A 72,089-nucleotide genomic window follows, 5' to 3' on the forward strand; every position below is an offset into this window, starting at 1 on the left:
ATCACGACAAACTGATCCAACAAATCCCGGAAAATGTCGTTCATGAAATGCTGAAACACAGCGGGGGCGTTGGTCAGGCCAAACAGCATCACCGTGTACTCAAAATGTCCATAGCGAGCACCAAACGCCGTCTTCCACTCATCACCCGGCCGAACTCTGACAAGGTTGTAAGCTCCACGCAGGTCCAGTTTCGTGAAGATCTTAGCCTCCCGGAGTCGGTCCAAGAGTTCGGGGATGAGGGGCAGCGGGTAACGATTACGCACCGTGATGGCATTGAGTTTCCTATAATCACAGCAAAGCCGCAATTCGCCCGACTTCTTTTTGATGAAGAGCACGGGTGCAGACACTGGCGAGGACGAGGGCTGGATGAAACCGCGAGCCAAATTCTTCTCCAGAAAGTCCCGCAATGCAGCCAAATCGGGGTCCGACATGGCGTACAAACGCCCCACTGGGAGAGGCGCATCAGGGACTAAATCAATGGGGCAGTCATAGGGCCTGTGCGGGGGTAATTGATCCGCCTCTGTCTCGCTGAACACATCAGCAAAGTCGGACAGTTCGGGAGGAAAGGAAACCCCTGGGGAGCCCTCCACATGGCCCGCACAGATATGGCGGGAGTGGTCCACGCACTGCAAGCTTGGGAAGGTGACCAAGTTCTGTGACCAATAGATCTGTGGGTCATGCGCCCGGAGCCACGCCAGTCCCAAGACCATGGGGAAATGCAGATCTGAGGTGATATAGAACTGGATGGCCTCCACATGGGAACTGATGGCCATACATAATGGTTGCGTGGCGGCCGTAATTGGCCCAGACAGGAGCACTCGACCATCGATAGTCTCCACTAACATGGGCGGATCCACCGGGCACTGGGGAACAGCCCATTTGGCCACAAATGCTGAGTCCATAAAATTTGTGGTGGCCCCAGAGTCAATTAAGGCATGGACTGGAATCCCCTCTGGCTTGCCAGGAAGGATCAGACGTGCCTCCAATATCAGATGCCGTGGAGGTCCACAGGCAGCATCGGAAACACGTCGCTCAGTGTTGTTGTGGGACGCCCGATCTATCACACCGTCTAGATCGGGCTTGGGGTGTTTCCCGACAGAAAAGTAGGGGACTTTCTCGGGGCAGACTCGGTCACTGATGCCCGCTGTCGCTTCTTTGGGCAAAAAGCAGCCAAATGTCCAGGGTCCCCGCAGTAAAAACACAACCCCTCCGATCGTCGTCTGTTCATTTCAGTCACCGATAGACGAGACCTGGCGGCACCCAGCTCCATTGGCTCCTCCCTTTGAACTGGGGGCTCACGCACAACAGGGGCTGCAGAGGTCTGTGGGGTGGCACGGCGACTCCTTCGCTGCTGCAACCGAGCATCGATCCGCAGGCAGAGATGGATCAGCCCATTCAGGTCTGAGGTAATATCCACACGGGCCAGCTCATCCAACATCTCCTCCGACAATCCATCCTGGAAGGCATCCACGAGCGCAGCCTCATTCCAGGCGGAATCCTGGCTAAGCAGCCGAAAATCGCTGATATAGCCCTGTAGGGGGCGTTGACCCTGCCTCAGAGCTTTCAGGCGACGAGTAGCAGTCTGCGTCTTTATAGGGTCCTCATACATCAGACACATATGATCACAAAGCCCCACAAAGTTGTCCAACAATGGACTAGGTTGAGCCAGCAGAGGCGTGCCCCAACGAGCTGCATCACCCGAAAGAAGGCTTAACACAAACCCCACCTTATCCCGGTCAGTGGGGAAATCAGCTGCTCTCACGCTGATAAAGAGCTGGCATTGTCCCAGGAAAGCAGGAAACAGTTCTGGATTGCCAGTAAATTTATCCAGCATTGCAACTTGGCATTTTCTCCTGGGTGGGGGTGATGGTGGGGGTGCAGCATGGACCTGAGCTTGCAGTTGAGCCACCTGAGCTGCCAGCAAAGTGAGTTGCTGGGTGAGCTGGGCATTCTCAGCACGTAGCTGCTCCATAATATTAGTAAGGGGTGGGAGGCTGAAGGCAAACTGTTCTGTACCAGCCTGCTACCAGCCCTGCAGAAAAGGCAGGGACAACCCCTTTTACAAGAAGGCAAGAGGCTGGAATTACGCCTGCCAAATTTATTGCTACAAAAACAAATAGAACAAGTCACAAACCAAGAAACAGGAGCTTTTCAAGCGGTTGCCTTCAGCAAACCAGCCCTCCCACGCATTCCCCCTTAAATACAGTTCAGGGCGTGGCTTCTCTCTGCCTCCTTCCGAGGAGCCCCATTGCCTTCCTCTGTTTACTCCTGATTGACTGCCTCCTGCGTCGGGCGTCCTTGAACAGGGCCAGCTGTGGGCCAGCTGTGGGTCATCTTCATCCACGCTGTCAGGCTCACACAGCTGGGTCTGCGTCGTGACCAGATGAGAGGGGCCTGGCTGGGGGCTCTCATCAAGCTGTCCAATCCCCTCAGCAAGCTCTTCAACACCCCCCTCCTCCTCCTCCTCCTCCTCCTCTGAGTCGTCCGACCCAACTGCCGAACCCACAGGCTGACCCTGAATCACAACACATACATCCCTCACTCTCCTGAGGCCTCAAAGGTTAAAATTTAGAGGAACTCATCTCCTTTCTGAGCAGCCATTCAGCGCAAGGCTCAAAACTCCCTTTACTACCCTTGCTCCAAATCGGCAAGGTCTGGGAAACCCACGCACAGACACAAGGGGTCTGCTGCCGGCAAGGTGGAGGTTTACCCAGGCCAGGTCCATCGGTCAGGTTAGCTTGGAATCCCATCGCGTGCCAAATTGTTGGAAGAAAAATCTGGTCCAGTTCTAATTCAAAGCTGAGAGAAAGATGCAGAAGGAATCGACCGAATGCAGGCTGAAATTTGGAAAGGACATCTCCATTTGTTTGGTAGCCAGGAACAACCATGATAGTAGCATGTATCTGGCGTGGCTGACAAATTGGGGCCGAGGATAGATGGGCTTTTATACAATTTTGGGGCTTTGTGATTGAGATGCCTGTTCCTGTGCCAGACTGTGTTCTTTAATATTTTAATGGCTGTTGCCAGATTACTATGAGGTCATGTAGGGGTCATGACTGGCTCTATAGGCAAAAAGGGAAATGCAAATCCTAGGTGTTTTGTTTGTTTGAGCTAATCCTGTCAGTTTCTGTTAAGTTTGGAGCAGTAACACAAATACGCGTGAAGGTTACAGTTGGTCTTTATTGGAATGGCAGACTGAAACAAAGCAAACTGGGGAAAGGAGGTTACTTTGGTCCTTTTGTACCTGTCCAGGTGAGCGCTAGCCAATGGATTCAAACCTGGTTTTCCCGCCAAGCTGTCAACCAATGGGCTTGCGAGGTTTTCCCGCCAAACGTGGCTCCTTACCGGAGCTGTCCAGCACAGCGACTCCTGTAGTCGTTATCCTGTATGTCAGTCACATACATTACACCCCTTCCCCCATAAGAACAGACATGCCATCCATTTGTGTTTCCGCCCCCCTTAAGCTATAATGTATAACTACTACTTACTATATATATACTACTTACTACTACTATACTTACTACTACTATAACTACTACTTACTATATATATACTACTTACTACTAACTACTACTTACTCTCAAGACCGCACATAATCTGAGAGGTAGCTCGGGGGTCTGTGTTCCCGGCCTGACCACCTCAGCGTCCTCCCTGAGTCCTGTGTAGTGTTGTTTCCCCGTCTGAGTTGTCTATGTGCCTGGGTATTCCCCTGGTCCTGCTGTTGCTGTGTCTGTGTGGGCCCTATGGTCCTCAGATCAGTGTCCCCACTGCTAGCTTCTGTATCTGATTGGTCTGGATTATCTGATTGGTCAGGGTGTTTGAAATCTGGGTCCTCCAGCTGTGTGGTGCTGTCTGGTGTGTTCTCAGGAGCTCTTCTCCTTACTTGGTCTACATGTCTCCTCCATTGACGGCCCCCTTCCACCCTTACTATGAATGATAATGGCCCCGTTCTATGAATCACTTCCCCCGGCACCCACACGTGTCCAGACCCATAGTTCCTTGCCCAGACCGGTTCTCTGATGTTGAATTCTCTGGGGGGTTTGGGTTGCTCTGTTTCAGCTGCTACCCTGTCGGGGTGAAGTCTGTCCAGTTTTGTGATGAGTCTTCTGCCCCAACGCAGCTCCGCTGGACTCTTTCCTGTGGATGTGCAGGGTGTGGTGTGTTGATGGAGTAAGAATTGTGCTAACCTCTGTCTCCAGTCCCCATGGATGATGCGTTTCAGAGCGTCTTTGGTTGTGCATACCTTGCACTCTGCCATCCCGTTAGACGATGGATGGAACGGGGCAGTCGTGACGTGTCTAATCCCGTTGGTCTTCGCAAACACCTGGAATTCCGTAGACATAAATTGAGGACCGTTATCCAAAACTAACATGTCAGGGAGGCCATGTGTGGCAAAGAGTTCCCTGAGCACTTGGATTGTCCTTCCCGTGGTCATGCTACTTACTGGCACCACCTCCAACCACTTAGAATGGCTGTCCACTACTACTAAGAATGTCTGTCTCTGAAATGGTCCCACAAAGTCAATATGGACTCGGGACCAAGGAGTGTGTGTAACTTCCCACTTGTGGACTGGTGCCTGTGGCTGTTCAGGCCGAGACCTCTGGCAGGTGTAACAACCAGCTACCTGTTCCTCTATGGCCTTGTCCAGTCCCGGCCACCATAGGTAGCTCCTGGCTAGGGCCTTTATTCGCACAATTCTGGGGTGCCCCTCGTGGAGTGAATGTATGACCCTATTCCTCAACTTCTCTGGGATTATGACTTTAGTCACATACATTACAGTTTCCTTGCCTATAATGCTGTTTATTTGGAGCTTCTGGGTGCCCTTTGTTTATGAGTAGAGTGTCTTGGCTTTATGAATGGATACAAAATATCCATTCCTAAAGTCTATCCTTTTCAGGCTTCTGCTTGAGGCTGTTTTGCTATAGTCGAAGGGCTGGGGGTGGCTTTCTGCCTTGGTTAAGGAGATTTTCCTCCTGCTTTAGGGGAAATATTATATTCTGCCTCTTCTAATATTTTCTACAATATTTTATTCTGGGCAGGGGGGCCTTTCCCATGTAATGAAACATCTGCAAGAAAAGATCAGAGAGCATCAAGGACCCCTCAGTTCAATCCTGACCTACAAATATTATCTTCTAGAGGTCCATATCTTACATTATGGGAAGATATACAATGATAAAAATAGAGAAATCTCCTGGCCTCCCCGCTCAAAAGGGGAAGCGGAAATCATGTGAAATATCATGTACCAGAGGATGACATGATATAACATCTGTATCTCTGTTCCGAGAATTTGATGGAAGCTAGACCATTCCAATAGATTCTATACTGTATATCAGGGGTCTTCAAACTTGGCCCTTTTATGACTTGTGGACCTCAACTCCCAGAATTCCTCAGCCAGTGTGCCTGGCTGAGGAATTCTGGGAGTTGAAGTCCACAAGTCATAAAAGGGCCAAGTTTGAAGACCCCTGCTGTATACCCTTTTCTGCAACCCTGTGAAGCAGAGAGCTCCTAAAAACAAATGCACTCTTTGGGACTTGGTGTATCAAAATTTAAGTTAATGCTTAACTGGACTCTGCTAGCGTGTGAACTGTGCCCACTCTGTGAACAATAGAGAAACAATTGTTTACATGTTCATTTATTTTTTAAAAAATAGACCAGAGGTGCTATACCCCATTCTAGCACAACTCTGTGGTCTCTGAAAATTGCACAAGAACAGGGCATGCTTTTAAGAATAGTTGTTGCTGGGTATTGGTGAATGTTGGCATGCCACCCAAACCTCATGGTGCTTCACCTGTGATGTGCATGTCATAGATTCACCATTATGATATATTGTCATCTAAACTCAATGGCAGAGGCAGTTTGGTGTAATGGTTAAGACAGCAGGCTAGAAACCAGGAAACCCTGAGTTCTACTCTAGCTTAGGCATGAAGGTGACTCCCTCTCAGCCCTAAGAAGGAGACAAGGGCAAACCACTCCTGCATTCTCCCCAGCACTACCACCCACCAAAAAAAATGTTCTTAGAGTCACCAGCACTCTGCTTCTCTCAAGAGTGTCTTTCTTATTACCCGCCTAAAATGTAAGTGGAAAGCCCATAAGATTGTAAAAAAAAAAAAATCCCTCTTTGTCGCTTGTGAGAACTTGGGAGTCTCTGTTGAGAGCCTCTTAGAAACAGGTAGAGGACAAAATTCAATTTGTTTGGATTTCAGTTTTCCCTCTTGAACCCTCAGCCAGTCTCCAGAATGCACTCCCTCGCACACACGGAAATCCCTGTCTCTCCGAATTTACTAGGCAATTCCAGTTGAAAGAAAGGCATGTCATGCTGTGGGTTCATTTTAATGAGTGAATAAAAGTGCATCCCAAATTGTATTTACGTTGGGGAAAATTTCCTGGCAAAAAGCTGACCCTCAAAGGAGAAATGTGTGCACTTTAGATACATGTTTTCCTGGCTGCAAACTGAACTGAAGTTGGGAAGATGAATTGAAGGGTGGGCCGGCAGGTCGGGGATCCCCAGGTTAAAACACGCACAGCAAGAATGCCCCCTAGTGGTTTTCTGTTATACTAAATAACGGTCACTGTAATGAAATTATTACATATCCCCAAAATAGCAATTTTCACATTTATTATAAAAAGCAAACTGTCAAACATTAATAATCACAGTGACAATTGTTATTATAAACTCATTATTCACTTCACAAACTACTATCTTGTGTCTGTCAGAACAGACTGGAACTCATGTGTTTAACAATGCCTTCAAATACTGCTCTGAAAGAGGTGCTAGCCCGTATTTCCTTTGGAAGGCTGCTGGGGGCTGAACTTTTTATTTTTTTTTATTTTTTTTTTTAATCCCATTTATATCGCGCCCTTCTCCGAAGACTCAGGGTGGCTTACAATCTAAGAAGCACAAATCAATGTGCTTAGCAATAGCCTTCATTCTATGTAGATGCCTGCTTATTAGGGCTTTCGCCCCCCCCCCAAGCGGCATTATTACAAAGTCAGCTTATTGCCCCCAACAATCTGGGTCCTCATTTTACCTACCTCAGAAGGATCGAAGGCTGAGTCAACCTTGAGCCTGGTGGGACTCGAACCTGCACTAATTGCAGGCAGCTGGTGTTACTTAAGGAGGCATTAGCCCACTGCTCCACCAAGGCTCTTTTTGCTATTATTTATATGCTGCCTTTGAATGACTGTAGGTGGCTTACAACAATACATTAAATACATCCATAAAGCCTAAACAGTTACAAATATATAAAAAATGTTGCCTCCATAAAACTCAATTCAGCAAAAGACCCATGAAAGAGGGACTTCTTCAGTTGTTCCTTTAAAAAGAAAAGAATAGGGCGGGAGCTGACAGGTCCTCCAGGTGCAAGTTATTCCAACACGAGGGCCTGCCACTGAAGACGCTACTCAGGGGGTCTGCAACCTTGACAACTTTAAGACTTGTGGACTTCAGCTCCCAGAATTCCTCAGACAGCATAGAATTCTGGGAGCTGAAGTCCACAAGTCTTAAAGTTGTCAAGGTTGCAGACCCTTGCACTACTCCATAGGTCTTAACCCACCAAACTCTCTAAGGATGACTACTTGCAGCATGTTCTCTAAGCCAAAAAAGGCAGAATGGGGAGCCTGGAGTGAAGACAGGCCTTTGCGGATGATCCGTGATTGATAATGCTCCTTCAGTGGATGATGTCTCTCAGTGGTTTCATGGGGATGCTAAAGAAGATACCCCTTGTTCTTGCTTGGCAGGTTGTGGATATTCCAAAGACTGGAAGAGAGCATGGCTCTGACCGGCGCCTTCAAGGCTGTAACCAATATGCCTGGACTGATCATCTGGAGAGTTGAGGTGGGATAAATGCAGCTCTTGCCATACTAATTTGAAGGTTTCTGTCTTCTTCCAGATTCACTGTTGAATGTTCGCCATTTCGTTCCATGATGGGCCTCTTTAGAACCTAAAATCTAGGAAGTGACATCCTAGCTAGATTGTAAAAGGTGTTTTACAATTGTTTCATACGATTGGTCTATGGGCCGGTTTATTCATCTGGAGGATATTCGATGTGTCTGAGATTAAATCTGAGTGTTAAATGTACTCTTCCCCCCCCACTGTTTGATGAGTAAAGTTTATGAAAATAGCAGACTCTATAGAAATACCATTTTTAAAACCCCACCTGGCAAAATATGTATAAAGTAGACACAAGGGACTTGCAGTCAGCTTCTTTTAAAATCGAATGTAAAAGATTCAGGGTGCTTATGTTTTTGGACAGAATTAGATGACTCTTGCAGGCAAAGGATAATAGACAATTCAACACCTCTCTCCTCAAATTAGAGAATATGTGGTGAAATATTCATAGCGTAAGAACATAAATATGTCAGTCACTGACCTCTTTCCCTTTTTCCCCATCTGGCATTTTAGGAGGAAATGAAAACAAAAAAGGTCATATTTTTCTACAAAAAGTCTACCTTTCTGCAGCATCTGACTGTAGCCCAGAGCCAAAGGACTAACCTAAGGCACCCATATTTGATTTTGGATGCAGAATTTATCAGTACTGGTAGTCATCGACTTACAACTGTTCATTCAGTGACCGTTCAAAGCTACAGCGGCACTGAAAGAAGTGACTTAAGACCATTGCAGGATCCCTATGGTCACGTGATCAACATTCAGACGCTCAGCAACTGACTCATATTTATGATGGTTGCAGTGTCCCGGGGTCATGTGATGACCTTTTCCAAGTGCAGTGATTCACTTAACAAAGTGGGGCAAAACACACTTTAACAGCTGTCTCACTTGGCAACAAAAATTTTGAGCTCAATTGTGGTTGAAAATCAAGGACTACCTGTACAACTTCTGTACCAGATGGGATGGGCATAGCTTTGAAGTGGCTGTTCTTATTGTTTGTCATTGCATTGAAACCTTTGCAATTGATTGAAAACTTTCCAGATGTCTATCAGAAAATGCCACTCTATACTTTCTGAGCATTCCTTAACTGGACAATTAAAGCCAAAGTAAGCAACAGAAATGTAAGTCTAGTACACTCAGTGCTTTTTTTTGTAAAAGAAAAAGGTGCCGGAACTCACACATGTCATACAACCCGCCTTGCCTACCGTACAAGGTTCCATCCAAAAAAGGTGCCGGAACTCCGTTCTGAGCGTTCTATGACAAAAAAAGCCCTGAGTACACTTAATTACAGTAGAAGGAAACTGCCCTGAATACGCTGATTGGCATCAGGAATGAGGGTTCTCCACCAATAAGCCAATAAACAGACACATTAATGTCGACCTAATTTACCAACCACTGAGAACGAATCAATCCCGAAGGCAGCATTTAAAACAAACAAACAGGCACCCCACCACACAGCAACAAAAATCACCCCCCACCCCCCCCCACAAGAAAATGGACCACATCTCAACAACAGCCGAACAACCCCAAAACAGACCATGACTAAGAGGCAACCAAACCAACAAACACCATTTGCATCACACAGATGATACTTAAAACACCAAAGACTGTGGCCCAGCAACAACAACCAGCCAATCAAACAGCCTGAAACCAGACCATGACTCAGAAAAATCCAGACAAACAACACCACACCAATTTACATCACCCATAAAGGTATTTAAAGGCCAGTGCTCTGACAGACGAACACAATTAAAATCGCACTGAAGATGTCCCTCCGAATGGAGATGAAACATTTGCAGCCAAATCACCAATCTCAGAGATCAAACCAACAGCCCAAGGAGGGATACTTTTAGATTGGAGAGGTTGGACAGAGACCCAATGGGTCAAGATCTTGAGTGAAGCCACGGACACGTCTTTTAATGGTATGTTCTTCTTTCCAGAATATGGATCTAGTATTGGTGCCTCCAAAAACTCATGGCAGCTTCTATGAAGGCGACTGCTATGTTCTCCTTTCAGTAAGTAACTTGAAAGTTGGCTGTGATGCATTTCTGTATAATATAACTTTTTGTGTTTGATTCAATATGCCAGATACTCAAAAAACAATACTAGCAGTCATAGGCCAAACATATCAGATGGATATGAGCATTTTGCCACATGTATTGTAACTGTATAACATCAGAAGAAGACAAATGAGCCAATTCCTGAACTGATTGCTGGCATTGAAGAGCACTATCACAGTTCCAACTGACAAATCCAACCAAGTAAACATCTTCGAGGCATTCCGATCTCTTAATGTAAAACTTTATTGAGTACATCTTTTCAACACGTATGAAAGTAAAACCAGTTCTGCCAAGACCCCACCCAATCCCATATAGTAAAAGTATGGAATTCTCCCTCCTCCCTCTTGGTCAGGTCACGTTGCCCAATTAAGTGAAAAAATATTGTTATGAGAAAGTGTCTCTGCGTCTGGCCAGACACCTGGTGCTCTGTCCTTGATTCTCACATTCTGGCTTCTTGATCTTTGAAGTCTGCATTCCAACCCCTTTCCATCCCCCCAAGTTCATTGGCAAGCTGAGAAGCGATAATTGTTGCACCAGCAAAACTGTGCTTCGAAACTTGACAAGCCCAGTGAAGGAGGTCTTTACTCTCTACTGTACAGCTAATAGTTCTTTAACCTTTAGAGAAGTATTTCTCAACCTTGGCAGCCAGAGGATGCATAGACTTCGACTTTCAACTGGTTGGGGAATTCTGGGAGTTGAAGTCCATACACCTTCAAGCTGCCAAGGCTGAGAAACATGCTTTAAACTTGGGAGTTTGAACCTCAGATTATCTGCAAATAAAGTTCTGCCATTCAGTTCTCTAGCAGTAATATTAACGTACCACTAGGATTAAAAAATATATATTTTTGGACTTTTGGTACAAACTCATAGAAATACTAAGATGGAAACATCCCAGATACTGAGATACTTTATTTATTTTGAAGGAATATAAAAGGTACAGGTACCCCAGTTTTTTACAATCACCACGTGTTCAGCTTCCATCGGCTTTATGTGCTTCATAACCTTTATCCTACCTGCAGACCCGTAAATCAGGCAACATCATCTCCTATGATGTTCACTACTGGATTGGAAGGCGCTCTTCACAAGATGAGCAGGGGTCTGCTGCCATTTATACCATCCAACTGGATGACTATCTTGGCGGAGTCCCAGTGCAGCACCGGGAGGTGCAAGACTATGAATCTGACCTCTTCAAGGGCTACTTTAAGAAAGGGGTCATGTGAGTATCTTGATCTTTGCCAAAAGGCTGAGAAGGTCATTTGAGAAGAAGGCCATGGGGTGGGGTGGGGGGGCAGGCTTTCTTTAATGGTGAATATGATGTGTGTCTGTATTTGCTTCAATGTCAGTTATGGCATTTCACACCACCAAGTTGCGGAATGATACTTTGAAGTGCTGATATTGTGAATACTTGTTTTCTTCCCACAATATGCCCTTTTGCTTTTATTAGAATTATCTGTGAGCCGAGTTCAAGGGGGATGCATTACTTAATCCAACCACTAGATGGAGATAGTCAAGCCACAGTAGGTATTTAAAAACAGGCTTTCCCACTGTGGATTTGAAACACCCCCCCTGCCCCCACCCATCCTTGTCAGCAATTGACAGAAAACTATACCGGTGGAAATTGGCTGTCCCCGTTCCTGATGGGGTAATCTGCGCTTCCTCCGCTCCCCGTCCCTGCAGTCTCCTGAATTTCCCTGAAACAATTAGTCACCAGGCCTCATGCACACAGGTGGTATTAGTTGTATAAATAAATCTCTAAGGGTCATCTTTGGCCCTCTTTAGCATGAAATCGAAATTAAGCATTCTTAATCCTCAGTAACTGTTATCTAGCCTATCTGGCTATCGTATCCTTTCCCTTTCTTTTTCACTTGGACAGTTACAAGAAAGGAGGCCGGGCATCTGGCTTCAACCATACAGAGACCAATGTCTACAATGTCAAGCGGCTTCTACACGTCAAAGGGAAAAGGAGCATTATGGCCAGAGAGGTGAGCCTGAGGCCCAACCAGGGTTTGACTCCTACATTTCACGTAAGCCACACATGGTGATTGGCTGCCTCTTTTGATCCCTCCCTGTCTGCTCTTGTACCTCCTCACCTGCAGGTGGAGATAAGCTGGGACAGCTTTAACCTTGGTGATGTGTTCCTCCTAGATTTGGGTAAAATCATTGTCCAGTGGAATGGCCCAGAAAGCAACAAGCAGGAGCGGCTGAAGGTATTGTTTTACCGCTGACCAAAAGGGTAGCAGGATGGTTTGGATTGTGGAACTTCTCCTCGTCTGAGACTCTATGACACATGGGAATTTTGCAAAACTTTCTCTTCGCTCCTGTTGTCCCTGGGTCAGATCTGTCCCTTCTTAAGGTCCTATTGGCCACGGAGTGGAGAAGAGAAGAATTCAATCGCCGAAGATTCTTCCCTTGCAGAGAAAAGGGGGGGGGGAAATTGTAAGACAAATGGAAGACAAACACTCCTTTGTTATATTTGTTCCAATAGCATCACGGACATAGATTGTTTTGTTAAATAGCGGGTTCTTCGGCGCAGGAATGAAGACGAGGTAGCTGAGTATAGGGAAACTCATATTTTATTTTGTGCAGAATCTGTACTGAGCAAATGACTGCAACTAGCTGCAATATATAGTCTAGCCCCTAGGCGGCAGCCAATAGGTTTGAAACAACCATTGCCGCCTAAGGATAGCCAATTGTAGCGCTGGAGACTTGTAGTCTGGGTTTCTGGAGAGCCGTTAGCTGCTCCAGCAACCGACGTGTTATTACTATGAGCCCAGTACATAACAGTTTTAATATATCAGTTTCTGTGGATGTGAGATATAGAACTTTCTTTGAGCTGAAGACCTTATTCCAAATCCAGAAATTGCTAGGATAAAAAAAAATGGGGCTGTCCCAAACTGAAAACTAAATTTAATATTTAATGAAATCATTTCCTATCATTTTAATATAAATTAAATCAATGTCCTTATCAAGATTTTCATGTGTTTAACCATTTCTCTCTCTCTTACTGCACACAAATGAAGATTTTAGGGGTAGCATTTAGTGTTGTGTGGGGTCCTTGGTGTTTTCTGAGCTTGGCGGTTTTCTTGCAGATGTTCCATTGCCAAATTAGGTAACATCACAAGTGCCTAGTATGGTAATGAAACATATGCAAGAAAACAACCAAACTCAGAAAGTAACAAGGACCCCACATTTCAACCCTGAGCTATAAATATTCCCTTCTATTTAGTGTTTTTGTTTTTGGAGCATCACACCTAAGGCCTTTGCAGCTACATGGATCTCTAGAGCTTCATCTTGTGTATCTGTGGAGTACATGAAGCCACAGAGAGCTAAAAGAAGTTATGAAATGAGCTGTATCTGCTTATGGTAACACCGTGGCAAGCATAACTCGGAGGAAGAGTGTATGGTTGGGATGCAAAAGGTCTTGGGTACCATCCCTACAAATTTCAGAAAAGGCAGAGACAATTTGAGGTTATCTGAAAGACCATCTCTTCCCTGAGAGACATCTACCAGTCCCATTAGGTCTGCAGAGAGACATGCGGTGGGTCCTGTCTGCAAAGGTGTTCCATCTGACAGGGTCTAGGTAGGAGATGAGCCTTTTCTGCCATGGCATCCACCTTCTTATGCATAATCCTTCCTGGGGTGAGGTTAGCCCCATCCCTTATGGCCTTCCATAAAGTTCTCAAAATGTGTTTGTTTTCAGCAAGCCTGGGGATCTCCTGGTAATAGGAAAGCTGCACGCTGGTTATATTGCATGTAAACATATTCCCTCTCAAGGCCTTCTTTATCAGTGTTTATACCTTTAATGGGTTTACAAAATGTTTTAATTCTTGGTTTTTACTGTACAGTCATTTTGGGTGAGATGGCTGGCCCTATAACTTTGACAAATAAAATAAATAAATAAATTACCTAATACAGTACATAGAGGTCTTCAAACTTGGCCTTTTTATGACTTGTGGACTTCAACTCCCAGAATTCCTCAGCCAGCGTGCCTGGCTGAGGAATTCTGGGAATTGGAGTCCACAAGTCATAAAAGGGCCAAGTTTGAAGGCCCCTGACATAGAGAATCAATGCCACCCAAGATCCACTGAACTGACCTAGACAACAGGCCAATAGTCCAATTGCATACGAGGCAACTTCCCATGTCCCTTCTTTCTTTATTAGGCTATGCTTCTTGCCAAAGATATCCGCGACAGAGAACGTGGAGGCCGTGCTGAAATTGGGGTCATAGAGGGTGATGATGAAGAAGCCAGTTCAGATTTGATGAAGGTGTTGGAGAGTGAGCTGGGAGAAAGGACTCACAAAATTGAACCTGCCGTTTCTGATGAGATAGTGGATCAACGGCAGAAGGCCAGCCTCTTCCTCTATTAGTATGTTGAAAAGTTTTTACTTGTGGCCAAGACTTGACCATAGGTGATGCAGCCATTGTACAACGAGGCTCGACTATGAATATAAATGATACTTCCATTGAAAAGATGTTATATTACTCATAGATGGAGGTGGATTGGAAGAATACAAAAATTGCCAAATTCAGCTTTTGACAACACTTTGAAAAGGAAAGGAAAAGTGAGATTTGGGGGAAACTGGAGTGCCTTACATGGAGGTTTGTAGAATTTGGTGTGTCAAGGCAAGGAGAGAGGAAAAATGAAAGAGATGGCAACTGAAGGGAAGGGAAGTGGAGCCGACATGCAGAGTGATGGTAGAGACAGATTAATGTCAGCCAGGCAAGAAAAGCAGGAATAAGTATGTCGATCTTGATAAAATAAACCTTATTGGACCAAATTTGTAGATCTGTGAATGGTTTTGAAACCAAAACCAAAATTATCTCTGAAGCTACTGTAGTTATCTTTGAAACTATCTCTGAAGTTTATCGGAACTTCTTCACTGCTGCTACTTACTTGATAGGAAGCTATTTTTCCCAAATTTTTTTTATTTTAAATACAGGTTTTAAATCTGTAAAATTATAGTCAGATTGTAACTTAACACACATTTTTGATCTAGGTCAGGGATATATACTTGCTGAACATTCACAAATCATTCCACCGTGCCAGATCATAGTTAATACAATCAGAAGCTAAATACCAAGACATTAAAACAGAAAAGGAGCAGCTGATGAATCACACAACTGAACAATAGTTTCTCTGGATGGATTCATACATGCTTATACATCAGTTATTTATAGTAACTCAGTTGGCCCCTGCATTAGAGATGGAATGGTAATTGTCTCTTTGGAAATGGGAAGTATTGATATAGGTATTTGATTTGTAATGGTTAATTTACTCTTAATCAATCAATTTACATGTACCTGTGTGACCTCAGAATCAAACTTCACACTAGATACTCTGGGAAGAATGAATCAAATATGTAAGGAATTCTAAAAGAAATAGTTAAGGAATTCTGCCATTTCCAACACTCAGACTAACCAACCAAGCAATTTTCTCTTCTTTTCTAGTGTTACAGACTCTGGAGGGCAAATAGAAATTACAGAAGAAGCCAAACGTCCTCTCAGGCAGGAATTATTAAACCACAACGTAAGTCTAAGATTGACATGGCATAGGTGGTGCTAAATTGAGCTTCTTAGCTCCAAAACATCAAGAGAGTAGCCTGTTGGATTATTACATAAAGTGGATTGAAGCTCTACATTCTTTTGCTGACAATGTTTCCCTAGAAATATTGGATTAAAATCCAAACATATGGCAAACATACGAGGCTGTGTTTTGGCACAAGATTTTGGAGACATAAGTTTGTGTTTGCTATGGTCAATTTAATCGCAGTTTAGTCAGAAAGCCCTATTTTCTGCCAAATGATATTCTTGGATATGAGCCAGACAGCTTGGAGATTTGAGCAATTGGCTAGGCTAAAATGTGACTGGCTGAGTTGTATCACAGTGGGTTGCGTGAATATAGCTGGGAATACCTGAATGCTACAAGTGGAAATATTTGTTCACTTGTCTGTCATTTGCTGCTCTCTACAATAAACTTGACCTTATCCTGCTACTACACAAAATGTATCAAATATTTTTGCTCACTGTCCAGTTTAAGTTTGGCATTAGAGAGGGGCCTTAGATGTGCTTCAGCCTTTGCTGAAGAGGGATTTCTGGGAAGACTAAGACTCCTGCCTTAAAACCTGCCTTTCCCAATGACTGTAAAACCAATTCAGCAGCCACTGAAAGCCATTTTTCCACTGATTTGAACTATTTTTTTTGCAGTAAATGATTTAAACTATTTATACCATGTTCTTAATTATCTTCTTTTGGCCTTAGGATTGCTACATTCTGGATCACAGTGGGATAAAAATCTATGTCTGGAAGGGAAAAGGGGCCACCAAGTTGGAGAAACAAACAGCCATGTCAAAAGCCCTGGTATGGTGGAACAATCCAACTCAACTGTCCGCTTCCTAATTTTCTCTTTTTAAAATTAGATTCTAAATAGATTTCTTAAGGAAAGTAAAGCTTACATGCTCCAGTTGCTAGTGGTGTGAAATATTTAAAAGAATTATAACACACTTATGTGTGTTTAAGATCAGTGTTAGTTCGCAACAGGCTCTATTCTAATAGAACAACACAAGCACAAATGGACAGCCATTTGTCTGAAATGGTATAGGGCAGGGGTGTCAAACTGCCGGCCCATGGGCCGGACATGTCATCAGGAAACCGTGCCCACCCCATTGCTGGCAATGGAGAAAAAGCTCCAATATGTCTCGGGATGTCACATGACGTTGCGAGTTTGACATGTCTGGTATAAGGTTTCCTGCCTGAACAGGGGGTTGGACTAGATGACCTCCAATGTACCTTCCAACTTTTTATTGTTGTTGTTCTTGTTATTATTGTTATTATTATTATGCCTTTGCAGGTTGTATACACACAGTGATCACTAGATAGAGCAGGATCTTCAGCAGGCCAATTGTATGCATGAACTACTGCTTAGATCTGCCCAGGGAAACTCTGAATCAGCCCTGTAAGACAGCAGAGTGAGAATCTTAGGTAACTTTGCTGCCATCTTGTGGTTGTCTGAAGTTTTGCAGCCCAGATATGATAATATGTCTAAGAAAAATTACTGGAGAGAAAAGGCAAACCATATACTTCTATCATATTTTTCCCCTTTGGGGTCTGCAGTGTTACACAAACAGCAGAAAAGAAGTAAGACATAGTAAGCCAAAAAAAAATACAGCATATGGAAAAGGAAAGAAAATACAGGTATATTTGATTTATACTATCACTATTCACTCTGCTTCTATGGAACCTTTGCTCATGGCAAACCATCTTTGCTTGCACCCCATCCATACTCTCCTTTGTGTATTCCCTTTTATTTTTAAAAAGTTTTGTAGGATTTTGTCATCTCTGTTTGACCACAATTTTCTTCATCTTCTTTCCTTTGACCTGCTCTCCTAAATCATTTCTTTACGACCCAATCACCTCAAAAGACTTTTTTCCTCTGCTGATCACTGATTTGGATTCAATCCAGGTTAATTCATCACCCTTTCGAAAGGCTTTCTTTTATCATACATACTTCAGATGTACTCCATTCTCATGGCATTTGACTTACTCACCCACACAATTCTCACTTCCCTAGAATCAAGTCAGCAGAATCATGCTTACATACAGTAAATAGCCGTTTTTGCTTCTGTTATCTAATTTGGCACAACAGAGTTTAAGTATATTGTGGAAACAGAGTTGTTCTGCCATTTGTCTGGTTCCTGTAGGAATTTATTAGGAAGAAAGGCTATCCTCCCAGCACCAATGTGGAGACTGTACATGATGGAGCAGAGTCGGCCATGTTCAAGCAGCTGTTTCAGAACTGGAAAGTCCAGGAACAGACCGTAGGGCTAGGAATAGCCTACAACGCAGGAAGAATCGGTAAGAAAGATCTTGTGGCTGAATACGACGCCAAATGCCATCTGAAAAGAGAATTAAGTAACATCCTCATCTGACCCTTTCCTGCGGTTGAAACCAACTTGTAACAAGGCTTCAGGCCTACAAAAATTCAGACTGCCATTAGATGGCACCAAAGAATTAGGGCTCTCTGGGATTTTTTGCTGCTATTTAGCGATCACCTCAAGTTATAGAGAGTAAATTTGGTATACTAGCTAAGTGCTGGGCTAGAAACCAAGAGACTAGTCCTTCCGTGGTCATGAAAGCAGGCCAGGTCCTGCTTTGCAGTCCAAACAACCTCACGAGGATCATGTGAGGAAAATAGGAGGTGGAAACATTATATGTGGCATCCTGAGTTGTAGAAAGTAAAGGTAGAATCTAAATATAATGATTTCCATACTGAAACTATCTCATCAACATGATCTGGGGATGGATGGAATTTTTAGGATGAAAGCATGAGCATTACATGCGCACAAACACACACACACACACACACACACCACTGCTGTAGGCTGGAAGTATGAATTGGGACCCCTCAGCTGTTCAGTCATTATTCACCTCTGCACAAATCCTTGCTCCAGTCCTCAAAACAGATAGCGACAATCTGTCTCTCCCTCTATTCCTCCCTAATATTGCAATTCTCAAGAGGGAGATACTCAGTGGCTCAGCAATCTCTGGAGGGCCACCTATTCTTCTTGCCTAATTCAGGCCCATCTGATTTGTGATGTGCCTCTATTTAATCATGATGTTTAAATGCCTTTGATTTCTTTAATTTCACCCATCTTCCTGTGAGAGCATGCTTTCCACCTTACAGAGCTCTGGTCTAAAATGATCCCATCCTTCCTTTCAAGCTAAGGTGAGCCAGGAGGGATTTGATGTTTCGGCTTTGCTTGCTTTGCCACAGTTGGCAGCCCAGGAGAGGATGGTAGACGACGGGGAAGGAAAAGCTGAGGTGAGAGTTACAATTTCTATTCTGCTGTGGAAGCTGGATTTTCTCTGTTGACTTTCTTGCGAATATAAACCAACTTCTTTTTTTCCTGTTTCTTAAACTGAATTTTCTTGATAGGAAATAGCGAATTCTGTAGGCACAGAGATGCTGTTTTGACAACATAGCACCGTCATCATGCCAGGCATGATATATTCTGAGGTCTGTAAAAGCACTCCGTGACGTCATGCTGACCACATGTCCGTGGAAACATCTTCGGACAGTGCTGTATCAATGGCCTTGAAATGGAGATGAGCACCGCCCCTAAAGTCAGCAACGACCAGCGGAGTAAAATCTGCAGGGACTCCACTTTACGTTCCTATTATATAGACTGGTTTTAAAATATGAGTGTTTGTCTCTTTGCTTTTGACATTTGGAGGGATCCATATCTGTGCTTATACATATGAAAGGTCACAAATGCTAGAATGTTGGAAGCATGAAAAATATGCCTGCTGGAATCTGGTGTGCTTCCAGATGAAACTATTAATGTGAAAACACATTTGTCTTCTTCACAGGTTTTTACTGAAAGTCCAGACAGAGTTATCATCAATTTCTAACTATCCCACATTTTCCTATCATTTCATGTATGTTCTTTTTTTTTTCATTGCAAGTAAGGATTTATAGGAAATATCTGTAATATCTATGCAGGTCTTGACATGTTAGTTAGTCAACAGGTGTAGGTAAGGTTGTGCATCCATTCCAACTACCAGTCCACAAAGCAAGTGCCTTGTGGTGTTTTTGTTGTTGTTGCTGTTGTTACTACTACTACTACTACTACTACTATTCTGGACTGTCTCAACAAGTCAAAAGTTAGGAAGGCTACAAATTTTTTCCAACAGCTATATGTATCCTTTGTTTCGTCACCTCTAGGTCTGGAGAATTGAGAACCTGGAGTTGGTAGAAGTGGAGAAACAATGGCATGGATTTTTCTATGGTGGAGATTGCTATTTAATCCTGTATACCTATGAATTGAAAAATAAGCCACATTACATACTTTACATTTGGCAGGTAAGTGTAGAATCTCTAATGTATAGCTTCTTCACAGGTGTCCCAAAGGTGCTTTTTCAAAAGGCAACTGGACTTTCTTGTTTTTTCCTTGAGGACATTTTGCTTCTCATCCAAGAAGCTTCTTCAGTTCTTGCTTTGAACTGAAGAAGCTTCTGGGATGAGAAACAAAATGTCTTCAAGGAAAAAAACACCAAAAGAAGTCCAGTTGGTTTTTTGAAAAAGCCTCTCTGGGACAACTATAACCTGGATGACTGAGAATCTCCATAGACATTCTTAACAGGTCAATTTCTTTAAATTCAGACCAGGACTGAATTGCCCTTAACTGACATAATTGAACTACATTTCAAGATTTACTTATTGCTCATTCCAATTATCCCAAATTGGGTGAAAGTGGGTTTTGTTTTGGTAATAACACATGAACCTATCACAACAGGGATATTTAAATTGACTTAAAGTGTTTTCCCTACATTGGGTAAAAAGGACATTCTGCTAGGGGGTTTGGGCTCATGAAGGAAAAGAATTGGGAAGCACTGACTTACACACTAGGCAATGAAAGAATTATTCTCCAAGGCCTAAGAATATTTAGGTTGTACTAGAATTTGCTATAAAGTGATTTGTTTCCTTGAGCCCTCCCTGAATCTTCCTAGGTCCACAATTGTTGTTGTTGTTAGTTGCGAAGTCGTGTCCGACCCATCGCGACCCTATGGACAATGTTCCTCCAGGCCTTCCTGTCCTCTACCATCTTCTGGAGTCCATCTAAGCTCACGCCTACTGTTTCAGTGACTCCATCCAACCACCTCATTCTCTGTCGTCCCCTTCTTCTATTGCCCTCAATCTTTCCCAGCATTAGGCTCTTCTCCAGTGAGTCCTTCCTTCTCATTAGGTGGCCAAAGTATTTGAGTTTTAGCTTCAGGATCTGGCCTTCTAAAGAGCAGTCAGGGTTGATCTCCTCTAGGACTGACCGGTTTGATCGCCTTGCAGTCCAAGGGACTCGCAGGAGTCTTCTCCAGCACCATAGCTCAAAGGCTTCAATTCTTTGGCGCTCAGCCTTTCTTATGGTCCAGCTTTCACTGCCATACATTGCAACTGGGAAGACCATAGCCTTGACTATACGCACTTTTGTTGACAGGGTGATGTCTCTGCTTTTTAGTGTGCTGTCTAGATTTGCCATGGCTTTCCTCCCCAGGAGCAAGCGTCTTTTAATTTCTTGGCTACAGTCCCCATCTGCAGTGATCTTGGAGCCCAGGAAAACAAAATCTGTCACTACCTCCATTTCTTCCCCATCTATTTGCCAGGAATTGAGAGGGCCAGAGGCCATGATCTTGGTTTTCTTAATGTTAAGTTTCAACCCAAGTTTTGCACTCTCCTTCTTCACCCGCAACAAGAGGCTCTTTAGTTCTTCTTCACTTTCTGCCATTAGAGTGGTATCATCTGCGTATCTTAGGTTGTTGATATTTCTTCCAGCAATCTTAATTCCAACTTTTGATTCATCTAGCCCTGCCTTTCTCATGATGTGCTCTGCATATAAGTTAAATAGGCAGGGTGACAGTATACAGCCTTGCCGGACTCCTTTCCCAATTTTGAACCAATCAGTGGTTCCGTGTCCAGTTCTCACTGTTGCTTCTTGACCCGCATATAGGTTTCTCAAGAGACAAATAAGATGGTCTGGTACTCCCATCTCTTTAAGAACTTGCCACAGTTTGTTATGATCCACACAATCAAAGGCTTTAGCATAGTCAATGAAGCAGAAGTAGATGTTTTTCTGGAACTCCCTAGCTTTCTCCATGATCCAGCGTATGTTAGCAATTTGATCTCTAGTTCCTCTGCCTCTTCGAAATCCTGCCTGTACTTCTGGTAGTTCTCGATCCACATACTGCTGAAGTCTAGCTTGTAGGATTTTAAGCATGACTTTACTAGCATGAGAAATGAGTGCAATGGTGCGATAGTTTGAACATTCTTTGGCACTGCCTTTCTTTGGAATTGGAATGTAAACTGATCTTTTCCAATCCTGTGGCCACTGTTGAGTTTTCCAAATTTGCTGGCAAATTGAGTGTAGCACTTTTACTGCACTGTCTTTTAAGATTTTGAATAGCTCAGCTGGAATACTGTCACCTCCACTAGCTTTGTTGTTGCTCAGCTTTTCTAAGGCCCACTTCACTTCACATTCTAGGATGTCTGGCTCGAGGTCAGTGACCACCTCATTGTGATTATCTGGGACATTAAGCTCATTCTTGTATAGTTCTTCTGTGTAATTTTGCCACCTCTTCTTAATCTCTTCTGCCTCTGTTAGGTCCCTACCATTTTGGTCCTTTATCATGCCCATTTTTGCATGGAATGTTCCCTTCATCTCTCCAATTTTCTTGAAAAGATCTCTGGTCCTCCCTATTCTATTGTTTTCTTCTATTTCTTTGCACTGTTCATTTAAGAAGGCATTCTTATCTCTTCTAGCTATTCTCTGGAATTCTGCATTCAATTGGGCATATCTATGTTTTTCTCCCTTGCCTTTCGCTTTCCTCCTTTCCTCAGCTATTTGCAAAGCTTCCTCAGACAGCCATTTTGCTTTCTTGCATTTCTTTTTCTTTGGGATGGTTTTGGTTGCTACCTGTTGTACAATGTCGCGAACCTCTGTCCATAGTTCTTCAGGCACTCTGTCTATCAGATCTAATTCCTTAAATCTATTTGTCACCTCTACTGTATATTCAACAGGGATATGATTTAATTCGTACCTGAGTGGCCTAGTGCTTTTCCCTACTTTCTTCAGTTTAAGCCTAAACTTTGCAAGGAGAAGCTCATGGTCTGAGCCACAGTCAGCTCCTGGTCTTGTTTTTACCGACTGTATAGAGCTTCTCCATCTTTGGCTGCAGAGCATATAGTCAATCTGATTTCTGTGTTGACCATCTGGTGATGTCCATGTGTAGAGCCGTCTCTTGGGTTGTTGGAAAAGAGTGTTTGCTATGACCATCGTATTCTCTTGACAAAATTCTATCAGCCTGTGCCCTGCTTCATTTTGTACTCCAAGGCCAAACTTGCCTGTTATTCCAGTTATCTTTTGGCTTCCTACTTTAGCATTCCAATCCCCCATGATGATAAGGACATCATTTTTTGGTGTTACTTCTATAAGGTGCTGTAGGGCTTCATAGAACCGGTCAATTTCATCCTCTTCAGCACTGGTGGTTGGGGCATAGACTTGGACTACTGTGATATTGAATGGTTTCCCTTGGATTCGAACTGAGATCATTCTGTCATTTTGAGGATTGTATCCCAGTATTGATTTTCCTACTCTTTTATTAACTATGAAGGCTACTCCATTTCTTCTGAGGGATTCTTGCCCGCAGTAGTATACCTGATGGTCATCTGAATTAAATTCACCCATTCCTGTCCATTTTAGTTCGCTGATACCTAAGATGTCGATGTTCAGTCTTGTCATCTCTTGTTTGACCACGTCCAGCTTTCCTTGATTCATGGATCTTACATTCCAGGTTCCTATGGAGAAAAAATCTTTACAGCATCGGACTTTCCTTTCACCACCAGACACATCCACAGCTGAGCGTCCTTTCGGCTTTGGCCCAGTCGCTTCATTCTTTCTGGCGCTACTAGTACTAGCCCTCTGCTCTTCCCCAGTAGCATATTGGACGCCTTCCGACCTGAGGGGCTCATCTTCCAGCGTCATATCGTTTTGCCTTTTGGTACTGTCCATAGGGTTTTCATGGCAAAGATACTGGAGTGGGTTGCCATTTCCTTCTCCAGTGGATCACGTTTTGTCAGAACTCTCAGCTATGACCTGTCCGTCTTGGGTGGCCCTGCACGGCATAGCTCATAGCTTCATTGAATTACGCAAGCCCCTTCGCCACGACAAGGCAGTAATCCATGAAGGGGAGGTCCACAATATATATTAGCAATTTCAAGAGAATGTCCTCCATAGAGTCTATGGAGAATCTCAGTCATCCAGGTTGTCCCAAGAGCTGAAGAAGCTTCTTGGATGAGAAGCGAAACATCTTCAAAAAGAAACACAAAAAAGTCCAGTTGCCTCCTGAAAAAAAGCACCTTTGGGTCTTCCATATAGATGGCACTGGAAACCCTGATTTGGAGCCAGATCTGGAACAGGCCCAGATCTTTATTTCTGTGTCATTGCCTTGTTCAAATCCTCCCCCCCTCGCCACCCCTCACATGTTTTTAGCTGTAAAGGAGAAAAAATAAGGATAAATGTCAAAATTTCAGTGAGACAACTGATATGAGGACAGAGACAGCACTTTTCAAATTTGCTGATTTCATCATAGTTGTCTAAACTATGATGAAATCATAGAGACCGAATCTCCACAGACATCTCATCATAGTGTTTTACAACTGAAATGTCAGAGCTAGTTGGGAATAAAGATGTCATATTTCCTTGTGAAGTAGATTTATCATCTCTTGCAATTAATCCAAAGTGTTAGTAGCTACTCTTATAAAATCTGAATTCAAATCTCTCCCTAACAAGCTTAGATAGACATGGAGAGATTTTACCTACATAAAAGTTTTGTGAAGTAGATTAGACAGAGGGATCCTGATGTTACCATCAGCCAGTGATTATAGGGCTAAATGAAGATTTGAACCCAGATCTCTCCAGTCTAATTCCAAGACCACTAATGAGATATCTCAGGGGCTGCCACAAAGAAGAGGGAGTCAAGCTATTCTCCAAAGCACCTGAAAGCAGGACAAAAAGCAATGGATGGAAACTAGTCAAGGAGAGAAGCAACCTAGAACTAAGGAGAAACTTCCTGACAGTTAGAACAATTAACCAGTGGAACAACCTGCCTCTAGAAGTTGTGAATTCTCCAACACTGGAAGTTTTTAAGAAGAGACTGGACAGCCATTTGCTTGAAATGGTATAGGGTTTCCTGTCTGAGCAGGGGGTTGGACTAGATGACCTCCAGGTCCCTTCCAACTACTACTACTACTACTACTACTACTAATTATTATTATTATTATTATTATTATTATTATTATTATTATTATTATTATTATTATTATTATTTAATTCTTAACCAATGTACTGTAAGTGTAAGATGACAATAGCAGCTACATATCCTTCCAACTTAAACCATGTGATGTTTTCTTTGGGTCCAGGGACGCCATGCAACAGTGGATGAGCTTGCAGCCTCAGCATATCTTGCTGTGCAAATGGATCAGCAGTTCAATGGGGAACCTGTGCAGGTCCGAGTGAACATGGGCAAGGAGCCACGTCACTTCCTGGCCATTTTCAAAGGCAAGCTTGTTATCTTTGAGGTAGGAAATGGGATCATGCAGCATCTGCTCTCCCACAAAAATCAGGGACTGAAACACAACATTTGATACGCAGCAACGACGATACCCATAGAAGATAAATATTACATTTACTGCAGATCTGACACTCAAGAGAAAATTGATGCAAGATGTTTATTCATGGGGGAGGGGAGGCTTGCCACCGAGCAGATTGCCAAAATAGATAATTCATGCTCAAAAACTGCTGGAAATGCAATAATCAGGTCTGGCTCACTTTTTGCACACAATGACAATGATGTAAAGTTCAAAGACTATGGAAGATTGACTTTTTTCTTCTCACCACTAATTTTCTTGTTAAGCATTTTCTCAAAAAAGCGTACAGAATTGGCTCTGTGGATGCTAAAAGATACTAGGCTACCTTATGCGTCTTACTGTTCATTATAAGTCCTTTGTGAGCATGCTTCAATGTCAAAAAAATAACCTTGCACTTAAATAACTAATCTGTTAATGGGGTTTTTTTAACCTAGAGACCATTTATGGAGTATAATTCTGCACAAAAACATGTACCTCATCTGCAGTTGATTTTTCCTAACATAATACTTTAAACTAATAGATTTTGTCTGATTCAGGATAATAAGGATGGACTTCCTTAGCTTGGCTAGAAACTCCCACAAACTACTTATTCAGATGGGTGATTTTTAATTACACTGCCTTCCAACACTCATTTAATTTGATTCTGACAATGGCTTTTAAGCAGTGGATGGTAAGATTGGAGTTGACATTTTATCCTTCGTGAGCTGTTACATTTTGGGGTTGTTTCTTGGGCTTAGTTTTATCCTATGGAAAAGCTATGGGAAAAACTGAATCTGTGATAAGGTCTAGGGTTAGCAATCCCTGAAATCTAATTTAGAACAAGCATGAAGTTTAAATTCAGATTGAGATTGTATGTATAGTGAGCATATTGCATTTTCTTTTTGCTGAGCGTTACTCATGGAAAAAAACTATGGGACAAATATATTCTGAGGGGGGAAAAAACCCTGTACTTAAGCTTAGAGTAGGGACTGACAAAGGACTGTGATGGTTAGATTTGGAGTGCTTTTTTATATTTAACACAAAGAATCTTACATTTCCCTTTTTGCTCATCTTTCCTTCAAGGCAAAAGCTATGGGAAAAAGACATTTAATAGAGAATCTCCAGATAATTAGGGTTAACATGCCTTGAGGTCTGAGCTCATAACATGTGTGAAAGTTACACTTGGAGTACAAAATAAGTGGAACTCTTACATTTGCATTTTGCATCTTCAAATTTTGCCCTTAGTGAAAAGTTAGGGCAAAAATTGAGGGGGAGGGGAAAGTCAGCCCTTAGGTTAGGGTTAGACTTTTTTGAAGTCTGGAATCAAAACAAGTGTCACAAATTCAGGATGCCTTAATAGTGACAGTGGGTGTTTTACCTTTCTATTTTGACTCAGTTTTACATCTGTAGAAAACCTATGGGAAACAGCCATGCAGAGGAAACTCTGAACTTACAGTTAGGATTAGAAGGCTTTGAAGTCCTGACTCAAAATAACTTTTGGACAATTAGAATGAGGTGCCTTTTTAAGTACAGTGGGCCTTATACATTTCCATTTTATCTCACTTTTGCTGCAGGGGAAAAAAACATTCTGAGGTGGAAAATCTGTACTTAAGAGTTAGTTTTCCTTAAAGTCTGAACTCAAAACAATTGCGACTGCTAGCTTCAGAGTAACTTTTAACGGACAGTGGGATTCTTTCATTTTTGTTTTGATTCAGTTTTCCTCCTGGGGGGGAAAAACAACAACAAACAAGCAGATAAATAAAAACAAATCCAACCCCTTTTCAAATAAAGTCTGCAATTCTAGGTAGCAATAGGCTTCTCTGAAAATGATCGTGAGAGAAATATCGGATGGCATTTTATGGATAATGAGCTTGTTATGTTTGCTATTTGACTCTGTTTTGCTCCTGGATAGAAGCTGTGGAAAAAAGCCATGCAGTATAAAATAAATGATTTAGTTAGCCTCAAGTTAGGTGCCCCTGACATTCAGGCTCCAAATGAGATCGAGAGATAGCAACAATTGTTTCTTGGGAAACTATTTTATTGGGGTGGGGAATTGTATGGGTAAAAACCTCTGCTAAGGCCTCGGCTTGTATTGTCATGTTGGCTGATGGATTTCAGAGTGGGTCTTATGTCCTTTTAGTTCTGTCATGTCTGTGAAAGAGGCAGGTCCTCCAGAGCAGCTGCCCTGGAAGATACATCTGGGTTGAAACAAACAGAAATAAGTTATTTTCAAGAGATTACATGTGGCAGAACAAGAAGCAATGGATGGAAATTAATCATGGAGAGAGCAAGCCTAGAACTAAGGAGAAATTTCCTGACAGTGAGGAGAACAATTAATCAGTGGAACGGCTTGTCTTCAGAGGTGGTGGATGCTCCAAAACCAGAGGTTTTTAAGAAGAGATGGGACGGCCATTTGTCTGAAATAGTAGGGGGTTGGACTAGAAGACCTCCAAGGGCCCTTCCAACTCTGTTATTAAGTAACTTATTGAATGCCTGGAACGAATACAGGAAAGGAATAAACTCAAGAGCTTTCCTTTCTTGCCTATGAATGTCTGTGATGAGGAAGATACTAAAGAAGTAGAAAGACAATGTTTGTTCCGATTAAAAGATTTGATTATGAACGGGACAGCATTAAAGGTCTTTTGCTATCTGGCGCGCTCCCACACCACTAGTTTCAATACCTTCAAATAAGCAGCTCAGCAACAAAAGAATGAGGGAAACAAAAGGGAATTTTGAGAATCTGAAAAGTCTTACAATTCTTAATACTCAACATTTGTTAGGCCCAGTGGATAGTGAAATATGTCTTTGTTAAGTCGCGGGATCGCAGGAATGACGAGACAGCCAGGGCGTGTGTGTAGCAGACCTTTTATTTTGCTGGGTGGTTTCCGCTGAGGAAGGGGTTTACCTGGCGTGCTTTTATACCTGCCCAGGTGAATGCCAGCCAATGAATTCAAACCTGGGCTTCCCGCCACTGCTGGTAACCAATCTCTTTAAACCCCGGCTTCCCGCCGGTACGGTTATTATAGCCCGGAGCTGTCAAACCTGTTTGAACCAGGCTTTCCCGCCAATTGCGGTTATACCCTGGAGCTGTCCAGCTCCACGCCTCCTGTTGTGCTGTCAGCTCGTGTATGTTAGCTGCATACACTACAGTCTTAGAATCTGAACAAGTCAAAGATTATATGATTAAATGGATGCAAAAGTTGAATATGCCAGTAGAAATGGAGCAGTGGGAACAGCGACAGTATTAAATTTTCTTCAAATATTATACTCAGAGAGAAGTGATGTAAGATAGGTTACTATTGCTATAGTTATTCCAGTTAACAGCTGTTAAAATTAGCAGCTCTGTTTCCCTGAAATGCAATAAACAGGTTGAATCCCTCTTCCATATATGGTGACTAAGTTGCATAATTCCGATGACTTTGGAAAATAAGTCATCACAGAAAATTTTTGAAAGTCATAATATCATTCCATCCTGAAATATATTTTATTAAATTTTGATTGATTATGTGCCATCAAGTCAATGTTGATCCTTAGTTACTACATAAGATTTTTCTCCAGAACAACCTAACCTGGTCCTTCAAGTCTTCCACTGATTGCATGACAAATGAAAACTATTCAGCCAGTTTTAACTTTATGAAATTGCAGGTGATCTTAGTAATAAAAGTCTAAATTGCATGGTATCTTCCAGATGTTTCAGCCTACAACTCCCAGAATCCTTTGCCATCAGCCGTGCTACCCAAAGCTGATGGGAGTTGAAGGTCTGAACACCAAGAGGGTGCCTTTTGCACCACGAATTTGGTTTGCAGCAAAGCTGGTTTGTTCTTCCTTTTTGTCACATTCTCTGCAGGGCGGGACATCCAGGAAAGACAGAAATGAGCTGGAACCTCCAGTGAGGCTCTTCCAGTTCCGTGGAATAGAGACCTTCAACAGGAAAGCCGTGGAGGTGCTGGCTTCTGCTGCTTCTCTGAATTCCAATGATGTCTTCTTGCTGAAGACACAGGGAGACCATTACCTGTGGTATGGCAAGGTGAGACCGAGAGCTTTAGAAGCTGAAGGAGGAGGAGGAGAATTTCTTCATTAGCCTTCCATTAATTTCCACATCCTTAAGACAATGGCCTTTACTGTACTACTTTTACATCACAAGGAAGGGCGTGCATTCATACATGCACAGTTAAAATAAAATGATTATTTGGCATGCAGAATCTAGGCTTTTAGGGAAGAAGAGAATTCACTGATTTTTATTGAAGAAAGTTGGATAGTATTTCTAACAATGGCTCTACTTCTCTGTGTTTTCCACACACACACTTCTGTGGTTCTGTGGTTTTTACGGCAGGGTTGTAGTGGAGATGAACGAGAAATGGCTAAGGAGCTGGCTGCTATTATCTGTGATGGACTTCAGGAGACTGTGGCTGAGGGACAAGAACCGGCTGAATTTTGGGAGCTGCTCGGAGGCAAAGCCCCTTATTCGAGTGATAAAAAGTAATGACTTCTAACTCAATATTTTGGTCTTCTTCACTAAGACTGTTCACTAAGCCTAGTGTGAAGTCTTCCAAAGAGGCCATTTTTATTTTTATGGGGTCTTTAACTGGGCCTTTAACTCATAAATTAAAACTATTTCTGTAGCTATCAGTCATTACTCTGTATAATATTTTTTGCGCTTAATGTTTATGTTTGATGTTTGAATTTGTGTATTTGTACACTAACCCAAATATTTAAGTGTATTTTGCTGGAAACCTGACGCATTGATTTTAAGGATTTGGTAGCACCTTTGAAGGATAAACGGTAAAAGAAAAACAAGAACTAAGGGATGAAATGTATCAAGTACAGCTGAATTAAGAATTTTTTTCAAAAATTATTCCATTGGCAGGATCTTCCCACTAGAGTTCAACCCAAAATGCTCTTATTAATAAAAAGGACCACCAGAGCAGATTTCCTGAGGGACCCTGAGACTGCAAGGAAAGCAGAAAAGCTTCACTGGGCGAAAAGCTTCCCCCAGATGCAATAAACTATTTCATCCATGAGAGATTTCTGCTATATACAACTAATACGAATAAAAGAAGGTCAGGGAAAGAGTCAGCTGACCTGCAGCTTTGTTATCCGGCCTCCATCCATATAATTTTGGAGCTTCTATAAGTGAGATCTAGAGCTAGAAGATTGGTAGCTCTCCAGATGTTGTTGAGGATGCTCCCAGCATCCCTCGTTACTTGCAGGGTTGGTTGGATCTGCAGGGACAGTTCAGCGACCTCAGTGGTTGCCCATCTTGAAGGACCTAAGTCACCTAATCCATCTTTGTCTTGCAGACTGCAACAAGAGATCCCTGATCATCCTCCACGGCTTTTTGAATGCTCCAACAAAACTGGACGTTTTGTGGTCATTGAGATAACTGACTTCGCCCAGGATGATCTGAGTGAAAGTGACGTTATGCTGCTGGATACTTGGGACCAGGTGATATTTTGGAGTACCTAACGTTTTTTTAGATGTGCTGTAGTTCATATCTCTGATTTCCTCGTGTTTTAATCTTGTTTAATATTAGAGAGTTAAAGGCAATTTTTGATACCTTAGTTCCTTTTAGCACTAGAGGCTTGTGCTATATCTTAAGATACATAAAAGATAGGTGATAGATAGAAGATAGATACATAGACACATAAACAGTTTATGTGTTTAGAGGTTGAAGTGAAAATTTAGCTAAAAGGATAATAGCAAAACCATTAACTCCAATGTTCAATTATTTCCATCTAGAGCAGGGGTGTCAAACTGCCGGCCCGTGGGCCGGATGCGTCATGGTGAAACTGCACCCACCCCATTGCTGGAAATGGGGAAAAAAGTCATAATACGTTGCAACACATCATGTGACATTGCGAGTTTGACACCCCTGATCTAGAGCATGCAACATGCTTCTCTCCACTGAAGCTAAATGCAAGGGATTTTGTAATGTACCTCTGTTTAACTAAGACATCATGTCACAAGATATAATGACAGCTACTAGCTGGGATGGACTTCAGGGGACTCACAAAATCATGGAGGAGAAAGCCTTTAATGACTATTAGACTTAAGTACCGAGTACAACCTTGAGTAGCAGACAGCCTCAGTTCTTAAGTGGCAGCTATTAGGAAGGGGGTGGAAAAGGATTAGCACCCTTGTGTGGATTTTTGAACATGCTGTTAGTGACACAGAATACTGGGCTGGATGAGAAGTTAGCCTGACCCAGAAGAGCTCTTTTCATGCTCAAAATGTTGTTAAGCTTCTAAGATAACAAAAGCAGCTTCTCTGACATAGGCTTCATGAAGGACAAATATATATATATATGACGGTCTAGGATAGGATACAACTGTCACTGTTTTTCTGTGTTTCTAAAGCTTACATGAGCAGCTGGTAGCCTCTAGGAAGGTGTGGGAGCTCTTATAATCTGAGGTACTGAGGAGATTTCTATACAGTCAGTGCAAACCATGTTTTGAAATACATGGTAGGGCAAAGATAATCTCTGTCTGTAACTCTTTAAAGCATCCATATCTTTCCTTATGGCTGCCCTCTGCCGCCGCCACAATTTTACTTATTTATTTATTAAATTTATATGTCACCCACTTCAGGGAATGAATGAATGATTCAGGAAGAAGAAAAATGTTGTTTCAAAGAGTTGTGGGCACAAGCTATGCGTGTATCTCCACATTCTAGAGCTGCTTCTTTGGAAATCAACTTGAATTATTGTATGGCCCTGCTCCCTAGATTTAAGAGAAGACTACCATTTCCTTTCGTGAGAGTTCATGACCGATGGCCCTTCCGCTAAATTCCGACACCTGACTGGAAAAATATTAAACTTGGGGAAAGTATTTTTGTTGTCTGGGAATGAGGAACTTGTGGCCTCTCTAGATTTTCCAGCAATCTCAGCATGGGATAGCTGTACAGACGTGGGATTTAAATTGGAATGAGGTGGGGAAGGGAGGGGGAAAATATAGCTTGAAATCTTTTGATGTTTCTGAGTTTGGCAAACTCTCACTCAGTTGTGCTATTTTTTTTCCAAAGGATCACTTAGTGATTTATCTCAATGTTTCAACAAAACACAATGGGATTTTAACACAATTGGTAATTGATGTGATATTAGAAATTGGTCTCGTATATAATCTGTACCTGATAACCAACCTTTATAGCTAACCTGTATTCCCCTCACCGTTTCCTTATTTAAATGCTGTTTTAGTCTAGCCAGCTATGCATCTGCTGATGTGAGCTACAACTCACAACAGCTTGTGCCTGTTAATGTGTTAGAAAAGATAAAAATCAGATTCTTCTGATTTTTTACTACCACAGACTCTTCCAACAGCACTAGTCATATAACTAATCATAAAACTCAACAGGTTTTAAAACTCACATCCAGTTAGACTTAGAGCCTTGTTTCAGCAGAAGAGTTCCTAACTCTCACCATTTCCAAGCTAAAAGTCTCATCTTTTGCTCAAGTTATTTGAAAACTGCTGCTCTTCTCCCCTTCCCCCCCCCAGGTGTTCATGTGGGTTGGCAAAGAAGCCAATGAAGTTGAGAAGAAGGAGGCAATGGCAACTGCTCAGGAGTATCTGCAAAGCCATCCTAGCGGGAGGGAGGTTGATACTCCTATCCTAGTGATTAAGCAAGGTTTTGAACCACCCAACTTCACTGGCTGGTTCCTGGCTTGGGATCCTAACAAATGGAGTGTAAGTGAAAGCTACTGAATACCTAAAAACATACTTTATTTTCTGAAACTCTGAGAATTATTACATCAGCCCTGGAGTATTTAATTAAAAGCCACCCGTATATGACTTTTTAATTTGGACATTTTAGTGTTGCAAATATTTATTTTATCTGTTTATCATATTTAAGAACCAGCCATCTCCCTCAGAGTATTATTAGTATTAGAAAACGTACCTGTACGTCCAAATTTTGTTAGGTGAATATAGAATTGCTCCATTTAATGTGGAAAGATAATTTATTCCACAACCTATAAGCTATGCTGAACATTCCTAGGGTGAATATACTTATCATTCCACTACAATACACTTGTAATAAGGGGCTGTCAGGGCAGAAGTTCTTCCTTGACTATTCTTTTTACTGGGAGGAAGGGCATTTAAATACCTCTTGAACTGGTGTGGTATGACCAGGGTTCAGTACAGATTGGGAGACAGATTTTTCTCAACTTCCCAGTTGAGAATGACTCTCCTCCACGCGCATATCACAAACTCAGTTACCAGCAGTCTTATTTAATTGGTGTTAACAACTCTTTCATGGTGATGACCTATAAAGCCCTAAATGGCTTGGGTCCAGGATATCTGAGGGAACACCTGCTGCCGGCATCAAGTTCCCTTCGTCCTGTGCGCTCCCACAGGGAGGGTCTTCTCAGGGTGCCGCCGGTAAAAGAATGCCGGCGGATAACACCCAGGGGGAGGGCCTTCTCTGTGGGGACGCCTGCCCTTTGGAACCAGCTGCCCGTGGAGCTGAGGACTGCCCCCAACCTTCGATCATTTCGCCGAGACCTGAAGACCTGGCTCTTCGAGCTTCCCGGCCCAGGCTGAGTTTTAATTGGGGTTTTATATTTTTTAGGGATTTAATTTAATCTTTTTAAATTATTCTTAATTTTTGTATCGATGTTTTATATACCCTGTAAACTGCCCTGAGTCCTACGGGAAAAGAGCGGTATATAAATTCAATAAAATTCAAAATTCAAATTCAATTATGGACTTTCGTGTTTTTCTAGGAAGGGAAGACATACGAGCAGCTGAAGAAGGAACTGAGAGATGCCAATGACATGATCAGAATCGCAGATGTAAGTTAGTTTCCTTATACTGGGAAAACCACTGCCCATGGTTAAGCAACTAGCCGGAAGAGAAATTGGAAGCTGCTGTATTTCAGTCATATCCAGTCACTCAGCCCATGAGCCCAGAGGTGGAGACCTAACGGTCCTTCAGATGTTGCTAAACCACGATGCCCAAACAATACCAGGCGTTATGGGAAGATACTAGATATTATAATACAGTAATACCAAAGGCACACACATTCTTCACCTCTGATATGTCCCTGCATTTTCTATAGTAGCTCTCCAGGACCTCGGACAGAGAGGCTTTCTCAGGAACTGCTTCCTAAGATCCTTTAAATGGGAAATCCTGGAAACTTAAAAACTGATTTGCCTGGGAGCTTTGATTATGTTACGGTAGATACTTCATCGTGCAGCCTTATAAATCAGTGTAGCACATTGGACTCAAACTGACCCACTTTTGTTCACCATCCGCTACAGATCTCCTCTTAGCCTCTTCAGTACCTCAGTTAAGGTGGCTTTGGACTGGTGACATGTTTTTGAGTTGCCTGTGCAAAAGTCATTTCTAAGCTTGTGTGCTGCTAAAAGATGGTGGCAGTGATAGAATAATTTAAAGCTCCTGTTAAGGCCAAGGGCTCTATTTTCAGAGAAAGGTTTCCACAACATCCTACACAATTCATTATTTTTTCCAAACACCTTTACTGGGGACCAGCTGTTCTGCCTAACCTCTGCATCAGGCACAACCTGTCCCCAAAGCAGAGAATCAGCAGGAGAAAACACCGCATACCTAAAACAGTGGGAACATCAATCAACTAATCAATCAGAATAGAGCTGTAAGGGACTTTGGAGGTCTTCTAGTCCAGCCCCCTGCTCAAGCAGGAGACCCTGTACCATTTCAGACCTTATACCATTTCAGACATGGAGTAGAAAAGGTCATTCTTACTCTTTAAATTAAGCATTTGGTATTTAACAATGAGATATGACTAAATCTTTGCAACAGGATAAAAGAAGGCACCAGCAAACATTAGGCTAGAAGAGGGAGGGGGAACCTATGGCCTTCCATGTGTTTAGCTACAATTTCCAGCATCATTTACCATTGATTGTTATCTAGGGCTGCATCAGGAGTGGCCACAAATATCTTTTTCCTGCTAGGGCAGGGGTAGGCAAACTTGGCTCTTTTATGACTCGTGGACTTCAACTCTCAGAATTCTTGAGCCAGCACAGCTGTGCTGGCTCAGGAATTCTGGGAGTTGAAGTCTACGAGTCATAAAAGAGCCAAGGTTGCCTACCCCTGTGCTAGGGAATGTCCTGCTTAGTCCAGCAACCTCTAGATGCTTTGGAAAACCATTCTAGCAGGGAAGCCTGGGAATTGTAGTTCCATTTCTTTTGAGGATACCAGATGGCTGGTCCACATGAACATTTCAGCAAGCTTTTAAGAATCTGCTGTGCTCTGTTTAGGATGACAGGCTTGAAACCCCGAGGAGCAGCAAGTGTCCAATCTATCCTCTAGAAGTTCTGCTCTCCAGTCTGGAGGACTTACCTGAAGATGTAGATCCTGCTAAGAAAGAGGTGAGTCCTATCAAGCATTTGCCATGGGCCGAGAAGAGTAACCAGACTTTGTCTCAAAGGACATCTCTTAAGCATGTTGCTTTAGAATTGAGGGGCAGGAATTATCATTTTAGATTGCAGGCAGTATATTCCTAATTCTCATGGAATTCTCAGCTCCAAATATTTTGGGTTATACATGGTAACATATCAGGCTTCTGAAGTCATAAACAGCAGATTAAGAGATAAACCTTGACTTAAAATACACACACACACACACACACACACGTAAGGATTTCAGAAGCTTGAATTGCAACTCAGAGCCAAGTATATCTCCCCAAATTTCATTTATCTACAAAATAAGCATATCAGGAAGGATTCTAGCCCTAACTCCCTCATTGAAGGCTTTCTCTTTGCCTCTTACATAGTCAGCCTGCAGACAGGTAACTAGGACAGCACGTGTTAATTCCTTTATCACTGCATCAGTCCATTTTTTTTACTCCTTTGCCAGAGGTTTCTCATGACGACCATATTCTAAACGGCATCAATTAATGTTTTTTCAGTGCATAATGTTCAGTGCGGTAAGCCCCTTTACGTCTCAGTAGGATAAACTATCCAGTGTGGTTTCTTCCTGCCATCAAAATAAATCTCTTAAAAGCAATTGGCATGATTGATTTAGTCTGGTGGGATCTGTAGAACTATTTTAACTGAACTGGGAGAAATCCCACTGTTTCTACACTCTGCTCCTGCCTCATCCTTCTTACTCATCTCTTGTTATTTTTCCCCATCCATAGAATTTCCTGTCAGATGACGATTTTACGAGAGTCTTTGGAATCCCCCGGGAAAAGTTCACTGTCCTCCCTACTTGGAAGCAACTTCACATGAAAAAAGAAAGGGGTCTTTTCTGAGGGGGGAAAAATGTGGCATTTATCAAACTCGAAAAAAGGGAACCTTCTTGGGTTTCTCTTGCTTTGGAGAAGAAGCCAAGTCCAGAAGCAGCTTCCTTCGGGAGCTATCTTTCTTTTAAGAGCGTATCCATGTAGGGCCTAAGTACATTCAGAAAGTTGTTTTGGTGTATTAAGGGCTGCTGCTGCTATCCAGGAAGTTTATTCTCCCTGCTGTCAACAATTACCCACTCTCTAAGGAGCCTGTTAGCAGAAAAGTCGCTGCTTGTGAGGTAAAATTGAATTGCTGAAACTCAGCAGACCCACTAGGAATTGGTGCTGTGCTTTTGGCAAATAGTTACCCTATAAATAGCAGCTGGGTTGACCCCCTGGAGCCCCAAGCTGCTTGGCAGGCCTGCTGCTTTGTTTAAATCAGACATAAGCATGTACTGTTCAATGGTCATCATTAAACATGTGAATAGTGCCTTATTTGCTCTGACTCCTATCTACTTTCAAGGAATACAGACAGTCCTCAACTTACGACCACAACTGAGCGCCAAATGTCTTTTGCTAAATGAGACATTTGTTAAGGGAATTTTGCTCCATTTTATTATTGTGGGGTTTTTTTTGCCAATCATTTAAGTGAATCACTGCAGTCGTTTTAAGTTAGTAACACGGTTGTTTAGTGAATCTGGCTTCCCCATTGACTGCCTGTCAGAAGGGGACCACATGACCATGGGACACTGCAACTGTCCCGAGTCAGTTGCCAAGCCTCTGAATTTTGATCATGTGACCATGGGGATGCTGCAATGGTCGTGTGAAAAAAACGCTCATAAGTCACTTTTTTCACTGCCGTTGTAACTTCGAACAGTCACTAAATGAACTGTTGTAAATTGAGGACTACTTGTATTAGAACTGTGAAAGGATGGCCTTTCAGGCATTCTTGGATTACAACCCCCATTATTCCTAATGACTATGCCAGTTGGGAAAGATGGGAATCTGAGGCTATCCAGTGAGTCCCAGACTCGCCATCTGCTTCAAGGTTGCATACAAAAGGCCCTGGATTATAGATGCTTCATTTCAAAAGTTTATAAATGGTGATTGTTCTTGTCCTTTCACCTTTTGAAATGACACATGAATTTGTATTACCCATGAATAAAACTAACAATTGTTTTGAGGTTAGGGCTGGGCAAAAAATAAGCGTATTACCTATTTTTAATGACTGGATTTCACTCTGTGGGCCAGGCGCTCATTCTCAGTTTAACCTACATCAAATTATACATTAGCAATAGGACTTATATACCATTTCACAGTGCTTCACATCCCTCTCTAAGCGGTTTACAGTCAGCATTTTGCTCTCCAACAATCTGGGTCCTAATTTTACCCACCTTGGAAGGATGGAAGGCTGAGTCAACCTTGAGCCGGTCAGGATCGAACTCCTGGCTGTGGGCAGAGTTTGCCTGCAATACTGAATTCTAACCGTTGCACCACCACGGCTCTTAAATATGGCCACATTAAGCCCCTGAAGAAAATGCCAGCTATAAAGCCTGGAAAATTAAATAATGGAATAAGCTAATGTTTCTTGACAAGATACGTATACTGTATTTTTATTCTGACAGCAGTTTTTTTAAAAAAAATATTGCAGCTCTCCTCTAAGTTGCTTTAACAGTTTCAGAACCTGTCATCTTCTACAGCAGGAGTCTTCCAACTTGGCAACTTTAAGACTTATGGACTTCAACTCCCAGCATTCTTCAGCCAGGGTGAGGGCTGGCTGAGGAATGCTGGGAGTTGAAGTCCACAAGTCTTAAAGTTGCCAAATTTGAAGACCCGTTTCTATAGCATTGATTGCCATCTATCAAGGTTTATCTAAGAACAAGAATATATACCAAAAGCCCAATTTACCTTAACTTAGTGCAATCTCCTACAATCTCTCCTCTAGCTTTGACTTGAGCAATCTCTAATTAAAATCTGCAATGCTTTTCCCCCCGATATGCTTCCAATTACTAACCATCAGACATAGTTCACAACAAATTCCTAAGCACAAACTGTTGCAGAAGAGCCATTATTCTGTTGGACGGCAACTACAACACCCCACTGCTGCTAATCCAGACACTTTCAGACACAGAGGATGCAGGGGAAAAAAAAATCTAAAAATCTTAGTTTACCTATTGGTAGTAACTACATTAAAGGGACGTAACAGCTGGCTTGAATAGAAGCAAGAAGGCAATTCTAGTCTTCGTTGTCAACACATTACAATTGAGGGTGGTTGTTCTTGTGCTCATCTGAGAAGCGGCTGCAGGAAGTTTCCAAGGGGTATGAGGAATTTATGTTCCTCGTGATTCAGCCATTTACCTCACAGAGAATTCTCTCATTTGGTATTTTCCAGATGACTGTCAGTCCCAGTCTCAACTTGTCGCTGGCATTCCACCCTTTTCTTCCCCCTCATGAATCCTTTACTGTCCTTATTTTACTTCTTCACAGGCACTTCATTAATCAGAATAGCAGTTATTAACTACTCAGCAAAATACATATTCTGTCACTCTGGTTAAAAGCTTTAAAGGTATGCAAAAGACACATGCCGTCTGCTGACAGTAAGTTTCAAAGAATCCCATTGATTTCATTTACAGAAAATAAAAACAGACTTGTCACATTTCCGAATACTAATGCGAACAATATGACAGGCTTGAATCAGAGGCCACAACCTTCGTAAATTTGCAATTACTATTACAGAAGGAACTCATACTTTTATTTGTTACATTAACATCTGTCTGCCATATTTTCTTGGTCACATTGCACAAAAGCCATTTCTGAGTTTTCGAAAGACATTCCATGTTTTCCATTCTTGGCTTTAGACAAAGCATTACTGGCATTACCATCTACTTCTGTGAATCGCTCCCAAGCCCAAGCAGAATTGGGAACTAGTCTTGACATTCCCAGTACAAACGAATCTTGCCTAGCTCGATTCGGACAACTCTGGATCTTCTCCACACTCGAACCGCACAAAATCCAACACAGATACCCCGGTCGGCTGAAGGTATTGTCCCAAGGAAATAGTTGGCTCCATAACATATGGCTGGGCAAGCATCTTTGTTTCAGATTCATCTCCAGGTTCGTCTTCCAGAGAGCCCACAGAAAGAGGGGCCATACCTACCACATGCTGGGCCAGCCTCCGACTCATTTCAGCAATGTCAGACTTTTGCTCTTCCTCCGAGGAACTGCAGATCACCATGGCACCGTATTTGCCAAATAACGTGTTAGAAAGCAACGAGCTGCTTTCTGAGGGTGACCCGTGTACGTAACAGCCGATAAAGAAATTCTCAGGCACTGATATGCATGCTGCCCTCTTAACAACCATGTTCTCGCCAAGTTTGCCTTTAAAAGAAAAAAAAAGAAAAATTTTAACAAGTCAAAATGTGGGGTGGGGGTGGGGAGGAGAGGGAGCAGAGAGAACAGCACGAACCAGTAAAGGTGCAGAAGAAGTGGGCTGGAGAGGCAAGGTGTCAATTCATGGGAGATCTGGCTGCAACAGTATGCGGATACATGTGGGGCAGCTCCACACCCCCACCTCAGCTTGATTTTTAGGTGTGCGCCTTGCCCCAAAACTAGGGCTTATTTTGGGGGTAGGGCTTATATTACCCCCCCCCAAAAAACAAGCTAGGGCTTAATTTCAGGGTAGGTCTTACTTTCAAGGAAACGCGGTATTATGTCTGTCCATCTATCATAAATTCCACCCATTGAAAAAAAAGAAAGAACAGTGCATGAAAACAGGAAATTGTTGCCCCTCCCTTCTGACCACTATTGGCTATTACTGGGCCCCAAACACTCACCTATCGCCAGAGCGAGTTGGTCAGTAAGCAATGATCCTTCTGGTCCTGTCCTGAGTTGAGAAAGCTCATCGGAATTTAAGAGACGCTACAAAACATTCAAACATGGTGTCAATTAATTTTTTAATGGAAACCTGCAAAGTAAATCCAGTGACTAGTTCGTTTTAGCGTCTTGCTTGTATGCATTGCTTTTCTTCTCATGTGGCAAGGAATTTGGAATAACAAAAATGGTGCAAACCACATCAGCAGCAAATTGTCAGCAAGAAGTAGTGGTCCAATGCCCAAGCAACATCAATAAAAGGCTTCTCCAGTATTTTCTTGCAGGATTCCTCTTTCATCAAACCCATTCAATTTGCCACCCACAAACAGAAATAGGACTGTTTCATAGGACTGTTGTGCTCTTGTAGCAAATCAGATCTAGAAAGCTTCAGAAATTGTCAGCTACTGGTTTGTAAAAGATATTTAACTTAAAATGTATTTAACTGTCTTAAAGACTACCTGCTATCTAGTTAATGTAGTGCAGAGGTCTTCAAACTTGGCCCTTTTATGACTTGTGGACTTCAACTCCCAGAATTCCTCAGCCAGCATGCCTGGCTGAGGAATTTTGGGAGTTGAAGTCCACAAGTCATAAAAGGGCGAAGTTTGAGGAATCCTGATGTAATGTACTAGAACCATTTGTTTAAAAAAGTAAATTAATTTAAAATACATGAAGTAAGTCTAACAACACTCATGAAGAAGCATTTGAGGGAGGAAATTGACTTGTAGGTGCTATTCTTTTCCCTGAAGTTAATGTGCAACAGAATTACTAAGGACGCCTTCTTCATTCTAGCCCAGTTTTTGATTGGGATGGGGACAGGACAGCCAATAAAAATACAAGATGGCCATTAACCACTATCAAAAGTGGCCACGATTTCCAGAGCCTTTGAGACATGCTGTTAGATATCTTTTCACTTCACTGAACACAGATGATGTGTGAAAATTCTGCACTTTTCCCAACAACTTGTAATTTCTAACCATAAAAATGAGAAAAATAAGCTCATTATAAAATAAGCTGTCTCGTGAAGAGGCCAAAAACATAGTTTCATACACCAGAGACCTTCAGAGTTACCCATATTTACTTTTATTAAATGTATATGCCACACATCTCATTATCAAGAATGACGCTGGGGAGTCTATATTTACCAGGGCCTCAGCTCAGCTCAGGTGTTTTTTGAAGGGAAGGTTTTTGTGTCCTACGGCAGGACTGAGGCTGCATTTTTAGCCCGGTTGCTCAACTAGCTGAAAACTAGAGCTCCCTTTGGTTTCACTGCTGGACTGGCAGTAGTGGCATGCTTTATAACATTTTGAGGTAAGCAGCACGTGAAAACTGTGCATTTTAAGATACTCTTCACACAACTCAAAAAGAAAACCACCACCACCACAACAAAAAACCTTTCAACTTCCCCAAATATAGAAATTCTGTTCATTTTGCATCATTGCTCCATATACTATGACCAGGGCTTTTTTTTCTCATAGAACGCTCAGAATGGAGTTCCGGCACCTTTTTTGGATGGAACCTTGTAGGGTAGGCAAGGTGGATTGTATGACATGTGTGAGTTCCGGCACCTTTTTCTTTTACAAAAAAAGCACTGACTATGACCATCACCCCTACCAAAAGATGTCAATCATGGACACTTGCCATGAAAAAGTGAGCCATCCCTGTCCTAGAATGTAAAGCTCTGATGCTTTCTGGAGAGTTTTATACGCCATTGAGTTGAACATGCGCCACAGAGCTTTTGAGACACATTTGAGACACAGATAAAACAGAGAATGGTGGATTCATGCTAAGATGATTGTGAACAAGGAAAAGGCCTAGATTACTATAGGTTTTCTCACAATACAGCAATATACAAAAATGTAAATAAATACATGTCAGACACTCATTTGCTAAGTGGATGCAAGGTATCAGCTGTGAGGCAATTTTGCAGCAAGGTACATTTTTCCTTAAGGATTTAATGCCAAAGAATCATTCTATTTCTGCAGGCACTTTTGAGAGATACCTTATATCACTCTTAGTATGGGGAATACATACCTATTTCTGATCAACAATGCACTAGTTTCTTAGGCTAAGTCTCATGTGCCACGTTGGCCAGCCCCCACCTAAAAAGTTACATTTGACATCTACATTTTTAAGTGCCCAACTAGAATTTTGTTTGAAGGTGCCCCTTAAGAACCAACCGGCAAGAAGATTTAAATGCAACATTAGTATCAAATTCTTCAAAATTACAAGATATCATTTGTACATACGTGTGTGCATATCATTCTTACCTTAGCATATGTGTTTGATTGGTCTACGGTCTCCTTATGGTGAATCATTGTTCCAATCGCTACTTGCTGAACCAGCTGTTGAAATTTAACATTTTGGGCCACAAAATCGGTCTCACAGTTTACCTGGCAGAAAAGCAGGGCTAACTTAGAAATATCTCACCACCAGTTATATTGCTAAAGAGTTTAAAATAGAGCTAGACAATGAGATGTTCCCAAAGACCCGAGATGGGTGAAAGTGGGATCCTAACTTTTTGTTAATGTGACAACAGCATTCTTCTCTCTTTCTTACCCTGTAAGGATATTCTGTATTCTAAACTACAATGAATCAGCTAACTATTGCTTTGTGTACGTTTTAATGTCAAAAAGCAGCTCTCTGTTTATTGCGTGTTCGATATAGTAATTAATTATTAGCTTAATATTAATATTAGCCCGACCACTGTAAGGTTTGTGCTAGTCTAACAAGAACTGGATGTAAAATGGCTGCTAAAAGGATCCTTAGTACTCTTAATGCCTGTTCTCCCAAGACTAAAAGAAAATGAAAACAGCTGCCAAACTATTGCAAATATCTCTTTGACACAGACTCTAAACAGAATCCTATTACAAAAAAAAAAAAAACAGGATCCCAGCATCATGTCATTCAATGCCAGTATTGCTCAATAAAAACAAAAAACTAAAGGGGAAAACCCAGGAAGTTAAACACGCCATGTATTTAAAACCTATGACCAGTGAACTGACCCATATTTTAGATAAATTAGATTTCCTGAGGTTTGAATCTGGGAAAGATCAGGAATATTTCCTGCATTACTTCAGCAGGCTAAAAAGCAAGTATTTATGTTTATAGTGTTACGTGGAGACATAAAAAAGTGGCTTTTCAAGAGAACACTTGCTTCCAAACTTATACCTAGAGAGGCTTTTAGGAATTACAGCAAACTATCATGCAAATGTTCGTTTCTTGCTATCCCTGATCTCTAGGCCTGCTGCCTGTGGTCAGAAAGCAGCGGTGCAGAGACCCATTTCAAATTCAAATTATCCCATCGTGAATTTCAAATAGGCAGTTTTGGAAGCAGTTTGACACGGTTCATTTTGAACTCACGACCTAGATAACTGAGGCAGACCATTTTAAATGTTCAAACGTAGAACATTTCGAAAACCCCTTCCAAAGAGAGCCATAGGCCAAACTATTGAAGAACACCATGTTCAGGACAGAGGAGATCTATACGGTTGTCAAAGGGAAGCATATCCCCATATAATTCTCATATAGCCATTCTTGCTCCCAGATGTGTCTAATATTTATTTATTTAACCCATTTATCTAGTAGCCCATCTGCCAAAATAAATTCTGAACACAAAAATACATTTCAATAAAAACTACTTAAAATAAATTGCACTGAGGCCCTGATAAAAAATATCCATCCACCCACCAATCAGCTCATGCCATCTTTGTAAACTTTCTGGCCCCAGTTCCGGGGGGGGGAGGGGCAGGGGGCTCAACAGGGCCTTTGTAATCATCCTGAAGGCCAACAAATCTTCTTCAAAGGAAAGACTCACCTCTACCATTACTGCTGAGCTACCCTCTTGAAGCAGCCCTATTAGACCTTCTTTTGCCTTCCGACCGTAAAGTTTCAATGCTTTGTTCCATCCCTCCTTCTGTGCTTGTTCGTGCAGCCAGATTTCAGCCTTTGAAGACAAACCCCAGAATGAGAGATAATGTAATCGTCCATCTATCTATCCACCCATACAAACATATATAGAGAAAAGGATATATAATCCAGAAGCCAAAACCAGAGAAGCCACAGAGCTTAGGCCCGGGATATTTGCAGGACCGTCTGCTGCCAGGAACGTTTTCCCATCACCCTGTGCGCTCACACAGAGAGGGCCTCCTCAGGGTGCCGTCGGCCAGACAATGTCGGCTGGCGACCTGCAGGGGGAGGGCCTTCTCTGTTGGGGCAACTGCTTGGTGGAATCAACTCCCCCAGGAGCTCCGGATGGCCCCAGACCTTTGGTCCTTTCGCCGTGACCTTAAGACATATCTTTTCCAACAGGCCGACCTGGACTGATGATAATGGGGTTTTTAATTATGATTTTAAATGTTTTTATTGGTTTTAGTGGGACTTTGACACAATTTAATTCTTTTTTAATATTTGTATTTATTTGTATTTTATTGTTGTTAGCCGTTCTGAGTCCTTCGGGAGATAGCGCAGCATACAAGTCTCATAATTAATTAATTAATTAATTAATAATTTAAACCATCAAAACAAAGGGAGCTACCACACATTCTAACTCCTGACCTAGAGACAGACTCAGGTATTAAGGGCTCACTTAAAAAGGGCCTGGAGGGGCCTCACCTCCAGGTGAGATTCAAGATGCTGGTGATGACCTACAAAGCCCTAAATGACATGGGTCCGGATTATTTACGGGAGCACCTTCTGCCGGCGTCAACTTCCCATCGTCCTGTGCGCTCCCACAGACAGGGCCTCCTCAGGGTGCCGTCGGTCAGAGAGTGCCGGCTGGCGGCCCCCAGGGGGAGAGCATTCTCTGTGGGCACGCCTGCCCTCTGGAACCAACTCCCTGTTGAGCTCCGGATGGCTCCCGACCTTCGCTCTTTTCGCCGTGACCTGAAAACCTGGTTATTCGAGCTTGCCAGCCTGGACTGAGGGATTGGGATTTTAAATTTTAGAATTTGATTTACTTGGTTTGGGGCTAAATTTAATTTAATTTATTTTTAACTTTGTATGCCATGTTTTAATTGCCCTGTACACCGCCCCGAGTCCTTTGGGAGAATATAAATCTAATAAAATAAATAAATAAATAAAAATATAAATCTTGGCAGGAATAGTGTTCCAAAAGGGCAGCACCATGACAAAGAATGCTCACTTCCTGTATCCCCCAGAGATGTTGTTTAATTGAGGGGGTATTAGATATTAGATTAGGGTATGAGATTAGTTCGTCTCTTCATGGTGCACCCTGGATAGTGTGACAGCGGGAACTAAACGAACTAGCAACTGCTGGCAGCCAGACATCTCTGTAGACTTTCCTGGCTCTCAAAATACATGATAATGAAAACAAAAACAAAAACTGGACCTTTTCAGGCCCAAATGATAGGAGAGATTGGGAATATTATTTGAATTTGCCAGATCAATGTCGAGGGCTCAGCAGATTCATGAGCCAATGTTTCCAAACTGTTCATACAGATCTTTTTAACATTTATATTTTGTTGTGTTTTACTTATCTAGGTGAAAGGTTAATATACATTGCTAGTCTATTTATGATGCGCCATTCACTAAATAAAAACAAATGTATTCTCTCATTATACTTCTACAAAAAGTGGTAAATAGCTCTGAAGGGTGGCCCCTACTTCAAAAATACTTTGTAAACAGAAAGTTAGAAAATCACTGGAAAGTTTCTTGATCACATTTCAGGTTTTTCCACGTATGTTATTTTCAGAGGATCCAGGAACAGCAGTGGGTGGTTCTATAACTGAGCATTTCCCTGCCTGCTCACATTTTATCTGTATAAAGGTTTGTCAGTTGTACAGAAAACGTACAAAAAACGTGACTTTATAAGTCGTTTGCTTATAAAAGTATGTATGGATTTTCAAGGCAAGAAGAAACAAGGGTCAGTACAGATTTAATTACATTCACTCCAGCCTAAATTCTTTGATGTCAGTAAGAATTACCGTTTAGCCAGCAAGCACAAAACTGTTGCTTTAAAACAAAACTGTTACTGATATTTTAAAACAGGATTTTGGAACATGGAAGCAGCATGCTGATAGAGAAAGAATGAGAAAATGAAAGATATGGGTTACAATGTCACACACGCAAAAATGATTCTTACTTCTTCAAAATTATCACCATATTTTTCCAAGGCTTTCTTGCAGTTCACAAAGGAATAGCCAGTTTTCTTCCTAAGTTTCATCAGCGCTTCTTTTGCTGCCAGGACAGGAATGCCAGCATGAAGGAAACGAGGCAAATGCCATTGCTATAGGGGGAAAAACAAAAATAAAATGAAAAAGTTTGAAGTTCCCACTGACCCATTTGTGTGTGACAAAATGAAGCAGAAGAATTAGAGAGTGATCCCATACAGTCACTTGGGAGTCAATTCCACTGAACCTACTAGAAATGACCTCTAGCAGAGAAACATAAAATCAGAATTCTAAGTTTGACAACGTTCTGTTGGGGGAAGTCATATTCCCAAAGAGAATGTGCAGGTACCAATTCACCTGTAGCAAGGCAGTCTTATGATCTGGTGAGAACATGCAGAAAAGAGATGCTCTTCTCAGATGCTGAAGAAATGAAGGCAGATATGTAGTCCATAGAGCCAAACTGACTTGAGAAGCATGAAAGAAACCTCTCGGTTTCCCCAACAATCTGAAGCTAAAGAGTGTGGGAACAAACTTCTATTCTTTTATTATGTTTGTGATAAACTACCCTAAGAAGCTTACAATACAAAAATACAACATCTACAAAATCACAATATATTTAATAATAGGTTAAAAACTGTAACACACAATTCCACAATAAAACATCCCACTTCAATGAGCCCTTCCCTGAACAGATGATATACAAATCAACCTCCGAAGCTCCTTTTCAAAAATATACAGTTTCTACTACTGTTCTGAAGAATAACATGGTATGGGCCATTTGCACTTTTGGAGGGAAGGTTTTCTAGAGTAGAAGCAACTGTTGAGAAGGCTCCTCTCTCTTATTGTTCACATGGGTTGGGAAGATTGAAGATCCTATCTGGGTCAGTCAATAGGACAGAGGTTTACTCTTTTACCTAGAAAGAGTAAACCTCTAGTCCCAGTGACTGACCCAGCATTATCCAGGGACACACATATTTGCCTTCATTCACGGGCAGATCCAATTTGAAGAAGGTGGTCCTAGAGAAACCTGCAGACTCAAGCTATTCAAGGTTTACAGGTTAAAACTAACATTTTGAACTATGCCCATAAATCAATGCAGCATAGAATTGACATCATGTGACCATAGCAAAGGTTCCCCCGCACATGCGTGCTAGTCATTTCCAACTCTAGGGCCGGTGCTCATCTCTGTTTCAAAGCCGCTTGTCCGAGGATATCTCCGTGGTCATGTGGCCAGCATGACTAGACACCAAAGGTGCACGGAACGCTGTTACCTTCCCACCATAGTGGTCCCTATTTTTCTACTTGCATTTTTACATGCTTTCGAACTGCTAGGTTGGCAGAAGCTGGGATGAGTAACTAAATTGCCAATCATTCTGCACCAATTGCAGTTTCAAATAGTTTTCAAGGGCAGCCCTAAGAAAAGCACATGGTAGAAGTCCACCCTTGAGATGATGAGGACATGAATTACTACTTCCAGATCTTCCAATTTCAAATAAGCCCTATTAGAGAGGCACTAAATTGATTGATTGTGCCTTCCGAGTCGGCCTTGATTCCGGGTGACTGACTAGACAAGTTCCTGCGGTTTTCTCGGTAAGATTTTTCGGAAGTGGTTTGCATTCTCCCTGGACTAGCCCAAAATCATCCAGCTGGTTTATGCCCAAGGCGGTGACTAAAACTCCCAGCCTGCCAATTTCTACCCTGGTATCTTAACCACTACACCAAACTAATTTATATCCTGCCATTCTATACAAACAAAGATAATAAAGTGAAAATTGAATCGCAGGCAGAAACAGGGAAGTCCCTCTCGCTAAGTTCCCACGCGTGCAATCCTGTAGTTTTAAAGGCAAAGGGGTCTCCGCCTATAAAAACGAACGTGGCAACCTGCTCTAGTCTTAGGGACCTGGATGAAACCAGACCACAAGCAGCACCCCTGCTAGTAAACCAAATCAGCTCGGCATCGCCTCCAGGCAGGCGCCCCTCACCTGCAGCACCAGGGCGCCCCTTGCTTGCAAGGAGACCAGAGTCCACCCCAGCCCCGAAACGCGCAGCATGTTGAGGGCGCAAGAATTAGACGTCATCAAACCCCGTACGGGGTACGCGACCAGGGAGACCCGGCCTTCCTTAGGCTGAAGCCGCGCGCGCAGAATAAGCCCGCCTTCCCTCGACGCTGATTCGCTCTAATCTACCTAGACGTTTCATTGGTTGAAAGCAAGACGCCGCTGAACCTTAGAGAGGGAAAGCGAGTCAGCTCGTTGTGCTGGGTTTAGATCGGTGTTCTTCTAAATCAGGGGTTTCAAACTTGGCCCTTTTATAACTTGTGGACTTCAACTCCCAGAATTCCTCAGCCAGCATCCCCGGCTGAGGAATTCTGGGAGTTGAAGTCCATGAGTCATAAAAGGGCCAAGTTTGAAGACTCCTGTTCTAAATTGACCACTTTAAGACGGGCGGACTTTTAACGCTATGTAATCATGCAAATACTTAGCCAATTTACCATTTGCAGTATACTAATTGATGGAGGTCAAGTAACATAAATAAAAAATTATTTTGGTTCATGAAAATGATCTCAAGAAACCACATAATGCTGAATATCTTCCATGTAATGCAGCAACAGAGTAGTTGCAGCTGTACTTCTACAATCGACAAGCAATACAGAATCTATTCACAAAATGCATACGCATCACTAGCATCTTTTAAGATACAGTATACAAATTCAAGTGAAGCCTTGATTCCTGTGAATGGGACAGTATAGTGTTGGAAATACAAATGCACAGCGTATGCGTACAGACACATACAAACACGTTCCATTTTGTATAAGCTATCATAAAGAGGAAGACATAAAAACCTCAAAACGAGAAAAGGCACCATGTGTTTTAATGCACATATTAAATGCTTCACTTCGTCTAGCTAACGTATTCTTGAACTTGTACTTTTAGGCAAGAACCAACACTTGGATTCCACCTCATTCCTATGAAAGTTTTATGGCTCCCTGTGGATTTCAGATTTCTGATTAGTGGTTTAACTGAGGCCCTAATTGCCACTTTGGATTGAGTGTGTGACAGCCTTGGATCACATTGTGCCCATGTGGCTTGATTCCAGAGAACCCCTGATTTTCAAAGGACCTACTGAAGGTTAAATAATGTTGCTGGAAGAGGGTGGAAGACAAAGTCAGGATTTTAGTCATGGGAAAAAACTCCCTACTCTAGAAGTGGTCACTGTATCCAACAGCACTGAACAATTTCTCTCTTGGGGGAGTTGGTTAAGCTGCAGCTTTGGAGGTCCTTTTCATAGTGTTCAGCCCTAGGTATAATACAGGATGCCGTTAATCATATTTATGGATCACCTCTAGCAGGACTGAGATAAAAGTGGTGTATCTATCCTACCCTTCCTTGGTTTGAGATCATCAGCATAAGATCAGGTATCTTAAGTGTGCTGATGATTGCTATATATTTTGATTCTTGACAAACCAAGTGATGCTACTGAACTTAATAAAACTTGAGTAGCTATGGGATTTCCCCCCCACACACACACAAAAATGGGAATTTTCCACTAGTTCTGGGTGAGGTTGCATTGCTCCAGACATAATTGGTGTGCAAGTCTGGGATTTCTCCTAGACTTTCAACTTCTGCTCAATCAAGAGCCTTTGTACAAATACATCGTGTGCATCATTTGCACTCATACCTGGACCAGGAGGCCCTTAAGATAGTCATTCATGCTTTGGTCACCTTGTATTTGCACTACTGCAAATACATTAATCTTTGTTAATGTGCCTTTGTTCACTTGGTGCCTCAGCCACTTTTGAACATTTCTGCAAGAAAGCCATATCACCCCTAGTACTTATTTATTTATTTATTTATTTATTTTATTGCATTTATATGCCGCCCTTTCCCGGAGGACTCAGGGAGGTTTACAGGGCAATTAAAAAGCAAAATACAAAAGTTAAAAAACCAAGTTTAAAAAAAAATAAATTTATCCCTGTATAAGTAAAAACCCCAGTTAAAATAAAATTAATCCTCAGCCTGGGCCAGAGCGCTCGAAGAGCCAGGTCTTCAGGCCCCGGCGGAATGAACGGAGGTCGGGGGCAGTCCTCAGCTCCACGGGCAGCTGGTTCCAAAGGGCAGGCGCCCCCACTGAGAAGGCCCTATCCCTGGGTGTCGTCCGCCGGCAATCTCTTACCGGTGGCACCCTGAGAAGACCCTCCCTGTGGGAGCGCACTGGACGAAGGGAACTTGATGCCGGCAGCAGGTGTTCCCTCAGATATCCCTCAGATATAAATACACACTCCTAAAGATATTTCTCTTTTTCCTCAGAAAAATGTAAGTTAGGGGATGAAGACAGTAAGAGATAATGGCTGCCTCATATCGTTAAATTTCCACTGGGAATATATGTTTCGTAGGACTGCCCTTTCTCAGACAGGATTCTTCCTTGCAAGGTTTGCAGATTTGTTCTTATAGCAATTAGCGAGAGACACCAAATTCATTCCATTCTTAATTCTCAAATCACATTTTTTTTCTTTTTCTTTAAAAAAAGATGGAAAATGAGCATCTTTAACCAGTCTTTAACTAGTCTTTAACCAATGTAATCCTTGCCGGTCACTTTGTAGATGTTAATATTTTCAGCCTCATTCCTAAAGACGAGTTTTATGGTGAAGTGCACAGGGAGCAGAGTCTCAAAAAACAGCACTGTACTATGTTCCTCTCTCATTTTTGAAGACAGATAGATAGTCGATTGAGCGCCACATAAATGCTGGAGAGTTCTTATCAGAAGTGGGTAAGTGTCCTGGAGATAGACAATATCTGCACCCAGGATGAGGTCATAATTTTGAGGAAAGTCCTTGTGGTCCAGACCCCATGATAGAGCACAAACCCTGGTTCGTGCCATGCATTGTCCAGGCAAATTCTGATGGACGTTCTCCTCTATCTGCTTCAAAGCTACAGGAAGATCTGTGATAGTTACGTGACCTCCTGGAAAGAAAAAGGAAGGGAACTCTGAGCAACAAAAAGCTTTCAAGGATTCAGGCCACAGATATTATGCACAAAAGCACAGCCTTGGTGTCCATCTGTTCTCCTTGACTCAACCCTAGCCTTTAAAGGAAGGAATACAGACAAATGTCATCATAAACTTCAATGATTCTATGCATAATATACCAATATGCAACCACGAGACAGGGTGGCATATAAATGTAATAAAAAAGCACAGATAATTTTTCACTTACAACAGTTCATTTAGTGATCGTTCAAAGTTACAACAGCACTGAAAAAAGTGACCAATGACCATTTTTCACACAATCGTTGGGATATAGTCAGGGTGATCAAAATTCAGACACTTAACAGCTTAACATATTTATGACAGTTGTGGTGTCCCAGCATCATGTGATCACCTTTTGCGACCTTTAGATGAACAAAGTCAATGGGGAAGCCAGATTCACTTAAAAACCACATTGTTAACGTAACAACTGCAGTGATTCACTTAACAGTTGTGGCAAGCAAGGTCATAAAATGGGGAAAAATTTGCTTAACAAATGCCTCACTTAGTAAAAGAAATTTGGGGCTCGATTTTGGTCATAAGTTGAGGACTACCTGTAAAGGGGAAGAAAACAAAGATATCCTGCTTAGCAATGAAAATTTTGGGCTCAATTGTTTTCGTAAATTGAAGACTACTGTATTCTTCCCCACCCTTGTCTGTAGTTAATTCAACATACCGAGAAGCGAAGCGAGGATTCCCACAACACCAGTCCCAGCACCCAGCTCTATCACTTTCTTGCCCTGAAAGTTCATCTTCTTTGCTTCAAAATATTCACAGAGAGTTAGAGCCTTAAAAAACATGAGGGAATAGCATTTCAGAATGAAATATTCAAACAAAAAATTAATAGATCAGTGCACATATATAAATTCATTTTGTTTCACAGACTTCTTCTGATGAGGATACCATGTCTTTTATTCTACAAGCTTTTTGTTTCCAAGAGGCAACATTTTAGCATTTGTTTTGAGGTTCTTTGCAGCCAATTATTTTTACATAAATATATTCCCTTCCATGTCATCCTTCTGTTCCACCACCCTGGTTTCACACACATCACAAGTTATTACTTGCAAAATTTATTTCTCTGTCAAATTCTGAGAAACAGTGGTTTCCCAGAATACCTGAAACCCTGAGGGGTCAATTGGAAAATGGGAGATATTTTCCAGGCACATCTGGGTGGCCACTGTATAATACAGAATGCTGGATGAGATAGGGTCTTAATCTAATCCAGGGGTGCAGGCTGGGGAAATCTGGAATTTGAAGTCCATTGGTATTAAAGTTGCCAAGGTTGGACATCCCTGGTTTATTCCAGCCAGACCTCTATTCAACCCTGGCTTAGAGGAACAGTTAATCTGACTTGATGTCTTTGTTCATCCGTGTTTCTTGTGGCTCTTCTACAGTAGGTGCTCCTTCATCTCAAGTGATCACATCAGAGTTCATATCTAGAATGTAACATATCTAGGAAAAATTCTATTTACCACGAAATATTCTACATTGGATTGACCTTTTTATAGTTTTTTTTCTTCAAGTAAAAATATTATGATTCCCTGATGTTTATATTTTTCTAAATGAGTAGTCTATACCTTATGTGTTCTTTATAACTAAACATACCTTGTACAAGGTTACATACAATACAATATCTTCCTCTAGCCTTTTCTCTTATTGTTCTTATGCAATTGCCTCCTCTTTCATATATTCATCCTGCCCTTGCTGTTTATCCAAAGAAGACATTCTTTCCTCCCTTTGGCACTTTTATCTCAACTTACCCCTAGGTACCCCACTGCTGTCTGCAGGTAACCATGATAATGAAAAAATGGCAGCACACATAAATTAATGCCACAGTATAAACATCACTCTTTTGTCCATGCACTTTGACATTAGATCCACATATGTAACTCACTGGATTTGTGTCATGACATTGCTACACATTTCAGCCCCTCTATTGTACTCCCCCTGCAAACACCCATGATGCATCTTTATCTGAGATATCCTTTATCCTTAGACCTTCAGAGTAGTGATATGCTTAACTCAGAGATGCTAATATGACCATTAAATTATAAATACATAAAGAAGTTAAGCAAATTTGATACAAGGCTCGACTTTTTATTATTCATTATAATGGACTGTGCTGATTCAGAAGTTATTTTAGCATTTTGACTTTTTGTTTTTATGTTTACTTTGATTTTAAGTCTCAATCAAATAGAATGGTGTTATGAAAATACATGCACAAACATATTAAATTGTTCTGGATCATCACATGCCAAGCACACGTCTTATATGACATAAAATCGAGACGCAGATCTGAATATGCATTGAGAAATGAGGCAAATGATATACCAAAATACATTAAGCAGCCCTAAAGAAACTGGTACAATTATGTTCGTTTCTTCATGTATTAACGCTTGCAACAATCCAGCTTCCAAGCTAAGCCAAATGAGGAAAAGAGGTGCCAAAGGGAGCTAAATATGTGCATGTAAAGGGTGCCAAATCCTTATTGTCCCCTTTAAAACCAGATCACTCCCTGTATTTACTGTAATGAAATGGGAACACAAAAGCTTCAATATTCGTAATGTTTCTTTGTTGTTAAGGCGTTGCTGGGGTTTTTGTTGAAACAAACCAACGACTCCCGGGTATGATCGTAAATTGTTATGACTTTAAACCGCCCAAACTTTCTTTGTTCTGCCAATTACTTATATAGGCATAAAAGATCTGCTCGAAACAGCCGTGCTAGTTACAGGCTTAACGATCTCGACCATTAAAGGAGAATAGTTGTAGCTCAGGGATGAAAATGAGGAGTCAGTCCTTGGTGCTCTTGAAGCTGTTTTCTTGCAGACGTTTAACAACCGAGTTCGGAGAACACCCAAGGATCCCTTCGATCTCGACCGTCCCAGGCGGGACTTGCGCTCACCGCCTCCCAGACCGGAGCAGCCACTCCCAGCCGCGCCCCGTGGTACTGTAGGATGCTCAGCTCGTGCCCACAGAGCCGGTACCGGGTCTGCACAGGAAAAGCATCAGCAAACAACTCCAGTTCCTGCGGAAACACCGACTGTAAACCCGCTTCCACGTCGCCTTCCAATGCCAGGAGCGCCGCCATCTTTCCAACTTTTTCTTTGGGGCGGGGCGGGGGGTGGGGAAGGCGACTAGCATAGAACGATCCGGGAAACAGCGGCGTACCCCATTCTGATTGGACAAGGAGGGACAGCGCCTCTTATAGCTATTGGATCCCACTGGGAAAAGGGGGAGGGAGTTTAATCTTACTCAGTTTCTCCACGTGATTTGGTCTTGTGGCGGCTTGTCTGCTTTGATTCCGCTCCGAATGAGGCGCACCCAGCAAGTGTTCCTAGGTTTAGACATCGCGGCTAACCAAGTCCGGGCTATAAAACATGCAGGCGAATATTAGATGGGAACGAAAGATAGTTAAGACCATCTGATCTTGCCGTTCTGCGGAATCAAGAATACTTATTACGTCCAATACTATGGTCTCTAATGAGGAAAATATTTCCACACTTTGATAGTAGTGGCTAACGAATCTTGACACCTGTAACTTTTTCTTCTTAACAAGTGAGATCAAAGTAAAACCCTCGGCTACTGAAAACGAGGAAGTCGTTATTCAAAATGCAACACTTACCTTCGTTTTCCAGGGAACAATAACATTTACTTCATAGATAGGATCGTGCAGCGTATTACGTCCCTGGATGCCTTTTTCTTTTATTGAAAAACGGGACTGTTTTTATATTTGGTACCCGCAGAAATTCTTACAATCATAGTGACCAGCAATAAGATTAGAATGCATTTTATTTTTCTGTAAAATAGTCTGATGCTATGCAAACATTTGAGAGGGAAATTCAAATAGTCACTGTATGCAAGAAGCTTGATGCAGCTGTGAATTGCAAAAACACTTGTCCAAAAATATTCATCAGTGGTGAGCCCTGCCAAAATGCTAGGTTTGGGTAGTTTGCTAGTCCAAATAATCTCATTGAATACTTCTCACTTAATTCACTGTAACAAGTGTGTGTAAAATCACAGCTTTACTCACGATTACAGTAACTGAGCTGGACCCAAAATGTAATACAAATGTTTTCCGAATGATTGCTAAACATCATGGCTCTCACTATAACAGAGAGGCAGAATAGAAATCCAGCTAATAAACAGTAACAAATTTATAAATCATAGCAAAACAAGGACAGTTTTCTGTCCTCCCAAGTGTTGCTTTCATTAATGCAGATTTTCTTCTTGGCAAATGTAATAGTTTATCCATTATACTACTACATGTGCTGTATTAGGCAACCTATAATTTAAGGCATGGCAATAGTTCACAAAAACAGACACTTACCTTTAGTCCCCAATCTCCCATTTGCTTATTTTTCATGCAATTTCTGGCTTGGAGCCTGCTGAAGCACCCTACCATTGGCAACTCTGCTCTCTAGCGTCATTCTATACGCTTGACTAGTAAAATAATAACGCTGGTGCTAGCTGATTTATGAGCCAGCTCCCAAAGGATCAGAAGGACACTCCATGTTCCCTGACCCATCTCTGTTAGCTTCACAAGACTGGAAGTTTAAGAACAGGGAAAGAAAGCCATTCCCACATTCATACAAAGTCACCTGTTTGCTGAATGCTGAGCTTGGAGAGGTGCGGTTAGCTCTTGACGCATATCACAGTTAAAGGTTATCTTTGCAAGACTTTCAGTCAGAGAAGATGCTCTTGTTTGGCTGGCCTAGTTACAGCATTAAATGGAAACCAACACAGAGTTAAAGATTAAAAGGCCCAGCGAATCCTTGGTATATTTCCATTCTTTTTGTTTAATTTTTCAGGGATTTCAAGACACTTGTTTTTATTGTCAGATTTTAAAAATCCATGTCTTTACTATTTGCCAGAAAGAGAAAAAAAAGGTTTTGCTTAGAGATATGTTGCTGTTTTGAATTTGTGTTTGCTAACATTCTTCCAACTCCACCCCTCATTCTCTTTTCTTAAAAAAACACAATCTCTAGATGATAAAAATAATAAAAATAATTATAACAGCCAGATGCTAAATGTATACCTGCAATGGCTATTGAAACCATCAGACATGTTTTATTATATTGTTCATTTTATGCTGTTCATTTGGGGCAACAAAACTTTTTAATTAAATGGTTAACTGCACCTTTAACCAAGTTCAAGGTCATTATGATCAGGTTTATTTACAACTCTTTATTTTCAGACTCAGGTGATCCTTCCCCCCCCCCCCCTATGACAAATTCTGTTAAGTAATGTGTAAGAGACACAGCAGTTTAACGTGCTTATCTACTTAATCAATTTTATATATTCAGTGTTTTTTTATGAACTGGGCATTGATGTAATAAAGAATCTATAGTCTGTAATAACCTAACTGACAATCTTCTATAATACTAATAATTTGTTCTACAAAATTATTAGAGCTGAAAAGTAGAGATTGGACTAATTCTATTGCTATGGCTGGGCTTGGTTGCAGAGTATAGTGAAATTGCTATAGGTCAGGGCTTTTCAACCAGTGGTATGGGTACCACCTGTGGTACATTGGCACCTGGCAGGTGGTACGCAACCATTCTGGGGGAGCGGAATGAGCTGAACCGGTGGCAGCACTGCACAAGCCTGAGCGAGAGATGGCTGGAGCTGCAGGGCTGTCAGGGCTCAGTGGAAGCGCCAGGTTCAGCGCCAGGCTCCAGCTGGAGCTCGGGGCTGATCCCAGTGCTTCTGCTGAGACCAGAAGAAGCGCCGATCAGCTGGAATGTTGCAGCATCTCCAGGGTCTTGTGATTTACATTCAGATGCTTGGCAACTGATTCATATTTATGACGGTCACAGTGTCCCAGGGTCATGTGAAGTGACAAAAATCTGCTGCAACCACCCAGCAGACGGGGGGGGGGGAATAAAAACCAAACATCCACCCCACCCCACCCCCACTGCCAATCCTCAACAGAAATGCTCACAACAATGAAAACCTCAGACAGGAGGAAGAGCGCCGCCGGGCAGGCAGGCAGGTGTCTTGCTCGGCTGTGGCTTGGGGGGCACTTTTTTCAGTGCCATTGTAACTTTGAACAGTCACTAAGCGAACTGTTGTAAGTCGAGGACTACCTGTACTTCATCACTTTTTCCTTTTTTTTGTTTTTGTTTTGGGTCATCAAGTTTTTGACACCTTGCTAGGCGACTGGTGGTACTCGGGTGTTGCCATATCCTAAAAGTGGTACAATGGGTGAAAAGGTTGAAAAGCCCTGCTATAGGTGATGTGTAGGAGGCCCTATTTTGGATATGATCAAGCCAAAACAACTCTGATACAACACATTCTGGACACTGAAAAATAACAAGACAAGTCTCTCCTGCCTAAGAATGTTAAGCAATCAATCTTGTATTTTCAGACTGGCAAGACGCTTAGATTATAACATGATATTAAAACTGAGAAAAGCTTTAACACCGGCTCAGTTTAATGTTCTGTCAACTATCCTGGAAGACAGATATAAAAAAAATGTCCATATGCTGCTCGGTTATGTCCACGTGGTACAGATACCATAGAATGTATCATTCACATGTTATTGTGTTGCTGCTTTTATAAAGATATTACAATTAATTTTAAGTTCCCATAGCTAATAAAAGATCCAAGCATTCTGATACCTTTTTTTTTTTACTCATTAGGTAAGACTATCTTCTTCAGAATTAATATTGGGGTGATTTGTCTATAAAATGATAGCCTTGAAAAGGTAAATGGGTGAAAGCAAGCAATAATAAAAACAACTAAGTTTCTGGGTGGTTGTAGGAAAAAGGAAAGATGTTTCAAATTAAGATCCTCTCTCTGATCATTCATCCACGTCTCTTAACAGAGCAATAGGCTGTCAACTGTACAGATATGATTACTCTTTAACTACTGTCCTTTTAGTTTCCTGTTGGAGTAGCCAACCATTCATCCATCTTTGTCAATGTGCGTCAAAGCCACAGGTCATTGTGATGTTCTGAAGTAAATCTTGAACAGTTAACTCTCTGAAGATGATTTCCTAGCTGATATACCATGAAATGAGCTGGAGGCTCATAACACATTTATTAAGAGAGTACTACTTAGTTTCATGGTATGGGGGTTTTAGCATCCCATTACGTTGCAAATTCTGCTGATGGTCCATTGACGTGTTTTGCAAGCCAATTCTTTGAAAATAACACACAATATTCAAAAGTTTTAATGGTGTGTTTGTGTGTTTCTTTTTTTTAGACTGGGTGCATTGCAAGCAGTTCTCCAGGTGCTGCTGCAAAATGACCAATGATGAGGAATGGTAGAAGATATAGTACAGTAAGACCTAGGAGGATGTAAAGTATGAATCCATGATGGACTACAGAAAGAGGTCCCCAACCTTTTGGCCACCAGGGACCGGTAGCGTGGAGAGAGGTTTTTCCACAGACCGGAAAGTGTGTGATTTTGTGTGCTGCCTGCATCCCACAAATGCGGCTTTGCTTGTTTGTGTGGACCAGTTGCTGGCATGCCACGGCCCGGTCCTGGTCCAGGGCCCGGGGGTTTGAGGACCCCCTGGACTACAGAACATAGCTACAGAGATATTTTTTGTGAGCCACCACAATCTGAAAACCAAAGCTTAAGTTAGGATAAACATTGGTCTCTGCTGACAAGGTCCTGCTGATAATATTAAATGATTATGCTTACTGTGATTATGGTGTTAATTGAAATAGTACCATCTCTATACCTACACCCATAAAAATACCATTGTGGTAACAATGTTCTTGAAATAAATGCATGGCACTCCACCAAAATGAGAACATTGGTGTCTTATCATCAGGATCTTCAGTCTAGACAGCAATATCTCTAACGATGGGGGGGTGAGGTGTTACCCCCCGTTGATAGGGCTCGCAACTTGGGCGTCCTCCTGGATTCACAACTCAATTTTGAAGACCATATAGGAGCCGTGACCAGGGGGGCTTTTGCCCAGGTTCGCCTGGTGTGCCAGTTGCGACCCTATCTGGACCGAGATGCCCTACGCACAGTCACTCATGCGCTCGTGACCTCCCGTTTAGACTACTGCAACGCTCTCTACATGGGGCTGCCCTTGAAGACCACTCGGAGGCTTCAGCTGGTGCAGAATGCGGCCGCGCGAGTTGTGATGGGGGTTTCCCGATACTCCCATGTAACACCTCTACTCCGCGAGCTGCATTGGCTTCTGGTTGCCCTCCGGGTGAGATTCAAGGTGCTGGTGATGACCTATAAAGCCCTAAATGGCTTGGGTCCGGGATATCTGAGGGAACACCTGCTGCCGGCATCAAGTTCCCTTTGTCCAGTGCGCTCCCACAGGGAGGGTCTTCTCAGGGTGCCACCGGTAAGAGATTGCCGGTGGGTAACACCCAGGGATAGGGCCTTCTCAGTGGGGGTGCCTACCCTTTGGAACCAGCTGCCAGTGGAGCTGAGGACTGCCCCCGACCTCCGTTCATTCCGCCGGGGCCTGAAGACCTGGCTCTTCGAGCTCTCTGGCCCAGGCTGAGGATTAATCTTATTTTAACTGGGGTTTTATTTAGGCAGGGACACATATAATTTCTTTTAAAATTTGTTTTTAACTTTTGTATTTTGGTTTTTTAATCACCCTGTAAACCGCCCTGAGTCCTTCGGGAAAGGGCGGTATATAAATGTAATAAAATAAATAAATAAATAAATAAATAAATATCAAAGACATGAGAAGGAAACGTGCTTTGGCTTACAGGCCCCAAATATGGAATCGAGAGGTTTCTATCAAAAGATTCGCTGAACAGGTGAATCTCGAATACCTGCTTGAACAAAATAGAGTCAGCCTCAGAGATATGCTGAGAGGCGGCACCATACTTGAAAGCCAACAAGGACAGAGACATTTCAGGGACAGGAAAGCTTCAAATGAGTTCCACTGTATGAATGAAAGGATGTGTTAAGTAGGGAGAACAGGATGGCTTGAATGGAACAGAATGGAATGGAATACAAGGTAAGGGCAAAAAGCTTCTGGAAATGCCTGGGCAGCCAGTATAAGAATTGACTAAAAGCCATCATGTGGTCAAACTGACAAGAGGTGAAAGTTGCCATAATGGAGAGGGGAACTGAGAGAAACAAGAAAAAAAAACTGCACATCGAAACAGCTTCCTTCCTAACAGATCTATCTGTTAGCTGGGCTGCTTTACCAGTCCAAGTGATAAACCTGCATTCCGAAACAGGCTAGAAAAGAGATGCAGATAAAGAGGAATTTATACGACACATTGAAAATTGCTTATCCTCTACTCCATCAGCTTGTCAAAATGACCTGTTTTTAGACCCAGAGTCAATGGACTTCTCCTTACTTGAGAAAGTGGCAGAACTATGGATTTCCAAATGAATGTGTACGGCAAGGGAGGGCAGACCTGGCAAGAAACAGCCACGGTGTCAACGCTGCTAACATCTGTTGGAACCATGACACACAGCTAGCAACACCCAGAAATATCCCACGAAGGACACGACGTGGCACTTCCCCAATGTCGTAAAAATATAAAGTGCAGTACTTGGAAATCCTACCGGAAAGGAGAGAACGTGGAAACGGAGCATGGGAAAGAAAGTAGGCATCTTCCGGGCTAGACAGAAAAGACAAACCATGGCCAAATCAAGGCGTTGAAGTCCGTGTGTTGCAATTAGTGCTCCTAGGCGACCATCAAATCCAAGAGGAAGAAGCAGGAGAAGCAGAACCCTTTTTCTTTTTGTCTTCTTTTCTTTTGGCCACCTTCCCCTTTCCCCTGCTTGGCTCATCTGCTTACAATTTATTGAGCTGCAATCCACTGTAGACATTAATCTTTCATAGCAGAAAGAAGTAACGAGTGAAGTGGTAAGTGACTAAGAAGGAGCCTGGTCCGGAGGGCAGATTGCCACCCCTATTCATTCCTCCCCCCTCTAGCTTTTGTTCCCTCTTTTTATGGCCTCTTACATTCCAACACCGGTGACTGCTTGTGTTTCTTCCACAGTGCATGGTGCATCCTGTATGGCAGCTTCCATCATCACTGGGACCAGGCCCATAAGCTGCATTGGCCCTGGTGGCAGCTAAGACTGCAACTGGCTGCTTGAACCCACCAGACAATGTTCCCTCAGTACTTCCCTCTGTATGGCGATAGCTCTTAGACTTATATACCGCTTCACAGTGCTTTACAGCCCTCTCTAAGTGGTTTACATATTGCCCCCGACAATCTGGGTCCTCATTTTACCAACCTGGGAAGGACGGAAGGCTGAGTCAACCTTGAGGTGGTCAAGATCGAACTACTGAACTACAGGCAGCTGGCAGGCAGCAGAAGTAGCCTGCAGTACTGCATTATAACCACTGCGCCATCATGGCTTAGTGTTGAGTAAATAAAGTAAAGTAAAGTAAAGTAAATTGAGTGTTCGAGTAAATAAATCAATAAAATCACTGGGTGGTAGAGAGGGAGTATAGTCTGAATGGACTCTCATTCGGCCTGACAAGCGGGTTGAAGCAAGATGAAATTTCCTCCTCCTGTTCTCCGATTGTGTTTCTGTGTAGATTAAAAAGCTCACGATTTCAAGTCAAGATTTGGGTTTTCTGAAGAAGTCTGATTCTTTTCCAAATTTGCCTTGTGTAAGAGGCATTTTCTCTGAAGAATATGTTTCACATCGATGGTGCAACATTTCTAATTATGGCTCTCGTGTAGCCTGTTTCTGCCAATTTCTGACTCTTGCAGTTTTATTTCTACTTCCTGTCCTGAAAATCATGTGAATCATTCTATTGGTCATCTGTGTAACAAACATGAGACTAATTGTGTAGCTGTTTTGCAATTTCATTTTGCTTGCCTCTTATTACTGGTAGAGCTCATTAAATTGCGGGGGGGGGGGAACCTTCCTTCAAAGAAAATTGAAGTTCTGCTTTTCAAGAAAAATGACTAAATATGTAAAAGTTCTCCTTTTCAAAAGAGTACAAGAGAAACTGGATAGATTTTTTCTTACTGTATTTCTGAAAGATCCAGGATATTTCTGTTTATACTCTTGTGATACATTCCTCCACTAAGCTGCTGTATGCTATTCAGCACTAATATCTGCACTCTGCAGAATATTGTATTTATGAATGGAAGAGAAAAAAGAGATTGTTATCATTGTTCTCTATTATATAGACAAAAAAGGATCAACTTATTTTCCAAAGCACCTGAAGGCAGGACAAGAAACAAGGTATGGAAACTAATCAAGGAGAGAAGCAACCTGGAATTAAGGGGAAACTTCCTAACAATGAGGACAATTAACCAGTGGAACAGCTTTTGCTTTCAGAAATTGTGGGTGCTTCATCACTGGAAGTTTTAAGAAGGGACTGGACAGTCACTTGTCTGAAATAGTTTAGGGTCTTCTGATTGAGCTTGGGGGTTGGACTGGAAGACCTCAAAGATCCTTTCCAGCTCTATTCTGACTGATATTTCAAGAGAAACCAAAAGCTCTTATTCCCAGTTAGGAGCTGTTATTATATACTGCTCAAAAAAAATAAAGGGAACACTTAAACAACACAATGTACTGTATTTAATAGTAGGATGTCTTTGTCAGGAATTGTGCAGAGATCTCCTTGAGCTAACAAGAAGTTGCACAGACGAAAAGGTACTGAGAGCAGCAAAGTTCACACAGTAACCACACAGATACACTGAGGTGTGAAAAACAGAATACTTTACTTTGTGGTGTAATACAAAGCACAGTCAAAAATAAACAGTCCAGGTCATACACGTGTAAAGAACAGATAAACAATAGTAACAGTCCAAGAAGTATTCCAAATACAAAGTGATATCATACATCATGGCTTATATATTTCCAACCCAACCAGGTAGGCTTAATCATATGCCCAACAGTCTTACCTTGTGTTTCCTTTATTGTTTTGAGCAGTATATATTCCCACCATCCTTGCTTTTCACCCATCCAATATAGAATTTAGGGTTGCAGTATGCAGTCTTAAGACTTTCTTGCAGTTGACTCTTTCAAAACGTGTCCCGACAATGATGTTTTTTTCTGCCATGCTCTAGTGTTGCCTTTACCTTTTGCCCAGCCCAAACCTGGGATAGCCTTAAATTTTCCTCTGCTATTCCATTTTTCTCCCCTCCCGCTTCCTAGTCCAACAGTGGTTGGCCATGTCCGCAGTCTGAACACTTGACCAGCCATTCCGTTAGTGGTGCTGTTAGCCCCTAGGAAATGGGATTGGCCCACCTTTCTATTAGCTACCTTAGACAGATGTGGGCACATCCCTTCCCCTCCAGTTCCTGGGCCTTATTCTACAGGGTCATTCTGGTTTGAGCAACAGGGGAGTCTAGATTTTTCAAACCAGTGTCTTCCATCTCATTAACTTAGCCTTGAGCCAATCAGCATCGTGAAAGCATTATTTAGAAAGAGGGATAAGCCCAATTTATCACATACTGCAGAGGTAGAGCTACACAAAAACAGGAGAGACACTTGCCACTATAACTATCATTGCCACAAAATGACTGATGCTCAGAACAGCTGAAGGAAGAAGAGAAAGCGACCTTGACTGAATTTTTGGAGACTGATTTGAAATTAGTCTAGATCAGGAGTGTCAAACTGCCAGCCCGCAGGCTGGACACGTCACCAGGAAACCGCACCCACCCCATTGACGTCGCGCGACATCACGTGACGTCACAAGTTTGACATTTCTAGTCTAGATAGACTAGACTTCTGCCATCTAGCCCCTTTCAGATATTTGCAATTCCTTAATTATTATACTGTAATGTACTGTTATATACAGTCGTTAAGTGGATCACTGCAGTGGTTAAGTTAATAACACAGTTGTTAAGTGAATCTGGTTTTCCCATTGACTTTGCTTGTCAGAAGGTTGCAAAAGGTGATCACATGACCCCAGGACACTGCAACCGTCATAAATATGAACAGGTTGCCAAGCATCTGAATTTTATGAGGTGACTATGGGGAAGCTGCAACGATTGTAAGTATGAAAAATGGTCATAAGTCAACTTTTTTCAGTGCCGTTGTAACTTCGAACGGTCACTAAACAAGCTGTTGCAAGTCAAGAATGATAAATAGTGATAAGACACAAGTAGGAAAAGTAATTTGCTTTGGCCATGAGGAAAAAAAATTCATATCAGAGTAACAAAAAAAATATTGATTTTTACATCAAGAAAGATATTGCTAAAAGTAGATGGAAGGGGAGGAAGGAAGGTGACAATGCTGAAGAAATGAAATCTGCCTGGTCAGGACCAGCTGTGTGAAAGAAAGAAAAAAGTTAGGCTCTCACATTAAGCTGCACTGGGATCTGTTGATGCTCCACCCAAGACTTTCCAGGAATACTGGAAAGAAAAAAGCAAACTAGCCGGGATCCTTCAACAACTTTCATTTCTTTTTCAATTCAGATGTGACTTGAAGCGTAAACTGTTTGTTTTCTTATAGATAAAGCCACTTAAGAATCTGAAAAGGGGGCCATTTTTTGACTAGTAACTATAGGCACAAATATAATTTCTTCATCCCCAACATTTCTACACCAAGATAGGCTGTTAAAAGATATTCAAGATTTAGCTATAAGAAAGAGCCATGAGTCAGAACAAGTATAAATTGCACAACTGTAGGAAGTATTCTGAGCAAAGTAAATCCATTCCAGGAATAGATTTATAATACCAGATCAATTTTGCCGGGAAAAGATGATGAATTTGGGAGGGACACAGGAATGCATGTTAAACAAAACTGGCCCCATATTCGCATTGCTTAAAAATGCCTTCATATGCTTTATTTGTCTCCCCATTTATTATTTCAACTAGCTCAGGAAAGCTGGAAAGATTTCCATTTCTGAGTGATATATTCCAACTCCTGTTTGAGAATGAACTGAAATTCAAGAGGAAAAACTCAGGGTTCAGTGGTGACTCAGCAAGATCAGTAGAGCCACAATGAATATAAGGACTGAAAAGGACTCAAGCCTCCATTATCTAGACCCCTTTTCCTCCCCATTAGCTGAAGCTCAAGTCAACCCAACTGTTACCACAAAATTACTGGCTCAGTCAAGATATTTGTCAGGGAAAGCCACTAGTATCTGAATCGAGAGCAAACCCACTCCCTTCTGGCACTGATGATGTTATCTAGTTTGGTAATGAAACATCTGCAAGAAAACAATCAAGTTCAGAGAGCACCAAGGATCCCACAATTCAGGCCTGAACTACAAACATTCTCTACTATTGATACTAGTCGCTCTGTTACAGGAGTTCTCAGGGGTACATTTTAATAAAAAGTAGTGAAAAAAGACTTATAAAACCATGATCATAAACTAAAACAAGATATTATGTTAAACCATGGGAATAAAGCTCTCGGACCTCCATACTGCTTCTTGGGCTTTTGACCAACTCAATATTATTTTTGCAACTTCTAGATAATCTTAAATTTTTCAAGAAAAACTTGGAAAAAAAATTTCAAGAACATTTTTCAAGAAAAATTTGGAAAAAAAATTTCAAGAACATTTTTCAAGAAAAATTTGGAAAAAAATTTCAAGAACATTTTTCAAGAAAAATTTGGAAAAATTTTTCAAGAACATTTTTCAAGAAAAATTTGGAAATTGGAAAAGAATCTCACAACTCCTCTTACTACTACGCACCTCCTTTGATTTGTCAGCTATTAACAAGGATTGCAATGCACATACTGAATCTGCTAGTATTCTGCATCAACCTTTTCTGGAAAATAATAGATTGTACCTTCTAAAAAAGGAGAGAAGAACCAGGTAACAACACAATGCTTTTGAGAATGGACAAAAAAGATTCCCATAGAAACTATCCAGCTATTCAGGGTGCCCACGTAGGTGCCAGTGGAGGGGGTGATCAGCTTAAATGTCATGCTGGAAAGGTATTTCCAGAAAAATTATACTTGGGTTAGGAAAGGGTTAATCTTATTTCATTTATTACTTTTTAAAATAATAATAATATTAAATTGGACTGAGAAAGTCATCCAGTGAACTTCCATGGCTGAAGGTGGATTTAAACCACTGGTCTAGTACTTGAACCACTACCTCCCTGCCCTGATGTGGTCTAATATTCCCAAAACTTTCCCTTGGAAGTTTTGTTTTTTCCTTTCCTAAATGAGAGAGAGAGATCACAAAGTATAGTGAAGAGTCAGCTTTCTCCTCCACATTTATACCCTCCTGAAAACTCCCTACAGAAAAAATAAGCTTAGGAGAACAGCTTATTTTAATTGCAAGGGAATTTTTCCTCAAACAGTAAATGTAGCGGGGAGGGGGCTGAGGGGAGATTTTGGAAATTATAAACACAGGATGAGGAGTATTCCTTTTCCTTTGATGTATTCTATCCCCCAACCCCCCCTCCACCCCCCCATCATCCTCTACACAGCAAGCAAGGCTACAAATAAATGAAGGCCGAAGCTGGCAACAGCAGCCTACAGATTTTGTCGGATTCAGGGTCCTGGTGATGGAAATGGCCATGACTTCTGGAATCCAGTGGGCTATTAATCCGCCATGGAAACTTGCAGGTACAGGCCAACCTTACCACCCACAAACATTTCCATCAACAGAAAGAACAGATTTCCAAACACAGCAGAGTGTTATCACCTGTTTTAATATGGGGGGGGGGGGAGAACAGGAACACCTGGAACTTATTTTTATCCTGTTTGGTCGAACACTGGGCAGGGGAGAGCAAAAGACAAAGCCTCCATCCAGGTGGGCAACTCTGTAGAGGTTTTTTTTTGAACAGCTTCACTCACACAAGCACAAAACCGAAGACACCACTTGCTTAGTCCCAGACACAGGACAAATCTTATTTCCTGTTTCAGCCTAGCCCAAGGCCATCTACAGGCAGTAGCCACAGCAGTGGCAGCTCATATTTGTGTAAATTTTTTTTTGGCTTGCTAGCAAAGAATAAAGGGAGACCGATATTATCATTTCAAACTTATTTGTTCTCATCAGTCAACCATACCATACCCTTCTGAGATTTGAACCTGGGCCGACTGCGTCTTAAGTAGTTGTTTTAACCCCTAGGCCACAGTCTCTCTCTCTCTCTCTCTCTCTCTCTCTCTCTCTCTCTCTCTCTCTCTCTCTCTCTCTCTCTCTCTCTCTCTCTCTCTCTCTCTCCTCCCTCCCTCCCTCCCTCCCTCCCTCCCTCCCTCCCTCCCTCCCTCCCTCCCTCCCTCCCTCTCTGCTGAGAAGGAAGATATGTGTTAAATGTTTGTTAAGTATTCAGAATACACTTGCTTAGTCCCAGACACGGGACAAATCTATATATATTTGATCTCCCATCTAAGTACAGGTAGTCCTCGGCATACAACAGTTGATTTAGTGACCGTTCAAAGTTACAATGGCCCTGAAAAAAGTGCCTTATGGCCATTTTTCACACTCAATGACCATTGCAGCATCCCCATGGTCACATGATCAAAATTCAGACCCTTGGCAACTGACTCATGTGCATGACAGTTGCAGTGTTCCAGGGTCATGTGATCATCTTTTGCGACCTTCTGACAAGCAAAGTTAATGAGTAAACCAGACTTACTTAACAGCCGTGTTACTAACTTAACAACTGCAATGATTCACTTAACAACTGTGGCAAGAAAGGTTGTAAAATGGGGCAAAACTCACTTAACAGCTGTCTCAGCAACAGACGTTTTGGGGTCAATTGTGGTCATAAGTTGAGAGTCAGAGCTTAAGGCAGATTGGAAAGTAATGAAAGATTTTTTCACTGCCATCTGGAGCAGGCATGTCAAACTCGCGACGTCATGTGACATTGCGTGACGTATTGCAACTTTTCCCCCATTGCCGGCAATGGGGTGGTCACAGTTTTGGCATGGCATGACTCCTCTGGTCCACGGGCCGGCAGTTTGACCTGCCTGATCTACAGTGTCCCGTGTCCTGGGCCTCTTCCTTACAGCCATGTTATCTGCACATTCCTCCTGTCTTAGAATCAGCAGAAAAGTTGGCTGGCAGAATTTGAATGAGCTTTACTGTGTAGAAGGAACTAGGCTGGGGAGCAGTGCTGTCTTTGCAGATTTACTGTAGAAGTTCAGGCAATGATTGACAGATATCCTGGCTGCTTTCCCCCTCCCATCCAAAATCATCTGCTGGCAAGAAAAACAACTATTAGTTACTCTCTGTAATGTGTGACAGGATGGGGTTAGGGGACACGTACTTCATTCAGTGCTTTTCCTATACAGAACGTTTCTGTTTGTTTTGCCACAAAGATATCAGTCTCCTGGGTGACTGATAGTGTCCCCAAAATAAATAAACAAATAAAATATCTCAGCTGACAAGTCTACTCTGTGCAAGGCAGATATCTGGTCTGTCTTGTAACCCATCTTAAAATGGATGTAGAGGGAAGTTTCCAGCAGGAGCCAAGAGATCTTTCTTTCTTTCTTTCTTTCTTTCTTTCTTTCTTTCTTTCTTTCTTTCTTTCTTTCTTTCTTTCTTTCTTTCTTTCTTTCTCTTTCTTTCTTTTTCTTTCTTTCTTTCTTTCTTTCTTTCTTTCTTTCTTTCTTTCTTTCTTTCTTTCTTTCTTTCTTTCTTTCTCTTTCTTTGTCTCTCTCTCTCTCTCTCTTACTTTCTTCTTTCCTTCCTCTCCTTCTCTCTCTCTCTCTCTCTCCTAATTCAACGGTGACAACGAACAGCAACAGAAAAATCCTGCCCTGTCAATCAGACTGCAAGTTGCAGACAATCAACTGATCTCTTTCTCGGTATAACAAGTCCATCTCAAAAGCCACCAACTTGTCAGCTAATATTTGTTTGCTTGTTTTTAACCCAAGTGATTCAATCTTCTAGAAGACAAGTATTTATTTGAAAAGTACCAGTCTTTCAGAAGATCAATATTCCCTTGTCAACAACAACAACAAGCTCTATGTCCCTCTCAAGCCAAATGGCATAGAGGAAAATACAGTCCAACCTACAGTATCAAAAACAATACCATAAAAAACAGATTAGGAACACAAATAGGCAAGAAAATGGTAAGTGAGCACCTGTCCACCCTAGATGAGTTCAAATCACCAGGACCAGATGGATCACACCCCAAGGTTCTGAAGAAACTGGTAGAGGTGATCTCAGAATCACGGAACTATATCTTTCAAAGATCCTGGCGCACTGGGGAACTACCAGATGATTGGAAAAGAGCTGATGTAGTTCCCCTCTTCAAAAAAAGGGAAAAAATAGATCCAGGAAAATACAGACCTATCAGCCTGACCGCAATACCTGGGAAGATTCTGGAAAAGATAATCAAGCAACGAATCAGCGAACACCTAGAGGCAAAGTCATAACCAAAAGCCAACGTGGGTTTATCAAAAATAGATCATGCCAAACAAATCTTATTACATTTTTTCACAAAGTGGCAAAATTAGTGGGCCAGAGGAATGCTGTCGATATAATTTACTTGGACTTCAGTAAGGCATTTGATAAAGTAGACCACGACCTACTACTTGATAAGATAGAAATATGTGGGTTAGAGAGCATCGCCACCAGATGGATTTGTAACTGGCTGACCAATTGCACTCAATGTGTAGTCCTCAATGGAACTGCATCTGCATGGAGGGAAGTATGCAGTGGGGTACCCCACGGCTCTGTTTTAGGCCCAGTACTCTTCAACATCTTCATCAATGATTGGATAAGGAGATAGATGGAGAACACCTCAAATATGCAGACGACACCAGGCTGAGCTTGGGGGGCGACTCTCCTCTGAGGGGGCTGCAGGTGAGGAGGGGGTCACGGGGGAGGCAGGGCTAGGGTGATGGCATGCGTGCCCACAGAGAGGGCTCTGAGTGACACCTCTGGCACATGTGCCATATGTTTGCCACTACTGCTATAAGTGGTACCTTGCTCAATAGCAGTAACTGTGAGAGGGATCTTGGAGTCCTAGTGGACAATCACTTCAATATGAGCCAGCAGTGTGCTGCAGCTACCAAAAAAGCCAACACAATGCTAGGTTGTATTAACATATGGATAGAATCAAGCTCACATGAAGTGTTGATACCACTTTATAATGTTTTGATAAGACCACACTTGGAATACTGCATCCAGTTTTGGTCACCACGATGTAAAAAAAGATGTTGAGACTCCAGAAAGAGTTCAAAAAAGAGCAACAAAGATGATCAGGGGACTGGAGGGTAAAACATATAAAGAACAGTTGCTGGAATTGCGTATGTCTACTCTAGTTTAATGAAAAGAAGGACTAGGGGTGACATGATAGCAGCATTCCAATATCTCAGGGGTGGCCATAAAGAAGAGGGAGTCAAGCTATTCTCCAAAGTACCTGAAGGCAGGACAAGAAGCAATGGATGGAAACTAATCAAGGAGAGGAGAAATTACCTGACAGTTAGAACAATGAATTAGTGGAACAACCTGCCTCCAGAAATTGTGAATGCTCCAATCTTGGAAGCTTTAAAGAAGAGATTAGACAACCGTTTATCTGAAATGGTAGGGTTTCCTGCCTGAGAAGGGGGTTGGACTAGAAGACCTCCAAAGCCCCTTCCAACTCTGTTATTCTGGATGGGAAGGGGACCTGCAAGAGACCTAAATGCCAGGTCAGATCACTCCCCTACTGTATCATAACTAGGCTTTTCACAGACCCTTCAAAGTTTATACAGCAAGACTTGTATTAGAAGAAGAGAGGGGATACCACTTTAATAGCAATACATTTAGAGGACTTTAGGCTGCTTCTGCAAAGAGCTGTGGATGAGACAGAAATAGTTTCATGAGGATGTTCCTTAAAAATATGAGGAAGGTGTCTGCATATCATAATAAGTTAATTTTTGACTTTTTTTCTCTCTTTCAACTCTTCAGATAAAGCTTCGGTTTATGAGTTCTCATCCAAGGCCTGCAGTTTTCAGCTCAGGGCACTGAATCAAATGGAAAGCTGCATGTTATTTGCATATATAGATGAAAATGCATTTCCAAATCTCTAGGCAATCCTTCCAGCAGCCGCATGTAGCTTCTAAATAGCATAAATTGCAAAATTTATCCTGAAAGTTTATAAATATCAGTGACCTCCATGTGAAATAGAATAATATCCCAATAATATTCGCCAAGGAAGAGATGGAACCAACCAAGATGGATGCTTCCAGTTAATCATTCAAGTCAAAATGGAAAGACCAAAAAGTTGGCAGATGCGGCGTAACTAAAGAAGCCAAGAGGGTTTTGGGTTTTTTTTGGGTTTTTCTGCAGAAATAAAACTAAACATTAAAACAAAATCCAGTGCTTTTATAATGGTAAATTGAAAAAAAATACATTTTATCAATTAAAAAACAGAAAATCCAATATCCATGAAATCAAGATACTATTTCATGTCTGAGTGCGTTGCAATAAAATGTAAACTTTGAGACTGGCCATCATCCAGTTTGGGATTTTCAACAGAGATTTCACAATAGCCAGCACACAACTAGGTGGAATGATACCATCTTATTTACTGATTAATGAATGAATTAATTAATTAATTCATCAACCACTTCAATCAAAGCTACTCTAAGCAGTAGAACAACAGTTCATTTAGTGATTGTTCAAAGTTACAATGGCACTGAAAAAAGTGACCTATGACCATTTTTCACAGTTACAACCATTGCAGCATCCCCAGGGTCACAGGATCAAAATTCAGATGCTTGGCAACTGACTCATATTTATGACGGTTGCAGTATTCTGGGGTCATGTGATCACCTTTTGCAACCTTTTGACAAGCGAAGTCAATGGGGAAACCAGATTTACTTAACAACCATGTTACTAACTTAAAAACTGCAGTAATTAACTTAACAACTGTGGCAAGAAAGGTTGTGAAGTGGGGGAAAACTCACTTAACTACTGTCTCACTTAGCAACATAA

The 72,089-nt window shown here is 42.0% G+C and overlaps 3 protein-coding genes across 3 annotated transcripts; 1 reads left to right on the top strand and 2 right to left on the bottom strand.

Moving 5' to 3' along the window:
• Positions 1-7,768: 7,768 nt before the first annotated feature.
• AVIL (advillin) lies at positions 7,769-36,344 on the top strand (the record flags this gene model as incomplete). The annotated part of the gene is made up of 19 exons (XM_081315496.1): positions 7,769-7,834; positions 9,826-9,900; positions 10,965-11,161; positions 11,819-11,927; positions 12,042-12,152; positions 14,107-14,312; positions 15,395-15,473; positions 16,205-16,303; positions 17,644-17,797; positions 18,664-18,764; positions 19,668-19,805; positions 24,912-25,070; positions 28,966-29,145; positions 29,452-29,597; positions 30,419-30,563; positions 32,609-32,797; positions 33,835-33,903; positions 35,350-35,460; positions 36,231-36,344. 19 exons carry the CDS (start codon positions 7,769-7,771, stop codon positions 36,342-36,344), a joined length of 2,448 nt encoding a protein of 815 aa, XP_081171622.1.
• A 2,683-nt stretch (positions 36,345-39,027) lies between these two features.
• TSFM (Ts translation elongation factor, mitochondrial) lies at positions 39,028-48,390 on the bottom strand (the record flags this gene model as incomplete). Its single annotated transcript, XM_081316680.1, has 6 exons — positions 39,028-39,692; positions 40,148-40,232; positions 42,452-42,574; positions 43,999-44,127; positions 46,285-46,428; positions 48,295-48,390. The coding sequence occupies 6 exons, from the start codon at positions 48,388-48,390 to the stop codon at positions 39,274-39,276; spliced, it is 996 nt and encodes a 331-aa protein (XP_081172806.1). The 3' UTR covers positions 39,028-39,273.
• A 611-nt stretch (positions 48,391-49,001) lies between these two features.
• EEF1AKMT3 (EEF1A lysine methyltransferase 3) lies at positions 49,002-54,422 on the bottom strand (the record flags this gene model as incomplete). Its single annotated transcript, XM_081318974.1, has 3 exons — positions 49,002-51,273; positions 52,011-52,122; positions 54,237-54,422. 3 exons carry the CDS (start codon positions 54,420-54,422, stop codon positions 50,879-50,881), a joined length of 693 nt encoding a protein of 230 aa, XP_081175100.1. The 3' UTR covers positions 49,002-50,878.
• Between the last annotated feature and the right edge of the window lie 17,667 nt (positions 54,423-72,089).

The sequence above is a fragment of the Vipera berus genome (genome assembly GCF_964194415.1).
Source record: "Vipera berus genome assembly, chromosome: 2".
Taxonomy (NCBI): domain Eukaryota; kingdom Metazoa; phylum Chordata; class Lepidosauria; order Squamata; family Viperidae; genus Vipera; species Vipera berus.